Here is a 72,089-nt window from a genome sequence, read left to right as displayed (position 1 = left end):
GTTGTATCAAAAGAGGATGGAAAGAGCATATAATAAAAAGGTGCGTCCCAGGAAATTTGAAGTAGGACAGCAGGTGCTGAAACGAATCTTGCCACATCAAGCCGAAGCAAAGGGCAAGTTCACCCCAAATTGGCAAGGGTCGTTTATTGTGACCAGAGTGTTATCCAACGACGCCTTATGTCTGACAGATGTTGAGGGAAGATGCATCGACGTGGCTATCAATTCTGACGCAGTCAAGAGATATTATGTGTAATTCTTTTGATTGCAATTGATGTTTGTCTGTTTGTACTTGGCATTTATCGGAGAATGAAATGACAGAGGCAATTCTTTCTTCTATCCAAACACTTTAACCTTTGTTTGCCCCTTTTGAGCCTTATTTATTCTTTCATACCCCTCTCTTGGAATCACTAATGAAAATAAAAAAAAAAAAAGAAAAAATAATAACAAAACAAAAAGAAAATCCACAAGAAAGAGAAATACAAAGGAATCGAATGAACTACGTTCGACCTGATTCCTCAAAAGAGGATACGTAGGCGCCTCACGGCTCGGTCATAGTATAACAAAAATCAAAAAATCCCCCAAACAAGAAAACTGGGGCAGAAGTTACGTTTTAAATTGTGGAAAAAGGTTTGATTCCGAGAGTTGTAATGTTTTGCCCATTAAAGTTATTTTGAATCTTTTGATATCCTTTTCCTTTTAGCCCCACACAAAACCCATATTTGATGTCCAAAAAGACCTCCCGATCAGTATCCGAGAGATGCCGAGTAGGCAAATGAAAGCTGAGAATAACACACTGATCCCCGACTGAAAGAGGATTATGAGCCGACGAAATTGATAGCCAAAGGAATCCCTAGTAGAGAGAATCTTATCGACAACACTCCAATCCCCAGTTGAGAAAGAGAAAATAAAATGAGAGAGTCTTATGGTGAAAACCTTCATAGACACCGTAAGGCGGCGAAAGTTGAGATAAATGAGAGAGTTTTATTAGTGAAAACCCCTCGAAGGGCACTATGAGGCGATAAGATAAGATTGGCGGAAAGGATCCGTCGAGGCATCAAGCAATGCAAAAGTGTTGAGTTGGCAAAAAGAGTTGGGCGCCTGCATATCCCCCAGCGAAATGAGGCCACCAGAAAGATTGATTGATACAAATAGATTGGGTTGATTAATCCGGAATGCATGACATGATCGTTGGGATCGGTTATATCATTCAGATAAGTCCTTTTCCTTTTCTTCTCCCCAGCATTCGTTCGGAAAGACTTCTTCTTTTTCCATCCTTTGAAATCATCATTTTTCATTTCTTTTGTTTTAAGAATTTTTCCTCCAGCAGTTTGTTTTGAGAAAGATTTTTCAGAGCTTACTACCAGTTGCCAAAACGGTGCAAAGCAAAATGCGAATAGGGCAGGCCAAAGATAAGGCGACAAAGCGAAAAGAAGTTTGTCGCAAGACCAAATGATGAATGGGTCTAGATTCCAAGAGGACCAAATTTCCAGGAGAAGTTGGAGAAAAATAGAAAAAACAATAGTTGAAAAGTTATGGATCAAATTCCAAGAGGATCCCAGCAGATTTGTGAGATGCAGGAACAACTCCGACAGATTATCGACCAAGTTCCACGATGGTCGGACAACACAGAGCGGGGAAGGAAGAGAAAAGAAAAACTATCCCCGGCAGGAATATCATCCCCGACAAATAATATCATCCCCGGCAAGTTTTGTAATAAAACGCAAAGCAGGGAAAAGAAAAAGAAAAAAAAAACATCCCCAGCAGGAGTGGCACGACCACTCACCACGTTTTAAACTAACAAATTTTTCTTTGATTTGAAGCAGGGAAAGGAAATGTTATTGACAGCGGGAAGACATGGCCACAAAGAAGATTATCAAACTGGGGCAGAAAATTTTCTTTCATTGCGAAAATTTTCTTGAAATCAGATAGTCACTTGGGGAAGATGGAAGATAACACAAGTTTTGAAGGAAGTGGAATCCCCAGTAGTTTACGGGAGAAGGCAATACAAGTTTTAAAGAAAGCAATCTTGGAAGAAGCAAGATAACCCAAGTTTTAAGGGTAGTGGTCTTTGAATTAGTATCATCCCCACCATTGTTAAAAGGAGGAAAGTAACTAGTCTTAAAGAAGGAAGATAATTCCCCAGCAGTGTTATCCGCGGCAAGTATCAGAGAAGTGAAAACACCAGTTTGAGGGAAGTAATTGCTGAAGAAGTCAGGAGCCCGCCTGTAGAATGGAGGTTGTTTATTTTAAGTTGGAGTCAGGAGCCTGCCTGGAGAATGGAGGTTGTTTAATTTTAAGTTGGAGTCAGGAGCCCGCCTGGAGAATGGACGCTGAATTATTTTTAAGTTGTTGTTGGAGTCAAGAGCCCGCCTGGAGAATGGAGGCTGATTTACTTTCAAAATTGTTGTTGGAGTCAGGAGCCCGCCTGGAGAATAGAGGCTGATTTATTTTCAAAGTTGCTGATGAAGTCAGGAGCCCGCCTGGAGAATGGAGGCTGAATTATTTTTGAGTTGTTGTTGGAGTCAGGAGCCCGCTTGGAGAATGGAGGCTGGTTTATTTTCAAAGTTGCTGATGAAGTCAGGAGCCCGCCTGGAGAATGGAGGCTGATTTATTTTCAAAGTTGCTGATGAAGTCAGGAGCCCGCCTGGAGAATGGAGGCTGAATTATTTTTAAGTTGTTGTTGGAGTCAGGAGCCCGCCTGGAGAATGGAGGCTGATTTATTTTCAAAGTTGTTGTTGGAGTCAGGAGCCCGCCTGGAGAATGGAGATGTTATCTTTTAAGTCGTAATTGAAGTCAGGAGCCCGCCTGGAAAATGGAGGTTGTTATCTTTTTAAGAAGCTGTTGGAGTCAGGAGCCCGCCTGGAGAATGGAGGATGTATTATCTTTAAATTGCAGTTGAAGTCAGGAGCCCACCTGGAGAATGGAGGTCGTATCATCTTTAAATTTTAGTTGAAGTCAGGAGCCCGCCTGTAGAACAGAGGAATACATTAGAGTTCAAGTCAGAAGTCAGTAAAGAGGAGGGTTACAACAAAATATCCCCAGCATAAATCCCACTTCAGAAATCAGGAGGAAGACTATAAGTCAAGTCAAATAAGGAAACAACGGAGGAAACCCAAGCCAACAAGAAAGCAAGGCAACAAGAGCAAGTTTGAAGATAGATAAGATTTTGCAAGCCCTAGTTTAGTCTAGCTTCTTGTTTTCTTTTAGCACGGTATAATAAGGAGGTCGGTAAGCATTAGCAGCAGCATGCAACAGCAGTAGCAGCAAAATTACAGTCCCATGGTAGTCCCAGCTACCAAAACTTTCCGAACTACATTGACCTGATTCCTTTTTAGCCAAGGATATGTAGGAAACCTTTGAAGCAGAGGTTCGGTCAAATCTTTCAAAAATGGTTCAAACGGAGTAACCAAACGGGCAAAAATCGCTCATATCCGCTCACTTTATCTTTGCACGAAAACTCTTTGTGTTACTAGACAAAGAGGGGCAGCTGTGAGCAAGTGATTTTTGCCCTACGAGAACTACTCCCAAAAATTCAAAATAAAATAGTTTTGTGTTGTTTGTGATTTATTTGTAATTGCCTGTGCACGTTTGTTTTTACTTTAATTAAGAAAAAATATAAAATATGTGTTGCATGTGTAGTTAGGGTTCAATTTCACAATTAGGAATTGATTAAACAATATTCGTTTTACGAAAAATGAAAAATCAAAAAATAACGTACTTCGCATTTTAAGTGTTTAATATCAAAGTGTGTGATTATCTTTGTATTTAATCTTGCGTGATAATTGTTATTAAGGGTTAATTAGTATTTTTGAGTTAATTTTGGCTTTACAATTTATTTGACAAATTTTTGGTAATTAGGAATTAAAAAGAAAATAGAAGAAAAAGAAGAAACAAGAGAAGAAAACCGGACTGGGCCAATTTTAAAAGAAAGTTCAGGCCCAGTCCAAATACCCTTTTACCCGGCCCAATCCAACCAGTCTTGGAGACGGGTGGAATGACGCCGTTCGGGCATGAAGAATCTAGGCTGTTGATCTCACTCGATCGAATGGTCCAGTCCATCTCCAGATATATCCAAACGACGTCGTATATAGCCAATAGATCCAGGCCATTCATTTTATTTGATCCAACGCCTTAGAACAATCCTCACAACCCGACCCATTTTCCCCCGGATCGACCCAGTCCCCCAACGAAACCAAACGACACCGTTTCCTATAGGGGGATTGATCCAAGCCATTGATCTCACTTGATCGAATGTCTTGGATCAAATCCCTACCCCACTATATATTCCCAAACCATACCCCGCCCCCCCAAACCCATTCTCTCCCAAGGCTCGTCTCTTTCAGAGATGAGGAACCCTAATAGCCGCGACCCCATCCCTTCACCGTAAACCCGGCGGTGCCGGCTCCGATAGCCTTGAAAATAACACCCCTGAACCTCCTAACCACCCTCAACACGATTCCATACTCCATTAACCTCGAATCATACTACAACTTCTCAAATCTTCGATCGAAGACCCCCGTCCCAAACTCTAGCTTGTCCACTTAACCCCAAAATCACACCCAATAATCCCCTTGACCTCCTCGTCGCTAATCCCTAACCAGATTGGCTCGAATTCGAGTAAAATTCGTCGAATGGCGGATCTATGGTTCGACAGTTCGAGACTGTTTCGAAGCTGTCAGGGTCGAACGGATTTTGGTTAGTATTATAAGCCTATTTTTGATGAAATAGACGTATAATACTAACTGGAACTCAAGTTAGAAAGGGCATATTGGTGAGATCCGAGAAAAGAACAGTGAGTTCTTCTTAGCTTCTTCTTTTCCTTTTTTCTATGTGTTTGTTTGCCTGTGTAATTAGTCGCTTCTTTAGGTTTTCAGTTAAGGTTAATCCAGTATATATTCTGCTTCTTTTTCTGATTCTGGTTAGATTAAATATTCCAATGTTTGTTTGAGTAGCTCAATCAATTCTTCGTTTGCCTAAATTAGGTTCGTTGTAATTCGTCTTTTGTCCGTTATTTTCTCTCTTCTCCATCAGACCTTTTTCTTGGTCCAGTTTATGTTTTGTCGATTAATAACATAGGTTATAAATAGTTTCGTCGATTAATTCGTTCTTGTTTGTAGACCAGTAAGTTCGTCAAATGGTTTAATGTCACGTGTTGTGTGTGCTGATCTGTAGACACTTAGCTTAAGGGCTCAGTGTCATTATACTGATAGTGATCCAGCATTTTGGATAGGTTTAACTTAGAATTGTGTTAGCTTAATCCCCATATCAAGTTTCAGCTTCAATGATGTTGTTGGGTTCTGTGTGATGTTAATATGATTTTGATTCAAATTCAGTCCCTTTGTTCCAATTAGAATTCAACTTTAGTTATTCAGTTGTTGGTTAATTGATTAAGTTTGAATTGGTTATAGCTGATGTATTTATTGGTTTAGAGTCAGTTCATTTGTTTTCAGTCATTAATTAAGGATTAGTTTAGGTTAATCAGTGGTTAGGTTTCTTATTTAAGAATTGGTTATAACTGATGTGGCCAAAGGGGTTTGAGATAGAATAGTTGTTCAGGGCATCACAGGGGTAATTTGGAGTGTCAAAATTTGGAAAATGCTTTAGTTTGAATGACTGTCAGTAAGGTACTAATGGATCATTAAACTATTGTATTTGTTTAAGAAGAGTGGGGAACAAGACATAGTGATGTAAATAAAGGAAAAAGGGGTTGGAAAGTAAAAAGAGTGGAATAATAATGAGAAAGCTAAAAGGGTTCACATGGGGAAGAATATTAGAAAGCTGGAAAGCAAAAGGAACTTAGGGGGTAATAATAAAAGATCCTTCTTACAGTTGTAAAGAGGGGATGAGGGCTGAAAAGGGTTGAAAGTTTTTGGGTTTAAATACAGAGATTAGTAGAGACATTAAAGGGTGGCGGAAAAAAAAGAGTTCAGTATTTTTGAGAGTAAAAGAACTAAAGAAATTTGCTTCCCTTTACTGTTGAAAAATCAGTATTTGTTTCTGTTACAGTTTCAGTGATAGCTGTTGGTACCTGCTGTTTGGTATTTGCAGTGGCTGTTTGTTGTTCTGCTGTATTGTATTGTTACTGCTGCTGCTGATCCTCTTCTTCCTCTTCTTGTATTGTCAATACCAGGTACATATTTGTATATCCTTGGCTATTGGAATGAAATGAAGCATGATCCGAGTCTCTGTGCTGCCTGATTGTTGATAGCTACTGCCTAGTCGTTATTTCTGATGGTTTTGAGTTGTATTGGATAGGGATTTGTTTAGTTAGAATTATCTTCAGTTAATGTAAACTGTTTCCTGAAAATTGAACTGATAAACCCTACGCCTAGGTTGTTCACGTGGTTGTTAGTTGAGTGTTAGTGTATTTATATTCCTGTGCGTGATGGAAACAGTGAACTATTAGTTGAATATTTTCCCTTTAGCCATGCTATAGTATAATCTCAATTGACATAGTTTATTTTTTGAAAAACAGAACTGAAGTAGAATAGGGAAGTAGATTTAGAGTACTGGAAATATATGATAAATGTTAGAGCTTGAGCTGTTAGTTGTCAACTTAATTTCTCATGTATATCAATCCGAATCAACTTCAATTTACTACAGTTTACTTCAGTCTACCATACACGCCTAAGTTTGCATTTAGTAGAATTGAACAACTTGAATGGAATTCAATTGAACAGTATCTTCTCGTTTGGTATAACCGCTGAAATTGCTAAGTTGTTGGAGCAAATAATAAAAGCTGGGCCATTATACGCATGTAATTAATTATGACTTTTCTTAATCTTTAAAGACAAAAATAAATAGAGAATCATAGTCGCTTTAGGATATCCTTAAAATGGACGAGACGAGCCTCGCCAAATAAAAACACAAATTGCGGGGCCCTTAATAGAGGGTTATTTTAATTGCTTAAATTTCGAAACAGGCCGTTTAGCGAATTTCACGGCCTTCTCAAAATAATAATGCATTAGCATCTTTAGGCGGGTTTTTAATAATATCTCCCTAAACTCGGGTGCACATTTATGTGACCCAAATCCAAATCTCAACGAAGTTAGAACGTGTCAAAAATTGCGGGTACATTTATGTGAAGCAGTTCGAGATGCATTTTCACGACGTTGCAATTTTCTTTTAGAATAATAAATAATAAAAGCGGTTAAAAGTTGAAATTTGCACACAGGTTCATAATTGTTAAAATCAGATAATTTAAGCCAGATATAGCAGTTGAGCGACCGTGCTAGAACCATGGAACTCGGGAATGCCTAACACCTTCTCCCGGGTTAATAGAATTCCTTATCCGGATTTCTGGTTTGCAGACTGTAATACAGAGACATTCTTTTCCTCGATTCAGGATTAAATCGGTGACTTGGGACACCACAAATCTCCCAAGTGGCTACTCTAATCCTTTAATAATAAATCCCGTTTCGATTGTCCTTTAATTGGAAAAACTCCATTGTGCCCCTGCGTGCGCGGGTGAAAAAGGAGGTGTGACAGGTACGTCCCATACGCCGGGAGACACGAGGCCCTGGTATGTTTTCTGTTATTATTAGGTATATAGCTGTAATTTAGTGCCAAATATGTAGTTTATATTTTTTACTTTGTGCAGGCGATTGGATTGCATACCATCTATCATATGGGGCAGCAGATGCAGAGTTATGTCCACGATCCTGTAGCCATGCAGGAGTATAGTCGTCGATTCATGGATGTGGCTGCCCAGACACTGTAGCGAGCCCGATCGGATCAGCGTTTGTCACACGAGGCTGATTATATGGACCCAGCGCAGTACAATCGAGGTCGTGGTATCCCACGAGCTGGTGGTGGCCGATGAGCTGGTGGTGCCGGACGACGTTGTTACACACCATTTTAAATGGTTCCGGAGGCCAATAATGCTCAGCACCCACTGGCTGCAACTGACCACTATATGTTTAGGTACTTGGAAACACTATATTGTTGATCAACATAGTTGGTCTCCGCATAACCAACACGTTGAAAACACTTGATGGCATGTGAGAAAGGCATGTGGTAGATGGACCATTTCTCACAGGAGCATAACCTTACAGATTCATTTACAGTATGTACATTATTACCCCGATTATTATGGATAGCGGTGCGAACTTCAAAAACACCTCTTTCGTTATCATACTGCAAAAATGAATGCCAATGTACTCGCCATCTGTATTTCTCAAATCTCTTCATAGGCACTGGCATAAATTCAACACCCCTCTCCATCAATTCCGTTGCAGCTACAGATCGTTCAACAAACCTCTCCGCCATCTGCTTGAACGACATCCGCACCATGGCTGTGACGGGCAATCCTCATGCCGACTTCAATAACCCGTTGAAGGACTCTGACACATTTGTAGTAAGAATTCCCCATCGTCTGCCACCATCCGCATGCAAAGTCCACTTTTCAGGGTCATGTCGCATTAACCAACGATAGGCTGCCTCGTCTTCTTGCCTGATAGAATCCAATGCCTCAGGAATTTATGCTGTTGGTGGTCTGTTGCTGCCATCCACATCAAATCATGTAGATCCTTGTTGGGATGTGCCTTATGGAAATTGGCCTTAAAGTACCTCACACAGTAACGGTGGTATGCATAAGGTTCTTGCCATGCAGGCAAGTTCTCCACAGAACTTAATATACCACCGTGCCGATCAGATATTAGACAAATACCTGAACGTTGTTTGACAACGTGCTCTTTCATGTGGTTCAAAAATAGCGTCCATGTCTCTGTGCTTTCATTGGCACAAACAGCAAAAGCTAGAAGAAATATCTGTTCATTAGCATCCACTGCCACAACTATCAATAGCTTGATATCGTACTTTCCATAGACATGAGTTCCGTCTATGGATATTACTGGCCGGCAATGCGAAAAACCATCAATTGCTGGCTTAAACGCCCAGAACACGTAATTGAATATGTATTCTGGTGTTCCCGGACTCTGCTCAAGCTTCCATTCAACAACTGTCCCGGGGTTAAAGTGCTGCAGTGCGGCCATGTACTTTGGCAGAGATGCAAATGACTTATCCCAATTACCGTAGACAATTTCAAACGCTCGTTTGCGCCCGAGAAATGCCTTTCTTTTCGTAATGGTATGGCCATATTCCTGGTGGACCGATGTAATGCATTCTTTGATTGTATACCTTATGGACGCTTCGATATGCGGAATAAGTACAAGAGAAATCAAGTCAATATCCAAGTTGAAGTGATTCCCGTTGAATGTGTCCATTTCGCATGTGTGGGTGGGAATGTATTTACCCACTTTCCACATACCTGTCTTCTTCTTGGTCGCACGCAACATCCAATTACATGGCCAAAACCACCTGTGGCAAACAACCTTGTATACCATCGTACTTGACTCCCATACCTGCATCTCACGACACTCTTTTACGTTGTACATTTTACAAGCCCTGCTTAAGCGCGTTTTATCAGGAAAAAGCATCCCCTTTGCAAGCACCATTGGTCTAGACTCATCCCACATTGCTGTCTAGATTTCATCAAAATCCCTTGTTAGAGCTTCCGCATCCGGCACGGTTAGCAAATTATCAATGTAAGGAATCTCCCTTGAATGAAACGACACTTCGGACTCATACACTCTTCGTCTAGGGGGTCTCTCTTCAAATCAGGTCCTTCCTCCTCATCTTGCTCATTACCATCCTCACGAAAAAAGGGTGTCTCGTCTCCGGATTCATTAGCATTGTTATCGTAATCACTGTTCTGTTCCTCACTCTGTGCATCTGCCAGATCCCGATGTAATACGTCGTTTTCGGTCAATTGAGTGAGTACGGGTGGTTCAACTTGCTCGTTTTCACTGCAAAACCAACAAAAATATGAGCTACTGAATTAATAAATGATTTCCATATGGCTATATCACTTCACTTACAAGTCATAATGTGATGAAATTTCATGATGGACGTTTTCAATTAAGTGATGACTACCGGATGGGCCACTTGTAAAATTCATATCCGGCCGGTACCCCCTATTAAATATATGAGCGTTAATACAAATTCAATACGCCAAAAATATACATAATTAATACAAATGAAAATTGAAGTTTACCACTCATCTTGTGAATTATGGAAAGCAGGGTATAAATTATTTTCTCGCTGCTCATTCGCCGGCGGTGATAAGTTTAAATCAAGGAAAACTCTTTCATCCGGAACTTGTCCGGCAAAAACTGCTCCAGAATAACCACCCGATGACTGGGGGTTATCTCTGCTACGCACAACCTCGTTTTTTGGAACGTCTTCGACCTTCACGTACATCTCCAACATTGTGATTACAAGAAATTCCCGGCATTCGTCCGGAGTCCTCAGAAAATCACTCAAAGTTTCATCATCGTCGATGTTAAACTCCGAGTAAAAAGCAACCCCTTGCGGAGTGACGGAATACAGATATCTTCCGGTTACTTTAAGTATCACTGAACGTTTCCTCACACTCAGTTTTTTGCATAACAATGATATCAATTTATCGTACTCTATTGTAAGTGGCAATTTAACATGACACTGAGCAGGTAAACTGTAGCCCACGGAGTTATTCTCCATCACAACCTCACCCCTCAATATAATGAAACTCTTATTCTACGCTCTTCAGACATAATGAAAAAATGCTGGAGAATTTAAGAACAATAAACGTTTCAACAAGAGTTAACAAATTTTTTTGGATGAATTTCTATATAATCCTAACCTCTTTATATAGGAAATGGCTAGCCGTAATTTTTTTTATATAGGTATATCGCCCAAAAAGTTGGCACTATACGCTTTTGAATTATTGAAGTCACGAATTATTGGTGGGGCCAGGAAAAAGAAGTATAGCGCCACAATACCTTGCGCTATACATTAACAGTGCCGTTACTGTTAGTGTATAGCGCCAGGCATTATGGCGCTATATATAAAAATATAATTTTTTTTACCACCTATTTGTGTAGTTTGAGTTCAAAAGAACCACATTTTGGTTCCGGACTCTGTCCAAGAAGGTAATTCAAATAAAGTTTAACTAAAGTCTAAAGCTAGTTAAAGTATGTCTTTGTTAAGCCTTTTGAGAGAAAGGGTGATTTTGTTTTTTTGGAACCCCGGAAAACCCGCAGTCGCTACAGTTTCTGTCACAACCTTTGTCCTTCGGGTGAGCACTATGTGGTAAGCATTCTGTACGCATTGGGTAAACCCCCCCCTGTGTAATAGCTTGCAAACCACACAGGGGATGTAAACCACATTAGGCAAGCCCTGTGCGACAGGCTCTACCCAGAAGACATTGAGTGGATCAATCCCAGGTCATCACTAGGGATAACCCCTTCCAAACCAACTGGGCCGTCCCGAAGGACAAGGGTGACTTTGTTATAATGGTTTTTTTAGTTGTTTTCTTACGTACTAAAAAGTCTACTTTTTAATATTAATTAATAATAAAATTAATCATATTAACTTTTACTATCTCTTTAATTTGTTTATTAAAAATACAACAGATACTCCGAGACTATTTACTCCAAGGGTAACTTTAGGAAAACGAAGTTAATTCCTTCTTGATATCTAAAAAAATAAAATATTGTTGACCACTGAAAATGCCAAAAAATCAATTAAAATGGATCGGGGAAAGTAATATTGTTTTTACACAAGCGGATTTATTGTGACTCTTGAAGACATTTAAATCAAATAATTTTATCTTTTAATCTTTTAAATTTGTGTATTCGAGACTTAGTTCATCTCTCCCTCGTTTATATTATAAAATTTAATGTTATTTTCTTCCGTGCAAGTCAAAATTTGAGAAAAATAGGTTAATTTAATCGTACATCTAATACATTTCGGTGAGTGTGAACTCGAACATGATTATAAACCAATGAAATGAGAGAATTAAAAGAGAAGTTAAGGCAACTAAAATGTGATAATGATGCTAATTCGTACGATAATAAGGGTCTTTCCTTTTTTTCCTTTTTTTTTGGTGGTCAGAGGCACTCTTTATATCTTTCTTTAACAAAATATTCCGCAGCATATCCTTCTCCTCTTTCAATTCTAAGTCAATCCATCTGATTAACAGATTAAGGAAAAACAAAACAATTCAAAAGGAGAAAAAATGGATTGGCCCCAAAATTAATCATATATATATATATATATATATTTATTCATACGACTTAACTGAATGCATCGTGTTTCGACAAGAAACACAGAAAAATACTTTTAAATTGACAGAAGGTGGGCAAGACTAATAAATTATTAGCAGTGATAGATCTGTCGGCAATGAATAAATAATGGGTCAAAATTATACCAAAGAAAAACAAAGGGGTGGGTGGGGGAGTAAGATTAGATGGATCGTTATAATCGATTAGTTTACATTAACATTGTTGCTATCTTGCTGATCCGATCATAATTCCTGACTATCCCACGCTGATGCACGTCTTCTTCTTTCAAAGTTTTTTATTTATTCCCATATAACTAATGCGCTTTTTTTTCTGCCTAGCAAAATTTAGGTAAATAAAAAGAAATCACAAATCAATACATTTTAATTTCATAGGAATCACAAACTAATACACATTTAGTGGAAATGACATCAGGTAGTCATTTTTAAGTATGCCGTTTAAAATATTTACAATTTATAATGTATTTAAAGATTAGCCAATTTCGCTCAAATTTCAGGACATGACGCCCTAGAGTATTCAGGACATCGTGTCCTAAAGTTCGAAAATTGTGTCCTGAAGTTCGAATCTTATGTTTTGAACATTAAATTAGTAGTTTAGAAATTCAGGACATCGTGTCCTAAAGTTCGAAAATTGTGTCATGAAGTTTGAATCTTATATCCTGAACATTAAATTCGTAATTTAGAAATTCAGGACATCGTGTCCTAAAATTCGAAAATTGTATCCTGAAGTTCGAATCTTATGTCCTGAATTTTAAATTAGTGGTTAAAAAATTCAGGACATTTAGTCCCGAATTTCAAATTAGCAACTCAAAAATTCATGATATTAAGTCCTAAATTTCCAAATTCAGAATACTTAGTCCTGAAGTTTGAGTGAATTGGCTAATCTTCAAATACATTATAAATTATGGATACATTATAAATAGCGAACTTAAAAGTGACTATTGCTACACTTCGCCCTACATTTTACTTTCATAGAAATTTGATCTCTACTTTTTTATTATTTCATCCATATCATTGTGTAGCCACCTTAAAGCTTTCACGGGACACATACACTGTGTAGATATGTAAGTTACATATATTTATATTATATGTTGACCCCCTTGATTTTTCATATGTTTATTTTTATATATTTTGATACATCTTAATAAAAATCTTAGCTCCACCGCTCCGCATATTTTCGGGTACTGTCTTTTTTACATAGCTTATAAGAACGATTCAATTGGACAGAAGTCACATCATATTACATGTGGAGTTTTTCTAAATTTTTTAAACTTACCTTAGTTACCCTATTCCGAAAAAATCAATAGTTAGTTATCCGTACATATCATGAAGCTTGACCTCTAAATATTTTTCCTAGTAGTAGTAGTGCCTTGCATTTTCTTATACTCCAATGTTTATCAACGTATTCCACTATTTTCACAATTTTGTGTCACCCCTTCACACGTATGCTGATCAGTGATCTCCGTTTTTAGTAATCGTCTTGACATTGACTAAAACCACTCCACATCCACATAAATTCTTTTTGGAATTCTCTCCCAACTACTGTATGTAAATCTTAACTGATACCAACGACCCTTTTTCTTTACTGCATATATAATACACTCATTCTTCTCCTGTTGTCTTCTCGTTGTTTCAAATCGGAAGTTAAAAAGCTATGGAGGAATATCTACTGCCAGGAGAGAGTAGTAATTCGTGTCGGACTCGGAGGAGGAGTGGTTCGATATTTGATCGCAGAGACGCTATTGCTCATGGATCAGCTTATCAAAAGGCTGCTGCTTTGGTTGATCTTGTACGTCCCCCCCACCCTTTTTTTTTGCTGCTTTATTCTGTAATTAGCCTCACTTCGACGCTTACTCTTTATTGAGTTTCACTTTTGAACTGAATTATCCCTTTCTTTTTTAATAATGCTTCCCATGAAGTAGAGATTTAATAGGTAAGCTGCCAAAAAGATAGTGGAGTAGTAATTTGGGTACTGTGGTTTTGGCAGAGGCAGATCCAGAATATAATTGTAGGAGTTCTATGTTTAAGGTTTTTAGCATTGAACCCATAGTATTTTTAAATTATGGGTTCATGTCAACTATTTGTTGCATTTTTAGTCATTATTGTGTATAAATTTATGCTCCGTGTCAAAAGTAATGGGTTCAGATGAACTAGGCGCCGCAAGGCTACATCCACCCCTGGTATTTGGGTTGTTGAAAGTTCCAAGTTTGAAATCAGATACTTAGAGTGGTAAAATGGGGGTCATGTCTGGTAATCCGCTTCAAGAAAATATTGACACCATCATGCCAGAAAAATGCGAATTTTCAGTAAATCTGATCTGATCTGAGACGAGGCACACTAATTGGTGCTGCAATGACAAGGAAATTAATTGGAATTCAGGAAATATTAAAGGCTCTATATTTCGTGTCATATACAGTGTGAGACAACAAGGAAAAGAGAAAACATTGAGGAACTTAGTGACTTTGCCACAAAAGTTTGTTCCTTCCAAATGTTTTTCTGATTGATGTTTGGGCCTGCTTGCGTGCATCTCGACTAATTCCACGGGTACTTGCTACCTCCCACCACTACAAGTATGGGCTAACTCTGTTCACCAAGGCTTGGACAAATGAAAAGAAATTACCTAGTGTTTTTTCCTCAGCTGGAATTTGAACATGAGACCTGATGGTTCTCAACCCACTTCATTGACCACTAGGCTGGTGCCCCTTCCAAATGTTTTCAGGCTGAACTTCTTTTTGGCTCCATTCGTGTGAAAATGAAGGTCGTTTCTGGTCAAAATTCCACGTCCAACCTACAAAATTGAGGCAGGTTTTATTGAGAACTTCTGATTTTTCCAAAGGAAACAACTCTTCTTGTACTGTATTTCTTTTTTGCCTTTCTTTTAATACACAATCTTTTTTTATTCCTTTTCGGAAAGAACTTAAAGCAGACCCTTTGAGAAAACCTTTGTACTGAAAGATGCTAGCTGAATGTCCTAGATGTTTTGCGTCCAAACAGATATGCCCTTGTCTACAGAATAGGTCTCGATTGACCTGAACGGTTATTAGCAATAAAATGTTTTAATATATTGCCATATTGAGTTACTTAGTAGATAAACATTGAGAATAATGGTTTTTGATGTGAAATGATGAAATATTTATTTATTTATTAATTTTTGTGAAAGTGGTGATATAGTTATTTGACTGATAAATTTCACAGTTTTCCTTTAGTAGTGGTTTGGTGAGATATTAATTTTGGAAGTAATACCTGCAGGCTGAAGACGGCATTGGTCTACCTGAGGAAATTCTTGAGGGGGCGAGCTTTGAAAAAGCAGCAGAGTTGTACTTCATGTTTACTCGTTTTGACTTCCTCTGGTCACTTAATTATCTTGCACTAGTCGTTCTAAACTTTTTTGAGGTTTGCACAGTTCCCTTGCTGTCTATTCCAGCTTCAGTCCTTTTTATTTTTTCTGCATGTTAAGTTGACTTCATAATTCCTACTTGTTCTTTGAATTTAGGACTCGCAATTTTAGTTTCATTGATTTCCTGTTCATTTTGCTCAGAAACCATTGTGGTGTTCCAAGCATTTAGCTGAGTCTTGCAATAACAGAGACTACTACTATCTAGGAGAGCTGCCATTTTTGACTGGTGCCGAGTCCCTTATATTTGAGGTAAGCTTGTGGCATGGCTGGTTTTGTTTGTTAAATTTCTGAGTCTTTAATATGTGAAGAAGCTAATTTTTAAGCAGAACCGTCGATGGTTCTGAATTTTGCCTAATTTACTGTGAATTTTATTGGTTTTGGTCTATCTTCAAGTTTGGTTATTTCAAGAGCCTTAGGAGATTGTTGTCTCCTAGTGTTCAGGACTGATGCATGTGCTTCTGCATGGAAACTTAAATTGACTTTCTATAGGAAGCTAGATGAAGCGCATTGAAGACGGTTCATCGAATTCTCAACAAGTGTTGACAGGAAATTTTATGAGATCAAGGAGAGAGGGGGAGGCTAGTCTGATCAATTGTTCAAGTCGAATCACGAGGATAACTTTATAGATCTACACAACTTTGCATGGTAGAAATTCTAGCTACACTCCTAGAATTAGACTGGCAGAACTAAAGGGTGCCATGAAAAATATGAGGATTAGAAAGCCGTCTGGTCCAGATAGTATCCCTATAGAGGTGTGGAATTATCTTGGGGAGATTGGAGTAGTTTGACTGGGAAAGCTGTTTAATGCTATACTAAGAAATGGTAGGATACCTGACTAGTGGACAAAGAGTATCCTGGAAGAGATACTGAAGGTTGTGTGAACTATTGTAGCATTGAACTTATGAGCCACACAATGAAACTTTAGGAAAGAGAGAAAGAGTGTAGGGATATTACAAGAGTGAAAGAGAATTAGTTTGGATTTATGCCTGGTAGATCTACAATGGAGGCTATATTTTTTCTAAGAAGATTAATGTAAGTTTATCGCGAGAAGAATAATAATCTAACATAGTGTTCATTGACCTAGTGAAAGCATATGATTGCCATAAAGTCCTTTGGTGGATGTTAGGGAAAAAGGAAATTCATATTAAACATATAAGATGCCATAAAGGATATGCATGAAGGAGCCGACACTAGTATGAAGATACAGAATAGTATTAGAAGATACAAAAGAATTGAAGATCGGCACTGAGCCCGTACTATCATAATTTTGGATGAACTAACACACACTATGTTGGATGAGGTTCCATGATATATACTATTTGCAGATGGTATTCTGCTAATTGGCAAGATATGCCGCAGCTTCAGTTGACCGAGGACATGACCCTTGATAGGAAGGTATGGAGGTCGAGGATTAGAGTAGGTAGTCTAGGGTGTTCATAACAGTAGTATTGGCATGCAGTCTCGCTTTCTGTTGGTAGTAGGTTTTTAGGACTAACCGTCGTTTTCTTTCATTGTTGATCACCTAACTATCTTGTTGTCTCTATTATGCTTTTATATGGCTTTTTGGTACTGTCCCTTCTTGTCTATATTTTCATTAATGTGGTGCTTATGCTTTCCTGCCGAGGGTCTATTGGAAACAACCTCTCTATCCTCACAAGGTAGGGGTAAGGTCTGCGTACACACTACCCTCCCCAGACCCTACAGTGTGGGATAATACTGGATATGTTGTTGTTGTTGTTGTTGTTGTTATTCTTGTATTCTGCTAATTGGCGAAATTAAAGATGGTCTCAACCAAACGCTTGAACTATGGAGAAATACTTTAGAGAGTAAGGATTTCAGAATAAGTAGAAGTATGACTGAATTTATGCACTGCAAGTTTGGCCTTCATAAGAAGTATGGAGCTTAGATGAGATTAGTCGGGATTTCGATGCTTAAGTGCAAACAATTCAGATATCTACGCTCGATATTCTATGAGAATGGTAGATAAATATGTTACACAGAATCAAAATAGGATAGTTGAAATAAAAATGTGTTAGCAGAGTGTTATGTGATAGAAGGAACCTACCAAAATAAAAGGCAAGTCTGTAGAATGGTTATAAGACCAACAATGTTTTATGGCCGTGAATGTTGGTCGTCTAAAGTCCATCATATTCACAAGATGAATGTCACAGATATGTAGTTGCTACGATGAATATGTAGTCATACGTTAATGAAGTCTTATTGATGAAGAAGGTGATCATGCAAGATTAGACAAGATTAAAAATGATCATATTCGGCAAAAGGTGCTAGCAGCATACATAAAGATAAATCAAAAGAAGTTGCTTGAGATAGCTTGAACATGTCCTACGTCGACCTCCAGATGAATTGGTATGTAGGTGTGTAACCATTTAGTGAATGAAGCTGTTAGAAGGAGATGTGGTAAACCTAAAATCACACGGGAGAAAATTGTCTCGAAAGACCTAAGATCTCTTGGAATTCATGCAGACCTAGTGAAAAGCTGGAGACAATGGAAGACAAAAGATCAATACATGCACTATCAGTTAGTTGGGGTTAGTTTTAGTCATGTTAGGACGTTTACTCTAGGTCCAGTGTTTGCTATGAGTCCTTTAGTTTTGGTCAGTATGTAGAGAACTTCTAGTACCAAAGAATCTTATTGTTGTTAATTGCCATTGTTATTGTTATTGCTATTATAAAACGGGCTTAAATGGTGCGATATGGATAGTGAGAATTCATAAAGCCGACCCCAACTTTCTTGGAATTGAAGCATAGTTGTTTTTGTTGTATAGGAAGCTTGAATAAGGAAAACTTGGACTTCCTTTTCATTCTTAAAGCCATGGCTGCATTATTATTACACAAGAAATAAGGACAGTTCTCACTTTGTTTGTGAGAATTTCTATTTCATTTTTTCTTCTTATTTTTTACTAGGTTTGCTAGGTAGCTTTAAAAGAGGAACATTCTTTGGTCCAATATCGAATAATAGGGGCCTACTCTGGATGCATAAACATTACTATCACTTATATGTAGTTAGCTAGGTATCTTCAGAAAAGGAACTTCTCTGGTCATTTATTAGGCTGTAGGAGACTCTTGTGAAATGCAAAACATAAAAGCTGGGTAGGCTACCTTATTCTTCTGGCCTCACTAACATTTTCTATTTAACTGTCTTCTGCAGGGTGTCACTCTTCTGCTTCTTATAATACACATTTTATTTCCAATATCATATGAAGGCTTCAATCTCTACTGGAGAAGTCTTCTCAACAGACTGAAGGTATTTGGTACCAGTACTTTATGTTTTCTCCTTAAGAATGGTGATCTTTTTAAAAACGATCTCATACATTTCGATTCCTCCTTGTAAAGGATAGGTTGTTTGTGAAGATAGTCTGAAGTAAATACTTTATAGTCTGAAGTTAGTTCTTTTGCATTGATGTTCTTGTCACTCTTCTCCCTAAAAGTAGAAGGTGAAATATCTTGGTTGTGATATGTCACATTTCTGCAATAACAAAACATGGTAAGATGCATCATGCTTAGCAGGAAACTCAATTTCTTAAAATTTCTTACAAAAGTTGGCAATGGATGACTGAAAGAACACGTCGAAGCAAAAACGAGAGTGACTTTGAACCTTCCCTAGATACAGAAATAATGACTTCCAATGAATCATGAGAAAAGGCATCAAATTGATCCTGCAGTTAGTCTCTTCCTCTTCCTCTCCCTCCACATTTTCCTCAAATTCTATGTTCAAGATCAAACACCAGAAAAAATTACTCAATTAGCACTAAATATTCTTGGAGGGGGGGGATATGGAGAATATTACTAATTGAAAAAGAAAAAAAAATTATATTACAGTGGAAAAAACAGGGACACTCTCTCCTCACTGAAAGAGAGAGGAAAGAGAATAAGAAGATGCATCTGACTAATCAACCATGTGCAGATTGCAGTTTGATGAAGAAACATAGAATGGATTTGAGATCGTGGCTCTTTATATTGTTGGAAATCTGCCAAAAGATTAGCGATAGATAACAAACCAAATTGGTGTGGGAATTTTTCTTGACTGTGACTATGGATCTTTGCTAAGAGATTTTAGATGCATAGGTGTCTGAATGATGATGGTTATATTCCACCTTAGCATGACTACTCATGCATTGCCTCCGTTGCACGTTCTTCTGTGGTGTTTTTCGATATGGTGTAACATGACAGAGCAATGAGGTATTAGAGATATCAACTCACTTGAACTCTGTACTCCATAGAGGAAGTGGAACCATATCAGAGCTGCATAAGGAAAACATTTTTGGTCGGGGAGCTGCTCTTAAATTTCCTCCTCCAGTTCATCTTTTGTAAGGCATTTCTATAGCTTTAATTTTTGCTTTGGAAAGCACATCCTTAGAGAGCCATTACTAATAGTAATCAATTTGTTTTGTAACTAAGGAAAGGAATAGAAAGGAAGAGAAATGGTGGAATTGCCCATTTCCTGATTTTGGTTTGACAAAAACAAAGTGGACGAAGGAAAATAGTTTTATTTTTGGGCTCCTTTTCTCTCTAATGTTGGGAGGGAAGAAAATGTAGAGAGAATTTAGAGCATAAGCAATAATTTTTTTTGTGTATATATATATATAGAGAATATTTTAAGAAACAGAATCACTTTCTATTTGTCCTCTCTGTACTTTCCGTTCAATTCCTTTCCAAATAGAGGGTAAATTTCAACAAAAAATTCTCTCTTTAATAAACCCACAAAGTTTGTGTAGAAGCCACTCTTGTGGTTCTGCTTAATCTGTTTTATGTTCAAATCTAACCAGCAGATTTAGATCTTTAATAACGATTTTTGAGGAAAAAAATATTGGAAGGTTCACTGGTATTGATAAATCTTTGGTTGCTTAACACTACTGATAGTTAATTTTAGTTAATGACAATTTTCTTTCTTGTTTGGCTTGATTTTTCAGGTCATTTTGCTGTTAATCTTGGTTGCAGATATTGTGGTCTACATTCTCTTTCTAGCAGACTTCTATTATCTACCATTCCGTATTGCACCCTATCTTCGCGTGGTGTTCTTTATTTTGAACATTAGGTACGCCATTGTAGGATCGCTACTCATTTAATTTCCAGTTCTAGTCAGAACCTCGTTATTTATGTTTATGTTTTAAATTTCTTTACCAAGACTTCTCGCTCCAAGTGGTCTCTCATTTTCCTTTTCTAGTTGTCTTTTATCATTTAGTTGTACATATAATCATTACTGAGAAAATAATTTTTATACACAATTCGTAACTTAAGTATTATATGCGAAGGAATTTAAAGAAGTGAGTTTCCACAGTTGTCTCCCCAAATATTAAGCAAATAGCATTATGTTCTACTGCTGTTAATCAATTAAGGCTTCATGGTTATGTTCTTTCACTGGCCCTAATGCTTTCGCGCCCTCCCCCACTCCACCAAGGAAAGAAGGTGGGCCAGATTCTGCGATTCTGTAAAATGGCCAGCTTTTATCAACTTTTGAAATGGATGGAAGTGTTCAGATATGAATTTATGTACTGTGCTCTCTCTCCCTCTCTCTCTCTCTCTCTCTCTCTCTCTCTCTCTCTCTCTCTCTCTCTCTCTCTTTGTGGTCATGTTGCGATCTTCGACTTGTTGTATGAGCTTCAAATGTGTAAAGTATGTCTTGGACAAGCAGTATGCCTGATGTATAAAATTCGATTTTCCGCATAAGTTAGGTTAATCACAACTTTTCTTCTGATAATGTGAATGCACATCTCATATAAAGAGTATGTTTTAGTTAAAAATATATTCATTTTAAACTTATGAAGGTTCATATGGACTTATTCATGCTGATGCATCTCTATAGTGTTTTCCACTGTTTATCAGTATTATGTTATTAGTGCATGTGAAGTCAAGGACATTGATTGTACAGGAAAGACCACCCCCTTTGAATTGATGTAAATTATAGAACATGACATTACGGTAAGAACATGAATTTTCCTATGGATCCCTGCAGCTGGTGCTGCATTTGTCTGGTAGTTGGCAGTGCACGTGGTTGGTCGTTTTGACTAGTGGTGGTGGTGGTGGTTGACGATGATGATTGTGCGGTGGAGTCTAGTTGTGGAGCTGATTGGTGGTGGCAGCTACTGGTGGCGGTGGTTGGTGGTAGAGGTGGTTAGTGGTGGTGATTGTGTGGTGGAGGCTGGTAGTAGAGATGGTTGGTGCCTGGTGGTGATGGCAGGCTGTGGCTGGCTGACAGCTGTGGTGGTTGGTGGTGGTAGTGGCAGGCAGCAGCGGCGGTAGTTGGCAGTGGTAATAAATAGAGTAGTGATTACATTCATACGAATCTTTAAGTGAACATCTTAATGTTAAGACTCTGTACAAGATCAGAGTGATTCAGTCCTATTAAGAGTTAAGAAGCAATGAAAGAAAAAAAAATGCACTTCTATTTTTCTTGCAGTGTAAACAAATGAGGCCTAAGCAGCATAATCCACTAGAGGTTCCTTCTTTTTTTCTTCATTCCAAAGGTTCAGAGAGATGGCATGTTGGGTCCACATACTGCCTTTTATTTTTCTTGATTTACTTGGTTTCTTAGCTATTTTTGTTAATATGATCTTAATTTCATACTTTTGACAATAGGGAATTACGAGATAGCTTCTTCATCCTTGCAGGAATGCTTGGTACCTACCTTAATGTTGTGGTTAGTTATCCTTATCTTTGAGGGTTAATGGTTATTTTCATAATATAGTTTTTAACAGACACTTAATGCTAGATGATATGATAAACCAAAAAATTTCACACCTGAGTTTTATGATCTTGCGTCCTTTCTCCAACTTATCATTAACCTAAGCCCTTCCCTATTTGATCTATGTTCTCTTTCCTCCCCTCTGCAGGCTCTATCTGCTTTATTTCTTCTGTTCTCGAGCTGGTTAGCGTACGTCTTCTTTGAAGACACACGGCAGGGGAAGACCACGTTTACTTCGTATGGCACCACGTTGTACCAAATGTTTGTTTTATTCACAACATCAAACAATCCAGATGTCTGGATTCCTGCGTACAAGTGAGTGCCTCAGAAAATTGTCTTTAGTCCCCCTTTTACTCTCTATAATACTGTTGATTTTTGCCTAAATCTGGAATGTTTAAGATAGTTTTTGCCATTAAAAGCTCTGAGTTTTGGTTATGTTTTGGTTACTATTAAAGATAGTGTCTCCCACCTTCATACCAAGAGCAAAACCTGAGCAAAGTACATCTTGCTCTCATCATTAAGCTTTCTTACCGAGTGTTTTCTCTTATTAAACTTAACATTTGAGTTAAAAAAAAAATTCCATGTAAACTTTGGAGTTGAAACCTGTATTATGTATTTTTCCTTTCAGGGACTCACGTTGGTATTGCTTGTTTTTTGTTCTGTACGTGCTATTGGGCGTTTACTTTGTTACCAACTTAATTCTTGCTGTTGTATATGATAGCTTCAAAAGTGAGGTAATGTCTTCCATCGTTTTTGCTTCAAGCTGTTGCAAATAATTGCCACCATGTTAGTGTTTGCCATAGCAAGTACCTTTCCTGTAGATTTTGCACCTTGCACGTATAAATTTATTTATTTATTCTCTTTTGGTTGTAGCTTGTAAAACAAGTGGCTGATAAAGATCGTTTGAGGCTAAGGACTTTGAAGAAAGCATTTAGCTTGATTGATGAAGCCGTGAGTAGGACACGTCCCAACTGGTTCTCCAATTAATCTTCTGTGGTTTACATGCATTTAATATGCTTCTCTTCCTTCCTTTTACCTGTGGAAGAGAAGTTTCTATCCTTGTTCTTTCCTTTTTCAGAAGAGATACGGCAGTAATAGCTGTTAATAAGAATCTTTTCCCTCACAAATCTTATGTAGGCATCCTGTACATTGTATGTAGTTGCCTGCCTTTCTGTTGACACAATAAATTTAGAGGCAAATATAATCTAGCTCCAATAAGAAGAGGGTTTATATATTTTTTGATAAAGTAATAATTCCATTAATGTGATGGGAAAATTTACAATATTAGAAGATAGATTATACTGAGAACTGAAGAGGCAGTTGATACAGTTCCGATGACTCTATAGGACAAACACCTTCTGGTATTCTCAGACGCAGAAACAGGTAGATCAAATGCATAGGTGTTTAAAAGACATAATAGAGTTTGAAGACGCTTCCTCCTTGCTCCCCTTACCTGAATGATTACAAACAGGTTTATGTGTGTGTGTGTGTATGTATCTGTATTATTCATGTCAAGTGGGCAGCTCGGCCCGTAACCGGTCTGGCCCCATACATAAAGGGCCTGGTCAGATTTGTCTTTTTAAAGGGGCCCAATCGGGGCCTCTCTTTTAAGTTAACCAGCATGGTACCAGTGACAAATATATGAGTTAGCCTGGCCTGGTAAGAAAGAGTTGTGATTTTCAAATTTTAGTAGTTTGTGTTATGAAATTCAAATTTTAAGTATCAACTTTCATGTAATTATAAGCTTCAACCTTTTCATATTTAATGAAATTTGAGGTCTTCCGTTTCTTCAAATTTTGTATCTGCATTAATTGTTTAAATTATGATTTACTATTAATAATTCGTTAAATACATTTAACCCAAAAAGTGAGTTCGGTCCGGTTATGAACTAGCCTGAAATTGGTCCGGCCCGTTTGACATGAATAGCTGTATGTAAGAGAGAGATAGAGAGAGAGAGAGGGAGAGGGAGGGAGAGAGGGAGGGAGAGGGAGAGAGAGGGAGAGGGAGAGAGAGAGAGGGGAGAGAGAGAGAGGGAGAGAGAGGGAGAGAGAGGGAGAGAGAGAGACACCGAGGGTGAAGGTAGAAAGAAGATAATGGAAAAGGAAAAAGTAATTTCACAGATTTCTGTTGTATTCAAGAATTTAATAGGTAAATATTTTCGATTTATGAACTTATTCTCCCTACCTTACTATCTAGAAGGGTTTTTTGTGTCCTTAAATCTTGTGGTTGCCATTCCTTTTAAAGTTGTGTCCTTTTAACATTGGCAGAACAATGGGCTCCTCAACGAGAAGCAATGTACCCTGCTGTTTGAGGAACTTAATAAATATAGGTAATGTTCATTCTCCGCATCTTCCAATGCATTTCAGACATGTAGAGTTCTGCTGCTATCCGCTAGTTCTTCTCATTAATTATTTTCTTTTTGTAGTGTGGCTCATACAGCCATTCCTTGAAACTGAAATTGACCTAACAGTTGCAACTTGAACTGGAGCCGTGTGACTAAATCCAAATCAACATGTTGGATGTAAAGCTTTCTAGCAAACAATGTAGTGAATCTGTGTTTTGGTACACGGCATTTCCAGTACTGGCATGAGAACAATCTGATGTTGCCACGGCCATTATGCACCAATCTTCAATTGATAGCCGCTTATTTAGGATATCGTCCAGGCTGCACACACTGTAATAGCTGCATTCTGGGAGACATCATGCTTAGTGGGCCCATTCATCATAAAACTATCTAAATCATTCATGGGCCCACTAATTGGATTTTCAAAATCCACCTATGACCTTATGAAGATTTTCTCGCTTCTAAGTAGTGGTTACGTGATTGAACCTTCTTCCATTTGTTGTTGAGAGGTCAATTGAACAGGAAAAAAAAAGATACCTTTACCTTTAGTTTTCATAAAAAGAAAGAATGTCTTCCATTTATCTGAGAGAAAGGAATATTTAAATTTTGATACTAATATACTTTAGGAGTGCAATAACAAATTAGAGGCATTTCTCAAAACTTGTATTTGATGGTTCGCCTGGCTGGTTGTTCATGTGCTAGTACATGCAACTATATGTGTCAGTTTGCTTCGCAGGATTTAGCTTGTGATACTGCTAGTTCATATTTTGTAGTCAGATACCCCTGGACTCATGATGCATCTCATTCCTGTATTACTAGCCAAGGGGACACTAGTGAAACAGCAATGCCGGATCTGAATTGTGAAAGCTGATCCTGGTTATGAGCTAGCAGACTGAGAAGGAAGAGGACAGTTGATTAGCTACTAGTCTCTTCTAGATAAAATTCATTTCATACCTTTTGACTAAGCTGCTCTCTGGTCATTGTAATTTGACAATCAGCTGTGGACTTGACGATCATTTTGGAAGTTTAGCAAACTTCGCTTTAACTTGAAGTCACTTTGACAGCAGCACCTTAGATTATTAAAATAGTTTCATGACAATCTGGGAGCACCTATGATATAAGTTTAACTAGTGTCTTTAAGGAGTTTGATAATGTATCTGCTATTACTAAGCGTACTATTAAACAGATCCATGTACGGGAAACACAAAACCAAAATGGGTTCAGTTAAAAAATAAGCATAGCATTCGACGTCGTGATTAGTGATTTGATACTCAGGAACAAATCTACCCTCTACAACAACAACCACCTAGTGTAATCCCACAAGTGGGGTATGGGGAGGGTAGTGTGTACGCAACCTTACCCCTGTCATGCGAAGGAAATCTACCCTCTACACTCTTTCTTTTTTTATACTAATAGTTGTTTTTTTTTTTTTTGATAAGGTAAATTGTATTAATCAAAAGGGAGAGAACTCCCGTATACAGGAAGTATACCAAAAAGTAGAGAATTTACATCAGAACATGATTCTTTACAAAAGACGCCCAATCTTCTATACAAGTAGGGGCTATATGAGTGCACCAAAAAGCGATCAAAGATAAAAGACTATTCTTAAGATGTGAAAAAGTAGACTCAATCCCCTCAAAAGCTCTCCTATTTCTCTCCCCCCAAACTATCCACATGAGAGCTAATGGGGCAAACTTCCACGCCTTTTGCTTTCTTCTTCGACAGAAACCTGCCCAACTATATAACATTTCCTTTACGGTGCTTGACATCACCCATTGAACACCAAAAAGGTTCAGAATCGCCCTCCACAAAGTCGAGGACACAAGGCAATGCAACAAAAGATGATCAACTTCTTCCCCTGAGCTTTTACACATATAGCACCAACTAACAAGTGTAATTCCTCTCTTTCGCAGATTCTCAGCAGTCAAAATTACTCCCCTCGCCGCTAGCCATGCAAAAAAGCACACCTTCGTGGGCGCCTTAGGAATCCAGATCGAGAAGTATGGAAAAGAGGTCTCCTCTCTCACCAACATACTCTGGTAAAAGGACTTTACGGTGAACAAATCATTGCCACGCAAACCCCATCTCCAAGAATCACAAGATGGCTGGGGCCTGTCTTGCCCATATAGCAGTGTCAATAAATCTTGGAGCTCCGCAATCTCCCAATCTTGCATGTTCCTTCTAAATGAGAGGTCCCATACTACCCCCCTTCATGCTCCTTACGAATTTGTTGAACCATCAATTTCTTCTGGTTTGAAACTCTGAAGGCGTGGGATAAGGAGACCCTCAGAGTTTCCTCTCCACACCACCTATGATTCCAAAAGCTGATTCTCCTTCCATCTCCCACCCTGTAAGTGATGTTACCACTGAAGGATTCCCAATTCTTCATGATACTCCTCCACATGCCACACCCGAAAGGTGTTGTGATTGCCTTGGTCCTCCAACCCCCTCCAGTGGAATCGTACTTTTCTACTATGACCTCCCTCTATAGAGCATACTCTTCTACCCCGAATCTCCACCGTCATTTTTCCAACAAAGCTCTGTTGAATACCCTAAGATCTTTTACTCCAAGTCCACCCCACTTCTTTGGGGAAGTGACTGTCTGCCAATTCACTAGATGATACTTTTTAGTTCCATCTGCCGCATCCCAACGAAAATTCCTTTGAAGCCGATCCAATTTTTCTGTGATGCTCACAGGAGCTTGCAACAAGGACACGTAATAGGTGGACATACTCGATAAAGTGCTTTTGATAAGCACTTCCTTTCCGCCTTTTGACATGTACCGTTTCTGCCAGCCTGCTAATCGTTTTTCAACCCTTTCGATCACTGGATTCCAAACCATAGTATCCTTATGCGAAGCGCCCAATGGGAGACCCAGGTAAGTAGTGGGAAGGGAGCCCACCTTACATCTAAGAACATAAGACAAAGCATCAATGTTAGCAATCTCACCCACCGGGAAAATCTCACACTTGCGAGGTTGATTTTGAGACCTGATACTATCTAAAACCACTGCAGGACCTACTTCAGGTAGCTCAACTGATCCATATCGGCATCACAGAAAACCAGGGTGTCATTCGCAAAAAGCAAATGAGAGACTCTTCGGGCACTGGGCACCCCGATCGGAGCTGAGAATCCTCTCAAGAAGCCTCCGGCCGCCGCACGATCCATCATTTTACTCGGAGCATCCATCACTAGAATGAATAGCATGGGGATAGGGGGTCTCCTTGCCTGAGACCCCTGGAGCTGCCAAAGAAACCACACGGGCTACCATTAACCAGGACAGAGAATCTGACTGAGGAAATGCAAAACTTGATCCATCCCCCCATCTTGCCCCAAACCCCATCCGCATCATAATGAAATCCAGGAACTCCCAATTGACATGGTCGAAAGCCTTCTCAAGGTCCAACTTGCATAGTAAGTCGGGATCTCTATTTTTCCTTCTGGAGTCTACAAGTTCATTTGCCACCAAAGCGGCATCCAGGATTTGCCTACCTTCCACAAACGCATTCTGGGAGGACGAAATGGACACGTCAAAAACCTTCTTGCGTCTGTTGGAAAGCACTTTAGAAATAATCTTGTAAATGCTTCCCACGAGAATAATAGGCCTGTAGTCTCTGATACAAGATGCACTTTCTTTCTTAGGTACAATAACAATAAAAGTAGCATTGATACTTCTCTCGAACACCATTTACATAGAAGTATTCAATGGTTTCCATCAACTCCCCCTTGATGGTGTCCCAACAGAGTTGGAAGAAGGCCAAGGAGAAACCATCAAGGCCGGGGGCCTTGTCACCAGCACAACTCGACACAGCCTCGTGCACCTCCTCCTCCTCGAAAGCCCTTTCTAGCCACTCACTGTCTCCCTCCCCTATGTGGTTGAACTCTATTCCACCCAAAGTCGGCCTCCAACTAACTTCCTCTTTGTATAAGTTCTCATAAAACCCCACTATCGCCCCTTTTACCTCCTTATCTCCCTCAATCCTCACCCCATCCACAACTAAGGACTCTATGAAGTTTCTCCTTCGATTTGCAACCGGCACCCTACGGAAAAATTTGGTATTCGAATCCCCCTCCTTTAACCATAGTGCCCTCAATTTTTGCTGTAAACTAGTCTCCTCAGCTATTGCTAACTTGACTATTTCCCTCTTAACCTCCCTAATCTCTCTTTCTCAAATCCATCTAACTCGCTCGCCCTTTGCCCTCTCACTAGTTCCCCCAATTCATGCATAAGCTCCCTCATTTTAACCTCTACCCTCCCAAAAACCCCCTTATTCCACCTAATAATATCTCCCTTGAGCAATTTAAGTTTCTTCGAAAGACGGAATGAAGGTGTCCTTGATACCCCGTAGCTTGTCCACCATTCTTTCACCTTGTCACAAAATCCTGGCACCTTCAACCACATGTTCTCGAATCGGAAGGGAGCTCGCAACCCCCTCCCTCTGCATCCATCTAGCAAGATAGGCAAATGATCTGAAGTCAGCCTAGGTAAAGGAATCTGCAGCACATTCGGCACCAGCTCATCTCAGGAGGGCGATATCAGAAATCTATCAAGTCTAGACCTTGAGTTGGAATCCTCCGCCCTGGCCCAAGTAAACCTTTCCCCTGACAGAGGGAGATCAATGAGAAAGTGATCACTGATGAAGTCAGAAAACTCTTCCATGGCCCTCGAAATCAGACTACACCCTAATCTCTCCTCCGGGAATCTAATAGTGTTAAAGTCTCCCCCTAGAACCCATGGAATGTCCCATTCCCCCATCATATTGGCCAGTTACTCCCAGAAGAATACCTTGGACCCTTCTCCTACCGGTTCATACACTCCCCCAAATCCCCACTCCACCCCACTCACTCTATCTTTGACAAGAGCTGCTAAAGAAAAACTCTCTTCTTAATTTCCTTTACCTCCAAGCTTCTATCATCCCACATTAGAAGAATGCCCTCGGCACTTCCCGCTGCTAGAACCCGGTCATATTTTACCCAACTACCTCCCCAGACACTCCTCGCAATCACATCCGACAAAACTTCCATTTTTGTCTCCTGAAAGCAAACTAGGTTAGCACCCCACTCTCTAACTCCCACTTCGATTATGGCCCTTTTGTTTGGGTCATTCATCCCCCTCACATTCCATGAAAGAATCTTAAGTTCCATAAGAAACAATATCCCCCTTCTCCCCACCCCCTCTAATCGAGCTCCCTTCCTCCCTGTCACACACCCGGCCCCTTCTCTGGTACACCACTACATCCCCTAAATTATTTTGCTTAACACCTTGACCCAACTCCCTCCCTGCACCATCATTAAAAGATTGTTGCTCAATCTCCCTCAACAATTCTAATACCCTATCTTCCTTCCCTTCAAAAGAAACACCTAGAAACTTCCCAAAGTTTAGTAGTTTATCCTCCATCCAGAAAGACATATCCCTTCCTCCCATCCGTGACGAAATTGGACAGGCGCCTTCTATATGAACCCTTTCCTTTCTCCTTCCGAAGGAATACAAGACCATAGCATTGCTAGCAATAGGAACTTTAGGTACCGAAAGGATCTCACCATTTCCTTGAGGGGTATCAACCTCTGAAATAAGCACCCCGCTGTTATAAGAATGACCAGAAACACCAGTATGGTAGCCTGAAGGAGGAGAACATAGAACTCTTGGCGGCATCTTAACAGGGAGTACTGGTCCGGCACTAACATCAGTTGGTGCATGCTCAACAATCTTCCCAGAAGAAAAAGAAGCTTGAAGTGTAGCCTCAATACAACTAAGCCCAGGAGCAGCTGAGGGAGCGATGGAGTTGGGCCCATCAGAGGCGGGAGGTCATGGAATAACAGCACCATCTATAGCAGGTACTGCCACTAAAGCAGCGGCCATCGAAGAGGGGCGCAGGTCACTAGAGCTCGGTGAAGAAATACCACTATGTGTAGCACCATTGGCAAAAGAAGGAAGAACGACTGTTCCCATATGCTTAGGAGCCTTATCAGATGCAACTTGAAATAATCTGGGCCCCTTAGGATCAATTCTAATAGAATTGGGAAAAGTTGCTGGGCCCATGTGAGGAGGCCCAGGCCTATACTTGCTGAAATCTTGCCTGGCCCTAGGATAATTAGAAGAGGACCGGCCCATTCTGCCTTTCCAACCCGCATCACTAACCCATTCACGTCTTTTCCTTCTGTTGAAATTTTATCTTCTTCTCCCAAAATCAAACCTCCCGTCTCTTCTCGATCTAACGTCTGACTCCGGCTTAGTCCACGATCCGGTGAGCCCTCCCCTCTCCTCAGGGACTTATTTCCCCACCCCTCCCTTCTATTTGACCTTCCCTTTTCTTCTGCTACTATCTCAGGCATAAAGATAAGACGAAATTCAGGACTCAACCAAACCCTGTAACTCAAGTAGCCATCTTCCACCACAGTGGAGATAGGGATTTTGCCCCCTTTCCTCACCTCAATCCTCACTTGCAAGAGATTGTGTAAGCTGCAAGCGACATCAATAAAACCCCACAGATATCCCCAATCTTCTTGAATAATTCAAGACACCAAAGATGCACCGGGAGACCCACCATGTTGACCACCAATGATTCATCGGTGAAACGAGGGTCTAGACACCCATCGTGCTCCACCCATCTGCCTAGCTTTAATAAGTTCCCATCGAACCACCTATTTCCTCTTACAAGAATTTCGGTAGCTTGAGACTCGTCGACAAAGCGAAAGAGATATTGTGTGTCCCCCAGTTGCGATATTTTCAGCCCGTCCTTGACGTTCCATGCCCCTGTTGCCCAGTTCCTAACAGCCTCTGGAAAACCAACCCATTTGGAGAGACCCAATCAGACAAGATCTCATGAAGCCCTAGCACATGGGAGTGTGCTCCTCAGATAGTGAGAAATGTGGCTCTTGCCCTACGTCAAGCTTTCGGTGGCATCTTCCCCCAAGTTCTAGGACTGGCCAAGAGACAGCTTTGATGAAAGACATGTTTTTCAATTTTCTAGATTCTAGAGAGAAGTAGGAGTTTCTCTTTGTATAATCCATCATATTCTAGATACGGCTGTCCCAAAAAAGAGGTGAGAAACGACCGGAAAAACCTCAAAGGTTAGAAAAATCAATAGTCACAGTGGGTGGAAAACAGAACATAGGAAGGGAAGAGCTTTTCTGGTACTGAACAACGGAAACAGATGCCGAATTCTGGGTTTAATGGCCGGAAAAAAGAAAAAGTCGTCGGATTTTGGCGAAACTGAGACAGGAAGGCTCGGAAAAGCCTCGAGAAGAGGCTGTCAGAAGAAAGAAAATTGAAAAAGTCACCGGAAATGCCACACGCGCCGGCGCGTGGCTAGATCTCGTCGGAAAATCCGGCGCATTGACGGCGCGTGAGGGCGCGTGAGATGTCAGATGCCGGCGGACTTTACTGGGGGTGGTGGAGTCTTAGGAGGAAGAAGAGGGTTGGGAAGTCCATCATCTGTAGCAGTGTTAGAGTTGGGAAGTTCGAAACCCTTCAGATCTTGCCCTCATGAAAATGTTAGAAGAAGGGCTTAGTTTTACCATGTCTTAGACAAAACTGTAAAAAAACGCTGACACTATGTGTTATTGGAATCCATTTCCATCTAAAATGACTAGGACCAGCAACACATTATCTCATCAAACCCCAACTCTCACACTTAAAAAAAAATCTTTGGATGATGAAACCAAATTCGAAAGATGCGATTCATGGATTTTACAGCTGATCTATTTCAGAGGGTTCACCCTGCTTGTTGGTTTTCTTTGCGGATGATATAATTAAAATTCTTTTTGTACCTACTTTTAGATACTGCTGCATTTGAATTGACTTATGTTATCTTCTCTTTAGATACATGAATATACCTTATGTCGTGCACTTTTTTTCCACGTATATCAGTCAAGGTTCCACATCGCAGTAGACATTGATACACATAATCTTTAAATGTCTTTAGGACATTGCCGAAAATATCAGGAGATGATTTTAAGTCAATATTCAATGAGCTGGATGATACTGGTGACTTTAAGGTACTTACGAATCTTTTTTAATTCTCTGATATAGTGAGGTACTTTCGTTCTTGTTACTCTCCGTTTCTCTTGATTTGTACACATTTGAATTGTTCTCATAATTGAATAGTGACTTTAACAGTTTATTATATTTTAATTATTTTCTTTGAGAAGTTTGAAATGTTTTGATATTGTGAGTTGGCTACCTTTTTCTCTGTGTATATAGTTTGGATAGTGACGATGATGCCCTCATTACATTTGTAAAGGGTCTAGCGGAACTTCTCATTTTTTTTTGGTTTCCCAACAGTGTCCGATGCCCGCGTTGGGGCCTGACTAAATTCGGATTCGCGCCGGAAAGTTTCTTTTTTTTTTGGGGGGGGGGGGGGTAAAGCTCTCCCTAACAAAGGTGACTTCATACGCAGGGCTCAAATCCGAGACCTCTGGTTAAGGATGAATTACACTCCACCACAACCCTTGTTGGTGGAACTTTTCATTGTTGCCAATTCTGATAGCAACTGTAGATCTTGTCTTACTGTTATGCTTTAGCTTTTGTTTTCGTTGTTACAGTTTATCTTGATGATCTTGACCACCCAATAGGGTTGCCAAACATTTCCAAGAACATTATTACATGGAGAAACTATTAGGCTTGCCAAACATTTCTAGGAACAATTGTTACTTGGAAAACAGATTTTCTTTTTTAACTTGTGTCGTTGATATTTAGCTTTTTCAGTCTCAAACTTCCATATCTCAAACTTGAGTTTTGCCTTTAAATTATGAAAGTTATGTGATAGGTTAAACTACTGATTTCGTATTTTCCATTCACTTCTCAAAGCGAAATTTTTGGTTTATCCTATCAATACTTGGTATGTTATTGGAATGGGTGATGAAGTTGAATGACTTAGCACCATAGCTTGATGTTAAGCAATGAGCACATCTGTCTAGTACCTTACCATTTCAAGTTGTTAGATCTTCTTAAGTTTAAGAACTTCAAGTTTCTCATATTTATGCATGGAACCAGATGGGTGTCTGAGTTATAGGATCAGATCCTTTCCATAAAAGAAGTGTATTCTCAATCACCAAAATTTCATCTTCATTTTTGTTCTTACACTTCTCATAAACTCCTCTCTGTCAAATGCAGATAAATTTGGAGGAATTTGCTGATCTGTGCTCTGCCATTGGACTAAGATTTCAGAAGGAAGATTCGGTGAGTCCATTTGCCCTTTCGATTACAGTTTGAAGGTGATATCAGAGAATCCTTCATGTTCTGTTTTCTATTGCAGCTGCCAATCTTTGAAGCATGTCCAAATTTCTATCATTCACCAGCATCAGAGAAGTTGAGAGGCTTCATCCGCGGAGCTACATTTGAGTACATAATAGTGTTCGTTCTCCTTGTCAATCTTGTTGCTGTTATTATTGAAACTACGGTATGAATCAAACTCTGTACGATCTCTAATTGGATTTTGGATGCAAATAAATAATATTTCTATGCAAAAGTAGCCCCAGCATGTAGTTATATTAGTGGTTGTCTTATTTGAACGTGTGAAATGATATTAACTCCTTTTGGTATCTGATCTGTTAAATGTTGATGTGGAGAATATGCATTATCCTTAGATTACCAACAACTGATTCCCCAAGCTAGTCTTAACTAGCAACTACCATAATTGTTACAATTGTGATCTTGAATCAAGCTTAAGTGTGGCGTCCAGTGGCGGAGCTAGGATTTTCATTAAGGGGATTCAAAAGAAAAAGAAGTAAACACACAAAGAAGCCCAGAGATTCAACATACATAAAAAAAAAAAAATTGACCTATCTACATAGTGTAAATTTCCGGTGAAGGGGTGTCAATTGACTCTCCTTGGACAAGGGTAGCTCTGCCTGGTGGCATCCTTCCCCTTGTTATAAGAATGAGTACCTCCTGACTCCATCCAACATGCAGTTGAACATTGAATCTGAACAACCGAGGAACTTTTCCTTTCTGCTTTGCTTACTGTCTAGTGCTTTCGATACTGTGTGGATGCAACATCAAGGAAGTGGGCTTGCTCCTCTATGTCTGATAAAAATAACACAGTGCCATTATAAAAGTTTCTGTTTAATTACCTCAGAGAAACCTTCTCTTCCAAATCATTTACGTTTGAAAGGACCGGCACACCTTACTGACCACCTGAGTTTTGTTGAAAGGGTCAACATTCTCACCCAAAAAAGAAAAAATCAAGATCCTCATATGCTATGATATTGTGACGGTTTCAGTTTGTTTTTTCATGGATGTCAATCAGGAAAGCTTTTGTTTGGGTGGTGAATTTTATGCTTGTATGTATAATACATGAGACAAGGACTAACGACTGAAGAAATATCCTGTTCTTTTCTCAATGTTTTTGTTTACATCTTTTCTAAGTTCAGTATGAATCTCATTTACTTTTTCTGGTGGTGTATTCTAGCTTGATATACAAAACAACTCAGGTCAAACCTTTTGGCAGAAGGTGGAGTTCACCTTTGGTAAGTCGCATAATGAATTTCAGGGCTTGGCACCAATATTTCTGGAAATTAGATATTTGCTTTTTCATTCATGAGATTCTGGTTATAGTTTGAGCCCAATAGGTAGAAAGTTATCCAGATGGTTTTATATCAGTGGTAACAACTTGTTGCCTTTTACATTAAATATATTGACCATACGTAGTAGAGGATTAATTGTTCAAGGCAGAGATAAATATATGGCATCTGAATTGTGCTGTTTGTATTTTGCATTTTTATTTGATATTTCAAATGCTAAAACTTTTTCTTGCCCTAACAGCTCTCTCTATTGAATTGGAGGAGTTCTTTAAGTTCTTGAGATTTGACTTCAATCGTTAGATCCTTAAAATTGCACCACCCCCTTTTTCTTGATTAAGTATACTTTTCTTGGTAATGGGAAAGCTTTTGTATACAAGAGGTATATCAAAAAGTAGAGAATCTACAGAAAGATATGGTTCCCTACTAGACACACCTAATCTTCTATACAAATAGGAACCTCATGGTTGCATCAAAAAGACATTAAAGTAGGAGGCTATCCCTCAGCTGTAAAAAATCATCCTCTTTCCGTTCAAAAACTCTCCTATTTATTTCCCTCCATAAGATCTACGTAAGTGCTAATGGAGCAAAATCCCATGCCTGGCCTCTTCTCTTCGTCCTCTAAAGGCCCAACTGAGTAAAGCATCCTTCACGGTATCCAGCATGATCCATTGTACAAACCATCTAAAGAGCTCCCAGCGCAGACGTGACGGTACCTGGCAATGTAATAAGAGATGATCCACGTCCTCCTCCGAGTGTTTACACTTGAAGCACCAACTATTTGAGACGTATGAGAAAAACCTGGAGATCCCAGGTTCAAATCCCCGTTACAATACTTGAGATTTTTGTTCAAATACCCATTATATTACTTGAAAAAGGGGACGACACATATATTTAGACGGAGGGAGTACCAATTTTCAAAGAAATCCTAAAAAACAAGCACAAGACACCAGTAAGTTTGGCAATATGGCAAAGTGCAGCACCGACCCATTTCTTTATTTGTGGAAAAGTTTCATTGTCCACCTGCCATGATCATACCCAGCAAAGGTTTCTAGAAAATTTCATAAAAAATTTATATTGATGTCTTTATTGCCAAAAAAATTGGTGACTCTGTCAAGGAGGTTTTGTCTTCTGTCTATCTGCATTTTAGGAAAGTACCTTAAGATGTTCCCTTTTTTTTCGTCTTACTTTAGATGCCTGAAAAACGTTTAACCCAACTGCAAAAATACCAAGTCAGATAAGCAACAGTGATTCATTTCTATAGGCAGTCTCTTGTTGCATCTGAACTTCTTTAGATTCATGTAGCCGAAAGCAAGTTTTACGCTCTTTTGACCACCAAATGGTCCTACTTATAACTCAGTGTACCATGTACACCGTAATGGTTATGCCGTTCTGGGCCTGCTCAGAACTTGGAAAGACAAAATGAAATTTCTCTTAAGGTATAAAGATATTAGGGAAAGGGTACAGGTATTGGTATTAAAGAAATAGACACTTTGTCTTCTTCTCCTTAGACTTGGCAGTTGTCCTCTACAGTCAATTTAATGCTTAATGATCTTGTACACTTGGAGTAACTAATAAGAATATTTGGATTTCTTCTGCAATCACTTTGATGGTGCCCCTTTGACTTCAAAACAGTATTTTAAAATTTACAGGAGCATTGTTCTTCACAGACCCTCATCTTAAGATTATTGGTGCTATGCTTATCTCTTTGAGTTGAGCATATTTGGGATTTTAACGTATTCTACTTTGTTGCACAGGCTGGCTGTATGTTATTGAGATGGCACTAAAAGTGTACACTTACGGTTTTGAGAACTATTGGAGGGATGGTCAAAATCGATTTGATTTTATCGTCACTTGGGTCATTGGTAGTTTTTTTTTGAACCCTGATTTCTCTTAATTATATTTTATATCAAGTACTGTATTGGCACTTGGATTGACATTTCAAATTGTTTGGCTCGTAGTTTAATTTCTTTGATCTCTCTTCATATGCAGTTTATAACACATGTAAGGCTGTATCTGAAAGTGTCATTTTAAATGCGCTACACCTTTGTTTGATAATGCTTGCAGTTTCTTTAAGTCCCACATTGGTTGAGGGAATGGGTTGTGATTATGATCTTGGGCAATCCTCACCTCATGAGCTAGCTTGGGGTTGAGTTAGGTCCAAGGTCTATTTTGTTATCATGGTATCAAAGCCAGACCCATTGATCCCTGTTGTTGTGTTTCATAATGTTGGTCCCCAATCCACGCTCCAATTGAATCCTCAGCATGTAGGGGAGTGTTAAGTCCCACATTGATTGAATGAATGCGTTGTGGTTATGGTCTTGGGCAATCCTCCCCTCATGAGCTAGCTTTTGGGTTTGAGTTAGGCCCAAGCGCCATATCTTCACGGATATTACGTGAAGGATGGAGAAAAGACAAGATATAAGAAATCCTCTACAGCTTTTAATTTACTTGGTCTTCATAACTCTCAAATGAAGTAGTTGGACTTCGATGGTTATTGATGATATACCTTGCTTGTGTCTTCCATCAGCCCACCTCCATCCAAAGAGAAAAACTCAATGGAAAGATAGGATACAACTTTATCATGTTGGGAAATGGCAGTTTATGTGAAGTATGGTGTCTTACTTGAAAGATATGTGCACTTCCATGATTTGAATTCATTTATTAGAGGTGGTTGTTTGTCTTTTTGCTAAAATATGGTGCACCACTGCCAATATTTCTCTTGGTATTCAAGAATGATCTTATTTTCTAATAACAACGTAAAATTATGTGACTCATTCAACAGTGCTACTGCTTGTGAAGTTCTTTGCATTAAGTGGCATTTCTCACTTCTGTGAACATAGTGAGATTGCTAAATCATTTTCTCTGCATTTACTGGAGTGGTTTTAACTCATTTATGGATGAATTCAATTTTCACAGTTATTGGAGAAACAACTACATTTGTAGCCCCTGATGATCTAACTTTCTTGTCCAACGGAGAATGGTAAAGGCCTCTATAACTCATATTGCAGTGACTGCCAAATTTTCTACTCTTGCAATTCTGGCATTTCTTGAGTAATTTAATTATTTTTCTGAATATATTACAATGTACAAGCAAAAGACTTTTTGGAAGCAATGAAATAGAGGCTTGTCTCCATGATTTGATTCCTGTTTTTCTTCCTCAATAGGATGGATTTCTGATTCTTTTTCTATGTGCTGGGTTCTGGATGCTGCTCTTAATGTGAGGTGTTAATTAGATTTAGGTGCTGTACCTAGAGAATAGAGGCTAGAGAATGATTACAAAAATTCTTAATTATCCTTTTGCAGCTTGTATAACCTTTACTTACAATGATAGTGAACCTGCATTGACCATAATAACATTATCTGCTTTTTATGGTCTCTAGAAGGAGGATGAGTGGTGTCAGAATATCAAGTGAATCTGTTTCTAGATTCATGCACGTCTACATTTAGGAAATAATATAGAATACTCAAAAAGATACTTTAGGATATTCAATATGTATTACTTACCTTATTAGTATAGGGACTGATTACCTGCCATGTTATACATGCCTAAGACTCTTAATAAGGAGCACATCTTTTACATTGTTAATGAGTCAATGAAAAGTTGTTCTATTTTCACATGGTATCGGAGCTTACGGTCTTGGTAGAGACTCAAATAGCTTCCAGCCTTCCACTACTGGTGGGCCTACCGACCAATGTGTGCCCCCCGTTGAGCCAATGTTTTCTTCTTTTATTTTTACTTTTGGTGCCTGACGACGCTCCTCTCTCTAGCAACCGGTGCTCCTATCTCCAACAACCAATAAGGGGCGACCGACACCCTCGTCTAAAATTCAAATTTCCTGTCATTGTCCTGTTAATTCAACTTACTTTGATATTTTTGGAGATTTTCAACCCCAAATCTCTTTTCGGTGATTGAGAAAAGATTCCTCTCTGTGCATAGTGCAAGAAGCACTTTCTTTTGAGCTTTGCAGTTACCCACAACTCTCCGAAGGAAAGAGTTCCAGTACTGCTTTTCCTTTGATGATCGTGTAATATTCCAGCGAGATTCCAGGGTCAACTTCCTATATTTTCCAAATAAGTAAACTCAAGCTGGTTTCCCCATTTTGAGTTTGAGGGGGCATGTTAGAATACCAAATGAATAGTCTAGATTCGTTATACTTGAATAAGGAAATCATAAATATTCTAAAGATTATTCCACATGTAATTATAGAATATTTACTTGCCTTATCAGTATTGGGATTGATTACCAACAATAGCATACCTATCTAAGACTATATAAGGAACATCTCTTGTACATTGTTAATAAGTCAATAAAAAGCTTTTTTATTTTCACAAGTAGGTTGAGCATGTTTTGCATGACGGAAATTTAGCTTAGGTCTTACAAGGAGGACCGAAATTCAAAATGTTCACGAGAATGATACATTAGCTGGAAGGAAATACAAATTGTATATCTTGCGCTCTAACATTACATTTTCATGTGATTGCCAATGATTATAGCATCGTCAAATTTTTAGAGTATGTTTTTGTACATAGAATGTGTGTCACCGCAAGACACTGAGAAACCCACTATTGGGTGCTTACAGTAAACAGGAGTATGGTTGCACAGTTTACTCGGTGTCTTTTCTTTCTGATGCTTTACAATTTAGAGAATGTGTGTCACCGCAAGACACTGAGAAACCCACTATTGGGTGCTTACAGTAAACAGGAATATGGTTGCACAGTTTACTCGGTGTCTTTTCTTTCTGATGCTTTACAATTTAGCGCTCCTGTCTTATGGTTAGACTAAATGCTTCTGTGTGCTGACAATTTTATGGTGCTTACAGGATTCGCTATCTTCTTATCGCAAGAATGTTACGATTAATTAGACTCTTGATGCATGTTGAGCGCTATCGTGCTTTTGTTGCCACATTTTTGACCCTCATACCAAGTCTGATGCCATACTTGGGGACCATATTCTGCATCTTATGCTTTTACTGCTCTCTTGGTTTACAGGTACATTGACTTCTTTTGTTGCTAGTAGCCTATTGCTATGCTAATCACTCCACTAGTATTTCATTCCTCTCGTTTTCTGCTTATTAAATGAAGTAGCTTTCAAATCTTTCTGAAGTGTGGACCTCCTTGTCCTTAAATTGATTTTCTCTGTTAGATTGCCTTTGGCTGCAGATCTTAGTCAGTATTGTGTGTCTACTGTCTACTATTCTCCTATGCTTCCTCTGCCTTTTCATCCTTAGTTTCTTCTTTTGACTTGTGCAGATCTTTGGGGGGATTGTCAACACTGGAAACCCCAATTTAGCCCAAACTGATCTTGCTGGTAATGAGTATCCTTTTGTCAATGGTGAAATTAGAGCATTCTACAGGACAATTTTTCTCAACAAACGACAAGGGGATAATCTTTTTGTCGTTTCATAATTATCTTCTTGGAAGAACCTATTTTATCCTATTTATCATATAATATCAAGATCCCTTTTTCTTGTTGCAAATTCTTGTACTGTTCTCCACTTGGAAGTCACTTTATCAATTTTGTTTCTTGACAATCTAAGCTATTTGCTTTTTAACTTCAATGACTATCCAAATGGCATGGTCACACTTTTCAATATATTGGTGATGGGAAACTGGCAAGTGTGGATGCAGGTATCCTGATTTTAGGATTTCCTCAATTACCATTATATCTGCTTAGAAGAACTATCTTTTACTTGTATTTTTCGTCTTTTATGATTGAAATTCTTCATAAATCAGTCCTGTATTTTTCATACCTTTAAAGTAATATTTTACTGAACCAGTGGGCCACACATAGGGATGAGGGATGATGACTGGAGCCTTGCCCAATCCTTAAGTGGCTGCATTCTAACTTTGTTGTGTTTCCTCAATGCTGTGATAAATATTTATCTTTACAGATTGTGAATTAACTCCTTTGGAGGAAAAATTCTCCTGGATTATTGAGATGAAAGCTTGTCTTGTGGTTTTAAGAAAATGAGAATCTTACAGACGAAAAAGTAACATCCATGTGCATTCACTTATACAGTGCACACATCACTTGGATCAGGGTTTCCGAAAGAGTATAACGGTTCTAGACTACTGCACCTGTTAGAAAATATTACACTTGTCCCTCATTGGTTGTCTAAGGGTTTCCAAAGGAGCTCAAATGATCCTGAGCTACTCCAATTGGCTTAAGGTTCTAGGTTTTTTATGCTCAAATTCTTTAAAATAGTATTAGAGCTAGACGTATTCCTATTTTTCTTTTACCCAATATGGGCCCCCCAATTAATATTGTCCACGCACCAATGCCTAGTCCCATGCATGGGGAAGGAAGGGGTGTTAAGTATCCCACATTGGTTGCGAATGAGCTGTTGCCTTCCCTTCTTATAAGGTTGGAAAACCTCACCTCATGAGCTAGTTTTTAGGGTTGAATTAGACCCAATGTCCATTTTCGTAACCGCACCCATTACTTTAAAGTTTTGGGTTGGATGCTCAAATATTTCAGCATGTATCTGATCCAACCTTTGTAGACCCGGACAGACACTTGTAAGTCTGCTTCATGAACTCTATAATCAGGTTATGTTGGAGACATGCAATATCCTAGACGACTATGTAAGGGTTTTCAAATGTTTTACACTGATCTAAGACTTCGACCATTAGGCTGAGCATCCACCATTAGGCTGATGCTCAGATTCTTTCATAATGTTTATATTGACAAGTACATATACGGGAGATATTTCTGTTATTCAGGAACATTTCCTCTACTTTGAGATGGTAATTATTATGTACATTGGGGTCATTAACAATTTTGAGAGAGGGGAGTATCTCTTTTCTGCTTAATGAGTACTCACCAAAGAGATGGAAGTCAAAGACACTTGGCAAATTTCTGTTGTTTGAGTGGTTTGTGACATGCCAACACCATTGCTCATCCTTCTTTATGTGGTTTAAAAGATCAACGTTCTATCAATCATTGTTATCAAAGGGGCACTTAAAGCGCGCTTAAGCCATGAAACGAGGCTCAAATTATGTTGAGCGCTTCGCCTCGCTTAGCGGGAGCTTCAGCATTGTCATCAAGGCTCTAAGGCATACTTTTCTTTGCCAATAAGCGTAATCCTGAAGAGGTGCTACTAAACAATTGATATTTCGCTTTATAATAAAGTTGCTTCAATTTCTTTGTCCATATATTTGGTATTTATGCTTATAAATAATTGTCTTGGACTATACATACATATTTGTATTTTTTTCATTTGCGCCTTTCTTCATTAAAGCCCACGCTTTTTTTGCGCTTTGCGCTTAAAGTCCCAATAGGCCTTAGAGTTTTTTTGCACTTTTCGTCTTTGATAACACTGCTATCAATATCACAAATCTGGTTTCTTTTTTTTCCCCCCCGATAAGTCATAGGTTTGGTTTCTCTTAGTGCTTTTTTGAGTATTAGCCCGTATGTGAACAAAGTGGACTTTCTTTACAAGTTTAAATTATGTATTTGAGGATTCAATGAATCGTGGGAACTTATTAACTTTGAGTAACCTGTAGTAAGATGTTAGTTGTTACAACTATTTGCAGTTTTTGCATCTTTCATGCATTTTGCTTTATTGTGCTAATATAAACAGTTTTGATGATTAATGCCATTTTGCCAGTTCTGACCTAGCTGCTTTCCTAACTTGATGATTTTAAGTAGGTATATCTTATTACAATGGGTGGTCCAAGTAGCTGATAATAATTTCCTAACATTTCAGAGCTACAAGGAACTAACGGGGACTTCCTGGACTTATGCCTACTTTGTCAGCTTCTATCTTATTTCAGTTTTGTGGCTGTTAAATTTGGTAAGCATCCATATCTACTCTTTGCAAAGTCTGGTCTCTATACCTCCACTGAAGCTCTCCATAAACATAAAGGCAAACCAAAAAGTCAATTTCATTGTTGAGATAAGTCCTCATGAGTTCACTATACCAGATAACGTAATTACATTGGTAATGTGTCTGTTTGCATAAAATGGGGGTACTTCTCCAGTGGCTACCCATTTTTTGATCTCTAAGTACTTGTAGGTATACTACATCAATATCCAGTTTGTTGTCTTTGTTTTATGTGCCTGCTCTTGATCCCTCCTCTTCTCGTAATGCACAAAACAGACTGTTAATTGCTTTATTTGTGATTCAACATGTTTATGAGCTGCTGTCTGCTAAATTTATGTGCCTTTAAATTCCCTTACCTCTGAGAGCTAATTATTTTGATGACTGGACATATTCTGTATCCAAATTGATGTTTCCTAAGGCCTTTGATTTTTCTCTCCATGATTGATACGGAAGTTGGAATTTGGAAAAGTTAAACCACTCAAAGCTGACCTCAAAATGTTTCAAACCCATGCCAGGAAGATTCCTCCTACCTAAGTGGAAAGGATTTAGTTCCTTTAGAGTAAGAATCATCTGAGAAGATATAATGTAAATATGTTTACCCACCCCTATAACGGACATCTGACATATATATACATATATACATATTCAAGTAGTCTTATTCAAGCTAACTCCGTGTTTTCCTGCTGATATTTCTAGATCTTCATAATTATTTTATATTTATTCAATTTAAAAGGTACCAGTTCTTTTTCATACAGAATAATTAAAGAATTCTATACAGTTGACTGCCCATTTAGAGTCATTAATTTGGAAGTTGGACATTTACCACCACTGGATAATTCATGCACGAGTCGACTTGCCATTTTCTTGATGACCTTAATATCTCTGGAGATTTCATGGCCTTCCCTTGCCATGTTCGCATCACTAGCCTTTAGACTTTCCATCTCAGCGACCTTCCTGAGGGGTCAATCAGAAAACAAGCCCTGCTTAGATCGTAGCACTTGGATATAATAGATTGAAGTAATGAGACGGCATCTGCTTTTTTCAGAATTGCTAGATTTGTTCTGATGGCTGTCAAAATGGTCTCAGAAGCTTAGTTAAGTATGCACAGATAATGATGTAAGTAAGAAGTGATGCATGAATGTAAGCGCCTGACATTTATGTTCTTGGTAGTGGTACTGGTACATTTGAATATTCGAATGAAATGGGTCCAAATGGAGCAAAATGAATACTGAGGGTTCATACAGCTGATCCCAACTAGTTTAAGGTTGAGGCCTAATTGTTGTTGTTGTAGTAATACTGGTTTGCGTGTACGACTATATTCTATATCAACGCAAGGTAGCTTAATTGTTCTACTCCTGCTCAATAAATTACAGAAGTTGTAATATTGCATATTTTTTAGAAACTTTTAGGTAATGATTTATTTTTTTATAGTTGATCTTATCATTTTTGCTTTTTCTTTGTGTTCGGACACTTTCTTCTTTCCTAGGTATTTATCCTCTGTACAGCCATATAGCATTTCTCAGTGCTGAAACGATAAACTAACACGTCATCTTTGCTTGGACTTTTTTAGATTGTAGCATTTGTCTTGGAAGCTTTTCAAGCAGAAATGGATCTGGAGGCATCAGCGAGATGTGTGGATGGTGATGACAAGGTTAGTTTATGAACAGCAGAACTGTTATTTCTTGCTATTCCTTTGCGAACAGGAACATCTTGACAGACTCTAGCTAGCTGTTGGAGTTCTTGGCTCATCATAGAAATGCTCTGTTATTATTTACCCTCATGATTTTTTTTTTTTTGGAAAAGGTAACATAGTTGTATATTGATATAAGACTTCACTAAAATTGTGAAGTCCCCCATAATTACAAAAAAGGGTGCCCTAGCAAAAAGTAGGCACTCCTAGTCCTTCTTCTTCTTATAAGGACTCTAATACATCTAAAATGGATTCATGATCGTCCAGAAGCTGACCTTTACACCAAAAATAAAAAAGAGATAAATATTTCATCTTAATCTTCTGAATGTTGCTAGACTTATCTTCAAAACATCTTTGATTCCTCTCTTCCCAAACTGTCCACCATATGCATGCTGGGACAATCCTCCATCTCTCTCTTTCTCTAGAAAGTGTGCCCATTTTACTCCAGCTTGCTAGAATATCAAGGACTTTTCCTGGCATTGCCCATTGAATTCCCCTCAGACTGATGAAAATTCTCCATATCTGAGTGGTGAACTTGCAATGCAGAAAAAGATGGTGAATTGTCTCTGCCTCCTCTTCACATAGATAACATTTGGAACACAATTGGAATCCTCTTCTAGTTAGATTGTCATGAGTTAGAACTACTTCTCTTGCAAGTAACCATGTGAAGCATGCCACCTTGTACGGGATTTTCACTTTCCAGATCATCTTCCATGGCCAGTGTTAGATATAGATATGTAGTTGTCCCACATTGGAATAGGTGTAGTATGCCCTTTGTATAGAGTAGCTATAAATTAACATATCTTGTATTGCATAGACATACAATATCAATATATCATATTTTCTCACGTCCCTTCTCACATGGTATCAGAGCAATCGTGAGAGATTTATCGCTGTGCTTAAATTCCAGCGACTTCGGGAAGAAAAATCAGTTGACCGGAAGCCTTTTTCCAACAGGTCTGCCGCAAGTAAAAAAAAGCCACTCTTCGTCAGTGTTGTGCAAAAACCAACACCACCACGAAGAAGATCGGGCTCTGGAGACCAACCCGTAAAAAAATCTCCGTCAGAATACCCTCTACGCGCCGCCACTCGCCACCGGAAGAAAATTTTCCGGCGAAGTTCCGACGTCGCATGGGCCACCTTCCGGCCATTTTTGGCGACGACTCTTCAGGACAAATTGTTCCCCTTGCAATTCCGAGCCTACCCATCCAGGTTACACCAAATTTCGACAACTTTTATATTTTTCCGGCGTGAATAGTGATTTCAAAAGTGGACTTCCGGCCATTTTTTGAAAACGTTTCTTCAGAACAGTTGGGTCGTCTGGTAATTCCGATCCTACCCTTATTGTTTTTATTTCATTCCGACAACTTTGAATTTTTCCGGCATCTACAGTACTATTCCAACTGCTACAGTAATATTCCGACAGCTACAGTATTTCCTTATTTTGTTTCATTGTTCCTTACTCTGTTTCAGTGGATTAAATTTGATTATTTCTCTAATTTGGTAATAATTTGCAAAACATGAGTTCCGGCATCTAGTGTTATGATTACTTCGGAACCTTTAATGGGAGGTTCAAACTACTTAGTTTGGGCTTCATCTGTCGAGTTATGGTGTAAAGGTCAAGGTGTTCAAGATCATCTAATTAAACAGTCTAGCGAAGGAGATGAAAAGGCGATAACGCTTTGGGCAAAGATTGATGCTCAATTATGTAGCATCTTGTGGCGTTCTATTGATTCCAAGTTGATGCCTTTGTTTTGTCCACTCCAGACATGTTATTTGGTTTGGGCAAAGGCTCGTACCTTATACGCTAATGACATATCTCGCTTCTATGATGTGATATCACGGATGACAAACTTAAAGAAGCAAGAATTGGATATGTCTACTTACTTGGGTCAAGTACAAGCAGTCATGGAGGAATTTGAGACATTAATGCCTGTTTCTGCTAGTGTGGCAAAACAACAAGAGCAGCGGCAAAAGATGTTTCTAGTTCTTACACTAGCTGGACTTCCTAATGATCTTGATTCAGTGCGAGACCAGATTTTGGCTAGTCCGACTATGCGATGAATTATTCTCTCGATTACTCCGCCTTGCTGCAGCACCAAGTCACCCACTGATCTCATCACAAATACTTGATTCCTCTGTTCTCGCATCGCAGACAGTGGATGTTCGGGCGTCTCAAACTATGGAGAACAGAGGAGGACGAGGTCGTTTTGGGAGATCTAGACCCAAGTGTTCTTATTGTCACAAACTTGGACACACTCGTGAAATGTGTTATTCCTTACATGGTCGTCCACCCAAAAATGCTTAGGTTGCTCAGACCGAGACTACAGGTAACCAAAGTTTTTCTGTATCTAAAGAAGAATATAATGAGCTCCTTCAGTATCGAGCAAGTAAGCATACATCTCCACAAGTAGCCTCAGTTGCCCAGACTGATACTCCTGTTGCTGGTAATTCTTTTGCTTGTGTTTCCCAGTCTAGTACTCTTGGACCATGGGTCATGGACTCAGGCGCTTCTGATCACATCTCTGATAATAAAACACTTTTGTCGAATATTGTATATTCACAGTCTCTTCCCGCTGTTACTTTAGTCAATGGATGTCAAACTAAGGCACAAGGAGTTGGACAAGCTAACCCATTGTCTTCTATCACCCTAGATTCCATTCTTTATGTCCCTGGTTGTCCTTTTAGTCTTGCATCTGTTAGTCGTTTGACTCGTGCCCTCCATTGTGGTATATATTTTACTGATGATTCTTTTACTATGCAGGACCGCAGTACGGGACAGACAATTGGTACAGGACGTGAATCAGAAGGCCTTTACTACCTTAATTCACTCAGTCCTTCCACAACATGTCTAGTTACTGATCCTCCGGACCTAATCCACTGTCGTTTAGGACATCCAAGTTTATCCAAACTTCAGAAGATGGTGCCTAGTTTATCCAGTTTGTCTACATTAGATTGTGAGTCGTGTCAGCTTGGGAAACATACCCGAGCTTCCTTTCCGCGTAGTGTTGAGAGTCATGCAGAGTCTGTTTTCTCCTTGGTTCATTTTGATATATGGGGTCCTAGTAGAGTCAGTTCAATCTTGGGATTTCGTTATTTTGTTAGTTTCATTGATAATTACTCAAGATGTACTTGGCTTTTCTTAATGAAAGTCGTTCTGAGTTATTCTCTATATTCCAGAGGATTTGTGCTGAAATAAAAAATCAATTTGGTATCTCTATTCGCATTTTTCGCAGTGATAATGCCTTAGAATATGTATCTTCTCAGTTTCAGCAGTTTATGACTTCCCATGGAATTATTCATCAGACATCTTGTCCTTATACCCCTAGCAAAATGGGGTTGCAGAGAGAAAGAATAGGCACCTTATTGAGACTGCTCACACGCTTCTAATTGAATCTCGTGTTCCGTTGCATTTTTGGGGTGATGCAGTTCTCACAGCTTGTTATTTGATTAATAGGATGCCTTCAAGGAGTTTCCTATAGTTCCTCCTCCACCTTCCAACATAGAGGTTTCACCCATACTAACTATTGAGGAGTCTAGTGTTGTTCCTCCTTGTTTCCCAGTCACAGGAACACCACTCTTGACTTATCATCGTTGTTCGTGCCCTACATCAGGCCCAACTGGTTCTCGTCCTGCACCTGACCCTGCTCCTAGTACACCGATTGCACTTCGAAAAGGTATATGAACCACACTTAACCCTAATCCTCATTATGTTGGTTTGAGTTATCATCGTCTGTCATCTCCCCATTATGCTTTTATATCTTCTTTGTCCTCGGTTTCCATCCCTAAGTCTACAGGTGAAGCGTTGTCTCATCCAGGATGGCGACAGGCTATGAGTGACGAGATGTCTGCTTTACATACAAGTGGTACTTGGGAGCTTGTTCCTCTTCCTTCAGGTAAATCTACTGTTGGTTGTCGTTGGGTTTATGCAGTCAAAGTTGGTCCCGATGGCCAAATTGATCGACTTAAGGCCCATCTTGTTGCCAAAGAATATACTCAGATATTTGGGCTAGATTACAGTGATACTTTCTCTCCTGTGGCTAAAGTGGCATCAGTCCGCCTTTTTCTATCCATGGTTGCGGTTCGTCATTGGCCCCTCTATCAGCTGGACATTAAGAATGTCTTTCTTCACGGTGATCTTGAGGATGAGGTTTATATGGAGCAACCACCTGGTTTTGTTGCTCAGGGGGAGTCTTGTGGCCTTGTATGTCGCTTGCGTCGGTCACTTTATGGTCTTAAGCAGTCTCCTCGAGCCTGGTTTGATAAGTTCAACACGGTTATCCAGGAGTTTGGCATGACTCGGAGTGAAGCTGATCACTCTGTGTTTTATCGGCACTCTGCTTCAAGTCTATGTATTTATCTGGTAGTCTATGTTGATGATATTGTTATTATTGGCAATGATCAGGATGATATTACTAATCTGAAGAAGCATCTCTTCCAACATTTTCAAACTAAGGATCTAGGCAGATTGAAGTACTTTCTAGGTATTGAAGTTGCTTAATCTAGCTCAGGTATTGTTATTTCTCAAAGGAAATATGCTTTAGACATTCTTGAGGAGACAGGGATGATAGGTTGCAGATCTGTTGACACTCCGATGGATCCGAATTCTAAACTTCTGCCAGGACAGGGGAAGCCGCTTAGCGATACTGCAAGCTATACACGGTTGGTTGGTAAATTAAATTATCTCACAGTGACTAGACCCGACATTTCTTATCCTGTGAGTGTTGTAAGTCAGTTTATGAATTCTCCCTGTGATAGTCATTGGGATGCAGTCGTCCGCATTATTCGGTATATAAAATCGGCTCCAGGCAAAGGATTACTGTTTGAGGATCGAGGTCATGAGCAGATCGTTGGGTACTCAGATGCTGATTGGGCAGGATCACCTTCTGATAGACGTTCTACGTCTGGATATTTTGTTTTAGTAGGAGGAAATTTGGTGTCCTGGAAAAGCAAGAAACAGAATGTAGTTGCTCGGTCTAGTGCAGAAGCAGAATATCGAGCAATGGCTAGGGCAACATGTGAACTAGTCTGGACCAAACAATTGCTCAAGGAGTTGAAATTTGGTGAAATCGGTCTAATGGAACTTCTGTGCGACAATCAAGCTGCCCTTCATATTGCATCAAATCCGGTGTTTCATGAGAGAACTAAACACATTGAGATTGATTGTCACTTCGTACGAGAGAAGATACTTTCAGGAGATATTACTATGAAGTTTGTGAAGTCGAATGTTCAACTTGCAGATATTTTCACCAAGTTCCTCACCGGTCCTCGCATTGGTTATCTGTAACAAGCTCGGTACATATGATTTGTATGCTCCGGCTTGAGGGGGAGTGTTAGGTAGTGTTAGATTTGTCCCACATTGGAATAAGTGTAGTATGCCCTTTGTATAGAGTAGCTATAAATTAGCACATCTTGTATTGCATTAGACACACAATATCAATATATCATATTTTTTCCCGTGCCTTCTCACAGTTATGATTCCACCTGATTATTGGACTGGTTAAACTCCTTGTAAGCATCTTTAACCGTGAACTTCCCTTGACTATTGCCTTGCCAATTGATCATGTCTTGATCTTGGTTTGAGCTGATGCCACTGAACTGCTGCAGAGAGTTGTAGAATTCCACAACTCTGTCAATCTCCCAATCATTTAACAATCTTCTGAATGTGAGGTTCCAACCTTGGCCTGACCATACCTCTTCTATAGTTGAATTCTGTTGTTGACACAAATTGAAGATATCAGGGAAGAGCCCCTTCAGGGATCCTTGTCCTAGCCAATTGTCCTCCCATAGTGAGATCTTCCTACCATTTCCAACTTTGAACTTTGTCTTGTTGATTAATTTTGGCCATAGGTTCCTAATTGATCTCCACAGACTAACTCCATATGGCTTCCTTACTGTTTTGTTTGTCCAGCTTCCTTCATTCCCATATTTTTTCCTAATCACTTCTGTCCACAATCTTTGTTCATCTGCTGCAAATTTCCACAACCACTTCATCATCAGGCTCTGATTATGTATTTTTAGATTTTTGATCCCCAAACCCTCCTGATTTTTTGCTTGTAATTAGATCACCCCAGTTAACCAGGTGGAACTTCTTTTTCTCACAATTACCTTCCCATAGAAAGTTTCTTCTAAGGGCATCAATTCTGTTCACTACACTAGCTGACATTGGGAATAAAGACATCATGTATGTAGGCATGGCATCCAGAACAGAATTAATCAAGATCAGCCTCCCTCCCATTGACATATATTGGTTCTTCCAGTTTGTCAATTTCTTTTCACATTTCTCCAATACATTATTCCATATTCCTTTTGATTTACTCTTGGCTCCCAAAGGCATCCCCAGATATACTGTAGGCAGAACCCCCACCTTCCCCCCCAAAACATTTGTCAGACTCTTGTATATCCATTACGTCATTAATTGGATAAATAAGGCTTTTTTGCCAGTTAATGTGCAATCTAGAAGTGGCTTCAAACAGGATGAATATCACTCTTAGGACTTTCATTTGCTCTCTTTCTGCTTCACAGAAAGCCACAGTATCATCTGCATATTGTAAGTGGGAAATCTTTCTATTGCTATCTGTTCTATTGGTCATTTTAAATCCCCTTATCCAGCTATTTGTCTGTGTTTTCTTCAGCATTTCATTCAGTCCCTCCATGGCTAAGATAAATAGAAAAGGGGGAAGAGGGTCCCCTTGCCTTAGCCCCCTCTGTGAAGGAAAAAATCCAATTGGAACTCCATTAATAAGGACTGAGAAGCTCATAGTAGATATGCAGTATGATATCCAGCTAGTCCACCTCCCTCCAAATCCCATCCTCCTTAGAATTTCTAGAAGGTACCTCCAGTTCAAATGATCATAAGCCTTCTCTATATCCAGCTTATATAGGATCCCAAGTTCTTTGCTTGAAGTTCTTGTATCTATGCACTCATTAGCTATTAGGACAACATCCATGATCTGTCTTCCCCTAATGAATGCCATTTGTTGATGATCCACCAGCTTGTTGACCACCTCCTTGAGTCTTTCAGTCAGTAGCTTGGAAATAATCTTGTAAATGCTACTGATCAAACTTATTGGTCTGAAATCTTTTAACTCTTTTGCTCCTGCCTTCTTAGGATCAATGCTACAAAGGTAGCATTCATACTTTTTTCAAATACTCCTTGTTCATAGAAGTTCTGGATTGCTGCTACAACTTCCGTTTTTATCACATCCCAACAGTTGTTGAAGAAAGCTATTGAAAATTCATCTGGTCCTGGTGCTTTGTCCCCTGCACATACCTTAACGCTGTCCCATATTTCCTGTTCTCCAAATGGGCTTTGCAGCATTAAGTTGTCCTCCTCTGTGATCATCTGGTTGATGTTATTAGGTCCTATTGGTCTCCATTCTTCTTCTTCTTTGTACAACTTCTTATAGTATCTGATAACCTCCCTTTTGATGTCACCCGGAGACTGTAAAGTCTCCCCTTCTACCAACAGTTGATCTATGTTATTGTATCTTCTATGAGCATTAGCTGTTCTGTGAAAGAACTTGGTGTTCTTGTCTCCCTCTTTTAGCTAGAGCCCTGGACCTCTGCCTCCATGCTGCTTTTTCATTACTAGCAATCTCCTCAAACTCTAATGATAATGAGTTCTTTGAGAGGATCTCTTCTTCAGTCAGGCTCCTTTGATCATGAATTCCTTCGAGTTCTGCTAGTTTGCTGAGGACACTTGCCTTCTGCAAAGCTAGGTTGCCTTGCAAAGTTCTACTCCATTCTTTAAGCTTGTTCTTCAGAGCTTGGAGTTTAGAGACCAGTATAAAGTCTGGCCTCCCTACACAGATAAAGGAATTCCACCATTCTTCAATTCTTTCTTTAAATCCCTCAGTCTGTAACCACCAGTTTTCAAACTTGAAGTATGATTTGACTAGTTCCCAGCTTCCACATTTGAGCATCAATGGAAAGTGATCTGATTTCTCCCTTTGCATCACCTGTTGGTTGATGCTTCTAAACTCTTCATTCCAGTCAGTGGAAATCAAAAATCTATCCAGTCTAGCTATAATAACATGTCTGTCCCCTTTCTTCCAAGTGTATTCCCCCCCCGCTAACTGAATATCTACCAACTCCATATCTTCAATAAAATTTGAGAAATCCGCCATACCTCTTGAGATTCTAGTGCAATTCTTTTTTTTCCGAAGGATATCTCACAGTGTTAAAATCCCCACACACCACCCATGGACCAGAAAAGAGACCCCTTGCCCCTGCCAACTCCCACCACACTTCTTCCCTTTCCCTTCTATCATTGGGAGCATATACAGCTTATAAATGCCATATATAATCCTGTGTCTTGCCTAAAAATTTACAAGTAAGAGTATGAACACCCACCCCACATACTTCCCCCTCGCAAGCTCTACCATCCCACATTACTATAATTCCCCCTCTAGTCCCACTAGCCTCCAATTGAGTATATTTCACCCACCTGTGACCTCAAAGTTCTCTAACAATCTCCCTGATATCCCCTTGAATTTTAGATTCTTGAAGACAAACTATATCTGTTTTCCACTCTAGTAGCAGGCTTTTAATAACTCTCCTTTTCCTTATCCTATTTAGCCCCCTCACATTCCATGATAATATGTTTACTATCATTAACTCTGACTGGTAATGGTTCCCCCCTTACTTCTTGTCCCATTGCTCTTGAAATTACTTCCTAATTTTAGGCCTTTTAATTCTTTGATTCCCTTTTTCTTTGGTGTCTGGTTCGCTGGTGATACTTCTTTCCCTTTGTTTACTTGTCTTCTGCTGTCAATTTTCATGAACAATTCCAAAGCTTCCCTTTCGCACCCATTGAAGTCCAGCCCAAATTCTTTACTGAGTTTTATGATGTTCTGGTGCACCCAAATAGATGCTTCAAACTCTAGGTCTTCTTCAGGCTCTAAAGACTGTTGGTTTAGAGGCATTGCTTCTTCTATTTTCCATGCATCACACCTATCTGTATCTACTTCTTGTATCTGCATGTTGCTGCCCTTCTTTGTTTCTAACATTGTTCCTTCATTCTCTGCCTCGGTTACTGTTTCATTATCCTTGATCAGCACCATCTGATGTCTTCCTTCTTCCTCGTCTTCCTTTCCCTTTTCTTGCTCTCCTTCTTTTGTTGTTTCATTGCTGATTTTGTCTCTTAAATTCTCCGCCAGCACTAGAATGTGGTCTTCCTTAAGAGGCTCGAACTGGATGGCTTTTAATTCTTCATTAAAGGGGTCAGTTCTGGACCTTGCTATGGGCTTATTAAAAGCCTTCTCTTCAGAAATTGTTTGGGCCAAAAAATCAGGGCCCATTTTCTTTAAAGTAGCAGTCTGTTTGGCCTTGTTATAAGAGTTTAAAAAATCACATGACATGTCAAGTGAGGTACTAGGTTTAGACGAAGTACCCTCGTGTCCTGTCATTACTGTAAAACCTCGAGCCCCTCCCTCTGTACTTTTGTTGCACTCTATTACCCACTGGTTCAAGCTTTTATCTTCTCCATTCTCACCAATGGTGGTTCTCACCGGCGATTCGCACCAAATCTGCATTTCGAAGACCATTCCTTCAGATTCCACCTTCACCATTTTAGGGATTGAAGAAACATCTCCTTTGACCTTTAATCTTGCCCATTTCAAGTGGTTTTTTAATTCTGTTTCCTCCTTTGTTTCAACCCAACCGCCACAGACATCTCCGATTTCTTTGAACACTCTTTGAGACCAAAGATGTAGGGGAAGCCCCACTATCCTTATCCATGTGTGCGTTATTTTTGTCAAAGTTGGAATTGTTCCCACCGTTGGACACCACCATTGAAGCTTCAATTTAAATTTCTTCCAAAACCATTCTATTTTCAAAATTTGGTCGGCTGTAGCTTTCGATGAGAATTCAAAGAGGAATCTGTGCTTGTCCATCTCATATATGTTGATTTCCTTTGTTTGCTTCCAAGAATTAGAAGCTCATTTTCGAACCTCTGATAAAGTCGCCATTTCTGGGCTACCTTCTGGAAAAAACCCTACCAAACACCTACCCAGCAGCTCATTGTGCTTATAATTCCCAGAATGATGCCTCCATCTTCATTAACTCTTGTATCATTCATTTCTCTACCTACCCATTTATGACTCCTGACAATGTTGGAATATTGGAGTCCTTCTTCAACCTCCTTATAAGCATTAAAGACATTTCTCCTCACCCCCCATTAATGAACATATCTATCTTCATTGCAATATCTAGCCATCCTGCATTGAATGCTGCCTCTGGAACAATAATGACCGATCTTCCCCTACCTATTACCCTAATGATGGAAATATAATGACCATAAGTGTTGAAATTCCTTGCACAGTATGTCTCTGATATTTAATCTTTGCTTTTCCACCTTTTCACATAATTCCCTTTCACCTTTGGTGCTTCTTTCATGTTTTCACATAACCACAACATCATTTTTCTGCTAAATGTAGTCCTTCTGATTAGGTTCCTTCCACGTTCTGTCCATTCAAACTATTCTTCAGCATTTGTTGTACGTCTCTCTATCTCGTATGATTTGAACCCCATCGCAAAGTATATAATGTTTTCCTTCATACTATTGCTAATTTGGATAAAATAAAATGTAGTTTACTCAATGAAACAGTAGGATATATTTGGATTTTAAGAAAGAAGAGGATGTTCCGGCAAGAACAGGATGCCGGAAAAGTTTCTCTACAATCCTAGAAAGTAGGAAAGAGAGTGTCCTAGGGGACTGTGCCTGGGAGCATTTTTCTCTTCATGCAACATCATTTTTTCTTCCTGTGGCGATTGTTAGTTTTACCATTTTACCTCATGAAGCCAGCAAACTTAGAAAGAGAAATATTCCTTCATGAGCTACCAGATAGGCCACTCTTAAAAAGAGAAGAACAGAAGCTTTTTTCAAATCATGATAAAATATCACTGCTAAATATAGTAGCACATGGAAATGACACCAACAAATATCTAGGCGCAGAACTAAACTCTAGCTATATTTAGTTTCTGTCCTATAAAACTTGTTTCTCTACTCTTCTTCCCTCACTTCCTCCTATTGTTAAATCCCCCAACTCTCTGCATTTAAACCAACCATTACACATCTTTTTCTGCAGCAGTTATTGTAACATGCTAAGTGGGCGTTTGGACATAAAAATTGTAAAATTCCGAAAAAAGTGAATTTTTTCTTCAAGTGAAAATGTTATTTGAAAATTAGAGTTGCGTTTGGACATATACAATTTTGGGTTGTTTTTGGATTTTTGTGAGTGATCTGAAGTGAATTTTGAAAAATAACTTTTTGGAGTTTTTTAAATATTCGAAAAATTCCGAAATTCATCTTCCAGTGAAAATTGAAAATTTTATGGCCAAACATTGATTTCGAAAAAAAGTGAATTTTTTTTTTGGAAAAAAGTGAAAAAAATTGTATGGCCAAACGGGCTATAAATTGCATTCTCAATTTTCATCACAATATAACCCTCAAACAGCCTACCCTCTGGTTTGCTCCTTCAGTCTTGAACCAAGTCCTCGTTAAACAAACCAACTCGTACTAACCTTGGAGATCTACATCTCTTATTTCGTTACTTAACAGTGTTATCTTTGCTAAATAATACTCCCTCTGTTTCAATTTATGTGAACCTATTTGACTGGGCACGGAGTTTAAGAAAAGAGAGAAGACTTTTGATCTTGTGGTGTTAAATGAGGCACATATATTTTGTGTGGCTATAAATCATTGTAAAGGTAAATTATTTCTAAATAAGGAAATGGGTCATTCTTTTTGGCACGGACTAAAAAGGAAATAGGTTCACATAAATTGAAACGGAGGGAGTAACTATTTATACACTTCATTTCTAAGTACTCTTGTGAACCTGAATTCTCTTTCTATAATTCAGGAAGCAAAAAGGGAGCGGCGACGTAATGTTGGGTATGTGTGATTAACTAATTTTAAACTATGAGAAATTTTCATTAACGCATATAGGATGTAACCGATTTTCTGATTGACAACTTCTTCCATTGCACAGCACTAAGACTCGGAGCCAGCGAGTAGATTTCCTCCTCCATCACATGTTGAGATCTGAACTAACAGAATGCTCCAATGACAATCCATGAGTTTGCTCCTTTCTCCATGCTGGTAACTTCATATTTTTTTGTTTAATTTGAATCTTGTTATTTTTTTCACAAACCTAATCATTTTTCTTTTGTTTAATTTGAATCTTGTTATTTTTTTTCCACAAACCTTTTTTAATATTGCATCCTTCATCAATCATCATTATGTGGACATACACAAACATGTCCAAAAACATTTTTGATTGTAAACTTGATAGAAATGCTTGCATGTTAGGTGTCAATCTGTTGACCCTTAACTATTATCTTTCCGTTAATTTCAGCTTTCTGCTGTCGTGTGAACATCGGAAGTTTGAGTTATTTTGGTGGTGAAGAGAAATTGCAATGTACATCTCCAACTAATTATGTGTGTGTATCGTGAATTGTAGTGTGCTCTGTAGTATAAATTCCATCAAGCCTAAACAAAATTTTAGCTGCTCCACTCAAACATGTAATTAGCCAAAGTAATGTAGTATCATTTATCTGCACCTTTGGAAAAGGATGTAAGGGAAAGATGCCGTTGTTGCACCTATGAACACCTCACACGCTGCTGTTTTTCTTAATATTGTACGTTGCTTGCTTGTAGTTTTTCAGTCTGCTGCTCAAACATTCAAGTTAAAACATGATGTACTCAACAATTCTTCACTTTTCACTCTGTGCAGTCTATTGTTTCATTGATGCATATCTTTACGTTATTTGTTAAAGTGATGCAAGATAAATCTTGGAACCAACTGTGGAGAATATAGGCTATTATAGACAAAATGCTTTTCTTTTCCTGTTTTATTGGAGATATAACTAAAAAGCCAATACCATTTGCAAATTTTCGAGGGGTATTTATTTCACAGCGTTTCCATCAAAGCATATAAGTTTGGTTACATATATCATGTATCTAGATAAAGTGGAAGGGCAACTACAAGATTCCGCAGCTGAAGATGAATATAAAAAAAATATCTATTAAGAAAAAGTAGAGAAATTCTGCAGGAGCACAAAGGGAAATGCTTCCAAAAATTCCAAAAATTGGTCATTGGACTAAGATCATATAATTCCAAAAATTGGTCATTGGACTAAGATCTCCAAATTTATCCGCCTGTAATAGAATTTATATGTACACGAAATTGTAAATGTCATAAAAAAAAGCTTGGATAAATGAGGTGTTCAAATGGTTGAAAATCGAAGATTCAGCAAAAACAACTTCTTGTGATCGTCATTATAAAATTTAACACATAATCCTTAAATTAAACACGAAACCGTGAACAACCCTTTGCACAATTCCTAGAGAAAAGGAAATTAACTACTACCCTGAAATATCACCATTCTTGGTGAAAAGGGACACACATTTTTGACGGTAAACACTTAGGGATCGTTCGGTTGGAATACGATTTATACCGGTATAAATTATGCCGGTATAAGTTATATTAGAATAAGTTATGCTAGGATTAGTTATACTGAGATTGTTGTTTATTCACTGTTTGGTATGTTATATTAAGAATGACAATTGTATAATTTCTAAGAAGAAGGTATAAGTTATACCGGTACTAATTACCCCACCCTCTATAAGGTATAAATTATCCCGGTGTTAAAATTAATACCGAGATAACTTATGCCTGGTTTGCTAACCAAACAAAATATTAAGGTGGTAATAAATTTTTATATCACCCCTATACCTTCTTATACCTCATACCAAACGACCCCTTAGGTGTTTATATCAATCTAATAAATACATGCCGAGAGAATGTGTAAAGCATGGCAGCAAATGTGATAAATAACTGAGGTCGTCAACATGTTTAATAATTATATGTGTATCCCTATTATGTTTTGATGATCTAACAAATTTACTGTCAAGAACCAGATAAAGAACCTGTTACAGATTCTCAAGACCTTAAGATCAAAAAGGTTCCAGCGTGGGATATGGTTCAACTCTTCAGAGTCAAAGGAACAACAGAGGGAATAGATAGCTACCGTTTTCCGAGGAAACTGCACAAGTCAACTACCCCAGCTATAAAGTTGCCGCCTGCACACGCTATAGTGCAGAAACAGTGCAGCAGTCAACTTTATGAGGAGTGTCTTTTACCTACCTTGCTTACATTATCCTAAGTGATGTCACAAATGGATTATTAACATCAAGGAAGGTAAAACAAATCTCTCGAACATTTAGAGAATTTACTCAAGCACACTCACTGTGATTGATCATCAAGAACAAAGAACAACACTCCTACAGACCAGTTCCCCATATCAAGTTATTGTATGTCATGACCCAATTTAGGATCATGACCGGCACTTAGGAGCAAGTGGCCCTAAGTAAGCCTCATCGGTATTTTACAGAAAATCAGACAGAGTTTCCCCCTTTTTTGGACCATCCCAAAAATTTTCCCTGTCTCAAATCAGCAACCAAATATCCTAATAGCAATTCAAATGACAATGACTTTATCAATTAACCAAAATAAATATCTACCTTTAATAGTTTCCCCACTAACAACTAGAAATACAACTTTATCTCCAAATTTGATAAGAATGAACGATACTCAACATAAGTCTATAATAACAAAGAATACTCAAGACACTAAAAGAATGACCATTGATCGACTTTAAGAGTTCAAAGAAAAGACCATAACAATTGATAAAATTTTCGCCCGCGCGAACAAGTGCGAGGCTCACCAAGAACTATTAACCTGTGCGCTCTAATTAACGAAATCCTCTCCCGCGTCAACTGTTGTCTCTGTAAAACAAAATTAGTGGGGAATGAGTCGCTAGCTCAATGAGTAATAACACTTAACTACCACCGTTTTTATTGGGGACAAGTCAGAAACATGTTAGTATCTCAAACAGAAAATAACATAAAAATGCCCTTTCAGAAACAATAAATAATTTTCAGTCTCATCATATTTTTCTTGTAGTAAAATACAATTAACAAATTAGTAATAATCTCGGTAACCACTATATAATATCAATATTCATATTTGGGAGGCTTCAATGAACGGATCACGTAATCGGTATAACTATGGAACTTCTTCGCAAGAAGTCAAATATAACGGTAGCCCCTACTCGAGGGAAATCGATAACGGTATGCTAGTTCTACCTTCCCACTAGCGAGGACTGTAACGGTAATCGGTAATTACAAGGTTCACCAGGTTTAACTAACCCGCCGTTAGCTACGGGATCCTTCAATGTCTACTCCCATTTATACTTGTCTTTGTAATCCGTATATACTCGTAGAAAATATTTTAAAACAATATAGGGCATTTCGGTTCTTATCAAATCATATAATTTCATTTCGATAACGGTAAATTCAAGTAACGGTAAAACAGATCTAGTGATAACGGAAATATTTAAAACCACGGAAATCATCTCAAATAACTATTTCGGTATCATATCGAGTAAAAGACTTGTCCCACATGCAACTTAAAATAATCGGTAACATATTCATATTAAAAATTATGTGTAAATCATACAAGTTATGAAAACACAAATTGTGGTAAGATTACTACTCACAGTACTCGTGCCGAAATACCAAATGCTTCACCTCGAGCAATTCGTACAAATTCCTCCAATCAATCTATAATTACATAATATTGATCTCATGTTAATTGCCTCATTTAGGCTAAATCCATCACTAATTTAGAATACACAATCATCGGGGTTCATGTTTGAGTCTTAGTTTGTGAATTTATATTTAATCTTAGAACTAGTCCATAATTCTATCAATTTCAAACTATTTAGTATAATTTATTCCTCTAAAATTAGACCTATCAGTGCTTAAATCAAACCTTTATAGCCTTATTATCTCCATAGTAATTGTATATTTCTTTTTATATAAGAGAAAGTTGATATTGAATTCTTTTGTACTACATGAAATTGCATAGATGCGGTGAAATAATTCAACAAATGAGGGGAAGAAAGTTAACCTCTTGTGTCGAAGAAGAGCTTTAATACTTTCAATTTCAACTCCCAATTCTTCTTAAGGCCTTTGCCCAAAGCTTTCTTCTTTTCCCCCTTTTTCTTTTCTCTGCTCGTCTTTTTTTCCTTGGTCCCGTTTGCTTTCTGCTTCTTTTGCTTCAGAAAGGGGTCTGAAGCTTTGTTTTAACCCTTTTCAATGTTTTCTAATGGGCTTCGACCCTTGTTTTAAATTCCTTGATTTTTCCTTTTTTTTATTTAGTTAGTTTTTTATAGATAGTTCCTTATTATTATTATGTTAATGACCAATACACCCTTATTAAAAATATAGGGTATTACATCCCCCCACCTTATGAAATTCGGTCCCCGAATGTAACTCAAGTTCGTACCTGTAAACTAAAACAAATGGGGAAACTTCACTTGCATATATTTTCTACTTCCCAAGTAGCTTCTTCAACGGTATGATTTCTCTATAAAACTTCCACAAATACGATTTCTTTTGACCATAGATTTCTTATTTGTCTATAAACAATAGCCATTGGCTCCTCCTCATAAGACACTTCTCATCGAGTGGTATAGTCGGTGCTTCAATCACCTGATATAAGTCTGAAATACATTTTCTTAGCATTGAGACGTGAAACACTGGATGAATAAAGGACAACTCAGGAGGAAGTGCCAAACGATAAGCTACCGCTCCCTCTTGGTCTAACATCTCATACAGTCCTATGAACCTGGGGCTCAACTTGCCTCTTTTCCCAAACTGCATCACACCTTTCATAGGGGAGACTCGTAAGAACACTTTGTCCCTAATTGTGAACACTAAATCTCTTCTTCTCTTATCAGCATAAGACTTTTGTCTACTTTGAGCTGAAAGCAATCTCTGTCTGATCAACTGGACTTTGTCCATAGCTTCTTGTACTAAGTCAGGTCCCAATAAGTTAGTCTCACCAGTTTCAAACCATCCGATAGGAGAACGACATCTTCTACCATATAATGTTTCGTACGGTGCCATTTGAATACTGGACTGGAAGCTATTGTTGTAACCAAACTCAACTAAAGGTAGGTAAGTGTCCCAACTACCTCTAAACTAAAGAATGCAAGCTTTCAACATATCCTCCAAGATCTGTATAGTACGTTCAGACTGCTTGTCTGTCTATGGATGAATGCAGTACTAAGATCTACTCGTGTAACCAATGCTTCTTGTAAAGATTTCCAAAAGCATGAAGTGAACTGTGATCCTCTATCAGAGATGATGGATACTGAAACTCTGTGAAGTCGGACAATTTGGTTCATAAATATCTGTGCATACCTCACTCCACCATATGTAGTCTTTACTGGTAAAAAGTGTGCTGATTTTGTCAGTCGATCTACAATTACCCACACCGAATCATAACCTCTAAGGGTTTGTGGTAGACTGATGACAAAATCCATAGTAATTCTTTCCCATTTCCACTCTGAAATCTCAATTTGTTGTAGTAGTCTTGCGGGCCGCTGATGCTCAGCCTTGACCTGCTGACAAGTCAAACAACTAGAAACAAAGTTAGCAATATCTTTCTTCATACCTTCCCACCAATAAATTTGCTTCAGGTTATGGTACATTTTTGTGTATCCAGGATATATGGGGTATTTAGAGTTGTGGGCTTCTTCAAGAATAGCATGTCTCAACCCATCTACGTCTGCTACACATAGCTTGTCACCTATTCAAAGAACACCATCACTTTCAACAATCATATCCTTGCTTTTACTAGTTAAGGCCTTATCTCGTATTTGCATAATCGTTCATCCTCATATTGGGTGGCCTTAATGCGCTCAACTAATGAAGACTTAGCCTGAACACAAGCTAACAATGCCTTTGAATTTTCGACACTAAATCTGATACCTGCATCTTCTAGTCTCTGAATATCTTTGGCCAAAAGTCTCTTTGCAGGGACTATGTGTGCCAAACTCCCCATAGATTTTCTACTCAATATATCAGCCACCACATTGGCTTTTCCAGGATGATACAAAATAGAATATTCATAGTCTTTGAGTAGTTCCATCCAACGATGCTGCCAAAGATTCAGATCTCTCTGCTGAAAGATTTTACTTCAGACTTTTATGGTCAGTATAAATCTCACAAGTTTCGTTGTATAGATAATGTCTTCAAATTTTTAGAGCAAATACCACTGCAACCATCTCTAAATCATGTGTAGGATAGTTTTGCTCATGTGTTTTCAATTGTCTCGAAGCATAAACAATAACACGACCATTTTGCATGAGAACACATCCTAATCCCACCCTCGAGGCATCACATAATACTGTAAATCCTCCAGAACTTGATGGTAAGGCTAATATTGGTGCAATTGTCAGACACGTTTTGAGTTTCTGAAAGCTCTGCTCACATTCCTCCGTCCACTGAAACTTTGAATTCTATGTTAGCTTGGTCAACGGCGCTGCTATTCTGGAAAAATCCTGCACAAAATGCCTATAATAGCTTGCTAAGCCTAAAAAGTTGTGAATCTCTGCAAGAGAAGTATGTTTGCGCCATTTTTGTACAACTTCTGTCTTCTTAGGATCTACCATAATTCCATCTTTGGATACGACATGCCCCAGAAATGATACTGAGTCTAGCTAAAATTCACACTTTGAGAACTTAGCATAAAACTGATGTTCTCGCAATGTTTGTAACATAGTCCTAAGATGATTCTTATGTTCTCATTGGCTACGAGAATATATCAGGATATCATCAATAAATACTATTAAAAATTTATCTAGAAGCGACTTAAACACCCTATTCATTAAATCCATGAATGTAGCTGGAGCATTTGTCAGTCCGAAAGGCATCACAAGAAACTCATAGTGCCCATATCGAGTTCTGAAAGCAGTCTTAAAAATATCTTCATCTTTGATTCTAAGTTGATGATAACAAGAACGGAGGTCAATCTTTGAAAAGTGGGTAGCTCCTTGTAACTGATCAAACATGTCATCTATACAAGTCAAAGGATATTTATTGCGTATTGTTATCTTGTTCAACTACCTGTAGTCAATGCACAATCTCAGGGATCCGTCTTTCTTTTTTACGAACAGTACTGGTGCACCCCCATGGTGATACACTAGGTCTAATAAAACCCTTATCTAACAAATCTTGTAACTGTTGCTTTAGCTCCCTCAACTCTACTGGTGCCATTCGATATGGGGCATCAATATGGGTTGTGTGTCAGGTAGCAAATCAATACCAAAGTCTATTTCTCGTACTGGAGGCAATCTTGGTAAATCCTCTGGAAATACATCAGAAAATTTTCTCACTACTGGTACATTTCTGTACTAACTATTTCCTTTCTTATGTCATTTACAATAGCTAAGAGACCCAAGCAACCTTTCTTCATAAGTCGTTAAGCTTTCATAAAAGATACAATTTTGCAAGTCCTTGGAACCTGACTTCCTCTTAGAATAAAACTGGGTTCATTTGATATCTCAAACTTAACTATCTTTGCATGACAATCGACTATATCATAGCAAGAAGATAACCAATCCATTCCCATCAGCATGTCAAAGTTAATCATACCAATTACAATAAGATCAACTAGAGTATCTCTACCCTAAACCCAAATCTGACAAGCATGATACACGTATTCAGCTAACGGAGACTCTCCAACAGGAGTAGCAACTAGAAAAGGATCATTCAACAGCGTAGGCTGTCTACTAAACCTCAAAGCAAAGTACGAGGACACATAGCAGTAAGTAGATCCCAGATCAATCAACGCAAATGCATCAAATGAACAGACAGAAAGAATACCTGTAACCACAACATTCGAGGTCTGAGCATCCTGTCTAGTAAATGCAAAAACTCTCGCCTGACTTCTACCAGCATTCCCTTGTCCTTGATTCACAGTAGCATGATATCCAGCACCTCGACCTCTATTTCCTGTACCTGTAGCACCTAAAGTATTACGAGTTGTCTGAGTAGGTGCAGCTGACTGAATAGAAGCCTGGTTGAAATTTCTCGAAGGCTGAGGGCAATCCCTTAAGTTATGTCCCAACTGGCCACATCGAAAGCACTCTCTAGTTAGAACATGACACTTGCCCAAATGTGATCTACCACAGGTCTGGCAGACTAGAGTAGTGGCATATATCTGCCCAGAATTACGATGTCCAAATGCTGACGGTCCCCTAGTACCCTGTCTATAATGTGCCCTATATGTGGACTGTGAAGACAGGTGTGTCCCTATCTGAGAACTCTATTGTTGTTTTCCCTGTTTCCTGCTCTTTGATTTTCACTAAAACTGCCACTGAAAGACCCTCATGTCTTGGCCTTCTTATGTAAATCACTAGCTGCACGCTCATCACGTCCCTTGTTTTCAATCTTTCTAGCAAGGTCGACTACGTTAGAGTAGGATAAAGTCTTCATTTGTGGATTTACTGCAGTGCATAGATGACCAACCAATCCATCAACAAACCTCTGAACTCGAGCTTCTTTGGTAGGCATTAAGTAAGGAGCATATATAGCCAACTTACAAAACTTAGTGTTATATGTTGACACATCCATATCTGGAGTCTGAACCAATCTCTTAAAGTCTCTAGCATATTTTTGCATCAGGCTGTCTGGAAGGAAATGATTCTTGAACAACTTAGTGAACTCGTCCCATGTCAGTGGTGCTGCTCTTGCTAGCTTTCCTAGCAATACAATTTCATACCGTGTGTTGGCCATATCCTTTAGTTTGTATGCTACGAGCTTCACATCTCTTTCACTAGAACATCCTAGAGCATGTAATGCCTTGAGTGTCCCATCTAAGAAACTTTGGGGATCTGCTGAATTATCAGAACATGTGAATTTTGGTGATTTCAATTTCAGGAACTCTTGTAGGGATACTTCCTTATTTCCGAAAGTCTGATTTTGTGCAGGTGCTTGTGTCTGTAAAGTAGCCTAAGGAGCTGAACTTCCTCCCTGAGATCTACCAATGCCTCTAACACATTCAATAACCTTGCCAATGTGTATGCAGGTAAGGCAACAGTAGGTACAACAGTTGGCACTGGTGATGGAGCGTCCTGAACTCCATGCCCTTGCACTTGATCTGGCATAACAGCTTGAGGTTGACCCATGTTCCCAACTTCAGGTTGAGGAGTAGTCTAACTTCTAGTTTGATGAACTCCAACTTGTCCGCCACCCTGGGTAGTACCACATCCAGCAGATGAGGGTGTGTGTGTCCTAACCATCTGCGAAAGAAATACTCCAAAGCCAATCTCAGTTATCTCAACGCACGATCAAAGAATGAAAGAAGGGAAAATATTCCTAGATGTTCAGTAGTCTCAAGATCATAAGTATGGGCACCTACATACCCATGAACAAGACTCTACTAAGCATTGCTCCATGACTCGGGACATAAAGCCTAAGCTCTGATACCAACTTTGTCACGATCCAATTTAGGATCATGATCGGCACTTAGGAGCAAGTGGCCTCAAGTAAGCCTCATCGGTATTTTACAGAAAATTGGATAGAGTTTCCCCTGTTTTTGGACCATCCCAAAAAATTTCCCTGTCTCAAATCAGCAACCAAACATCCTAATAACAATTCAAATGACAATGACTTTATCAATTAACCAAAATAAATATCTACCTTTAATAGTCCCCCCCCCCACTAACAACTAGAAATACAACTTTATCTCCAAATTTGATAAGAATGAGTGATACTCAACATAAGTCTATAATAACAAAAAATACTCAAGACACTAAAAGAATGACCATGGAGCGACTTTAAGAGTTCAAAGAAAAGACCATAACAATTGATAAAATTTTCGCCCACACGAACAAGTGCGAGGCTCACCAAGAACTATCAACCTGTGCGCTCTAATTAACAAAATCCTTATCCGTGTCAAGTGCTGTCTCTGGAAAAAAAATTAGCGGGGAATGAGTTGCTAGCTCAGTGAGTAATTGTTACACCCCGCAATATTACGATGATGTTATGTCCTACAATATTATATTACGATGATGTTACACCTTGCAGTATTACACTACGATGATGTTACGCTTCGCAGTATTAAGTTACGACAATGTTGCGCCCTACAATATTACATTACAGTGATGTTACGCTTTGCAGTATTAAGTTACGACGATGTTGCAACCTGTAGCATTGTATGTTGAATTTGTCGTAAGGTAATTGACACAAGTCCAAGTAAAAGATTATTTGGAGATTATAAGGATTATGCTATTTTACAAGTGATAAGTAAATTCGTGAAAGTGAAAGGGTAAGAAAATCAAAGAAAATGAATTTCATCGATGTTTGATATTTTGGGATAAAATATGGCCCAAACTAAAATGCCCGGTATTTATGGACTAGTACCATACAAGGTACCACATGGACATGATAGTAAGGTGTATAAGGTATGTGAAAAGTGCATGGTATTTTAAGTAAGTGAAAATAGTTTTTATTAATGCGGGTAAATGGTTAATTATCGGGTAACAAGACATTACTTAATTAACTAATAAGTGGTTAAAAATTAATAATTCCCACCCCCAAAAACGTGAAAACTAGACACATTATAAGGAAATGACTAAGGGTCACTCCTTGATTAGGTGTCAAAGTTACATATTCTTTCCAATTCCAAGACTTCCAATAACCTTTCACCTTTATGATTTTATTTCTTAAGAACATTAGCCATTTCACTAAAGCTTTCAATAGAATTTCATTTCCATGTGTCTTGAATACAAAGACACTTCACTTTCTTTATACTTTGTAAACAATCAAGACAATTAGCCACTCCTACAAATCTGCCATTCTCACAAATTAGAAACATTAGCCATAAGTTGATAGTTAAGAAGAAGTACAGAGCGTAAGCCATTCTTATGATTTTCAACAAAAACGTGAATCATTGCAACTAAAGGAGTACGGTGAAACCTTTTCTAAGAACATCATACGGATTTTTTTTACTCCAGGTATGTTAAGGCTATCCCTTCTTTCTTTTGGCATGATCCATACGATGCAAACGAAACATGCAAATGCACAACTTCCATAAATGACTCTATTCGTAGAAATGCTAGAGATACTTATGTTCTTGATTCTCCATGTGTCATATTATTCTATTATCTGTTCATGGGTCTCAGAAAAATATGTAAGTTGAAAAAGTTGTAGCCTCCTGATTATAAATGTGGCGCGCTATACATCCATAATCAAGACTCTACTAGACACGGCTCATAGACAACCCCTAGGACAGACTTGCTCTGATACCAAGTTTGTCACGACCCAAACTGAAGGGCCATGACTAGCACCCGACCACACTTGCCGAGCACCAACGTACATTTCATCTAACCTTCATTATTATCTTTTAAGGCTAAAGAGATCAATATAAATGGTAGACCTAGATCATGGACAACCAGCAATAAAATATGATGGCATGAATATACATAGCAGGGGATGACCAGACAATCAAGAAACTACATATAAGGTATGAGCTACCACGCTACTATGAAAGACTATACAACAAAAACTAGCCTACAAGGCATACCAAACTATACATGAGCCGACACCTGTCTATGAGCCTCTAAAAGAACATAAGTGTTGCAACATAGCCGGAACAGGACCCCGACATACCCATAATGTCTATAACAAAAATTGCATACCAAGACCAAGGCAAGTCCGGAGAAGGGATCTCGCCAATCACCGCTGAACTGGACAGTCTACTGTGGTGGGGGAGCTGCACCTACCTGTCTATCAGGACCTGCAGCACGACATGCAGCGTCCACAAATAAAAGGACGTCAGTACGAATAAAGTACTGAGTATGTAAAGCAAGGAACCATAAATACGATCAGTAATGTAAGCAAGGATAGAGAATATACAACCTGTAACATCTTAGTACCTCTGAGGGCTACTTACATGAAATGCATGATACATATGTATAAATACATAAACCTTTAAAGCATTCGCCTCTGTGGGCATCATCATCATCATATCGTACCCGGCCATAATAGGCTCGGTAGAATCGTACCCGGCCACGTGGAGCTCGGTAAAACCCAACTGATCAGTGGTTGCACAATAGGTGCCGTACCCGGCCAACTATAGCATGGCTCGGTAGAGTAAAATAGATACATATATATAATGCATGCTCGACTCATGGAATCACATTCTAAACCTTTCGGAGTGACGTAAGGTCGGTATCCTCTGTACGCGTTATTAGGACTAACTCTTCACTATGAACCTTATAAGATTTAGGAAGTACGAACAACATTGATAACATAAGAATAAGAGAAGCAACATTAACATCAATCGTTCCATAAGAGGGAAAACAATGTAAGTACTGCTAGCTTCTAAGAGTAGAGTATCTTGGAAGCTCGTTCATTACATTATGTACAATCGGAGTCGTGCAAAAGAAGGAAAGGGATAGCCTCACATACCTTGTGTATACTACCCCAATCTCAAGCTATGCAATTGTCAAAACTCCTTAGTCTACAATAAGAGAAACGATACTATCGTTATCATTTAAGCGTCATAACTATTATGTATCGACCACAACCTATTTTACGATGAAACGGACAGCACCTCCCCTATATATATGACCTCACACCATTCAAAACAATCACCAAACAGCCCAAACATCATCAATAATAAACATATTGAGCCTCCCAAAATAGTCCACACACAGCCTAATCACTCCATACATACGACGACCACCGTAGTCGTGTCAAACAACCTGGAAATGTTACGAATAACTATCAGCCCATAAACCTACATATATATGGTGTTTCTACACACCCTTCCTCCTCCAAAACTCCACAAGATAGTAGTAAAATACGCAGCCCAACAACAACGCAAAACAGTCCACAAAACAATAACACTACTACCAAACCTTTCGATATATATCTCACAAGTTCTAGCTTCAATGGCTTAGCCGCAACTTGCATAATATTAAATACATATAGAGTAAGAGGTTCCTTACCTTTATACAGAAAGAACAACTCCAATTTGACCTTAAATTTCCAAGAAATATCCCTCCAATGCTGCCACAACAACAAAAAAATGAAACTAGCGATCAATTAGTGTTTTTCAGCACTAGAATCACTTTAGAAGGCTTGAAATCACCTAGGATTGATATTAAGAACATTAGGGAGTATTTACAGAACATATACCCTTTAAAACAACCTCCCACATGAGCTGGAACGACACAAAAATGAGCAACAACAAGAAGAACAAGAGACTTACTAGCGCCACGGAATTCCCGACACTTGATTTGTGTTGTTTGCCCTTTTTTGGGTCTTGAATCTTGAGAGAACCTTGAGAGGATGTTCCTAGGGTTCTAAGGTCTGAAAATAGTGAAAAGAAATGACTAAAAACGGGTTGTAGTCATCCTATATAGGTCCAAATATCTTAAACCGACTTAGTGGGCCCCATAGAGAGGTGCTTGGCGCAGTCTCGCGAAAACGCGAATATCTCTCTACTCCGAGATCGTATCGATGAACGGTTTAATGCGTTGGAAACTAGACTCATAGATCTTTAATTTGGTGGGTAGATCACCCCGTAATTCCTTGTAAATTATGAGAAAAGATTAGAAACATTTGACCTAATGTTTAAGTAAAATTATGAACCTAAGTTGCGACAACTTTTGTCGACTTTTGTTTCATAACTCGTTTGACTTCAAGACTTATGATACGGATATTATATGATTAAAATACCTTAATAAATGACCACTTGAGTGTATTAAGCACCGCTAGATTACCTGAAAATACGAGTTACAACATCCTTGATTCGTTTAACTTCTAATATTGGTTAATCACCCTTATACACTCTTGTATCACTTAAGACCAATAGGATTGACTTCTTATCATCTCAAAGATAATTCCTTCTTGGATTTATGTTAACTAATTTATGGCATGGACTAACACATGTGGATATGGGTTGTAACACCCTCCCCCCCTTAGGAACATTCGTCCTCGAATGTTAGGGTTTATGGGGAGTTTAAATCACCGTGGATTCCAATGGAAATTTCCGATCAATTTTCCCCTATAAAATGGTCACTAGCAAAACTTGCATGTAATTAAGCCCAACATATGGCTTCACAAGGCTACACAAAGCATTATGCGTATTTACATTATCTACATATCACCATTTTGTATTAAGGAGGAGTATTCTCAAATTATTGCTTACCTCATAAAGCCGTTTCTTCTTCCAATGTATCCTGTCTTCCACCAGCATCCTTGTTATCTTCATTCTAGAATAAGTAAGGGTATTTAGACTTCATCTCCTCTTCTACTTCCCATGTCATTTCTTCCATATTTTTGTTCCTCCACAATACTTTGACGAAAGCTACATCTTTTGTTCTCAGCTTGCAGACTTGCCGATCTAATATCGCCACTGGCACTTCTTCATATGATAGGTCCTCTGTAACTTGTACATCTTTGATAGGGATGACTCGAGAAGGGTCTTCAATACATTTTCTCAACATAGATACATGGAATACCGGGTGGACAAATTCCAATTCGGATGGCAATTCTAACTCATAAGCAACCTGTCCAATCCGTCGAAGAATTTTATACGGCCCGATATACCTTGGACTCAGCTTACCTTTCTTCCCAAAACGCATAATACCCTTCATTGGTGAGATCCTCAGGAAAACCCAATCATCAACCTCAAACTCTAGATCACGACGTCGGACATCAGAATAAGATTTTTGCCTGCTTTGTGCCGTCCTCAATCGCTCCTGTGTCACTTTCACCTTCTCAATAGCTTGGTGAATCAAATCTGGCCCATATAATTCTGTTTCACCTACTTCGAACCATCCAACTGGTGATCTACATCTCCTCCCGTATAGTGCCTCGTATGGGGCCATTTTAATACTGGAATGGTAGCTATTGTTATAGGCGAATTCTATGAGTGGAAGATGATCATCCCAATTCCCCTTAAAATCTAGAACACATGCTCGTAGCATATCTTCCAGTGTCTGAATGGTACGTTCAGCCTGTCCGTCAGTCTGCGGATGAAATGCAGTGCTGAGATTTACCTGTGTGCCTAAACCCTTCTGGAAAGACCTCCAAAAGTTAGTCATAAATTGAGCTCCTCGATTTGATATAATAGATATGGGCACACCATGAAGCCTAACAATCTCCTTGATATACAACTTTGCATAATCTTCAGCCGTGTAAGTTGTCTTCACTGGCAGAAAATGGGCACATTTTGTAAGTCGATCAATTATCACCCAGATGGAGTCAAACTTATGATAAGAGCGAGGTAATCCAATAATGAAGTCCATATTAATCACCTCCCACTTCCAGGTCGGAATCTCTATATTTTGAAGCAATCCACCGGGTTTCTGATGTTCTATCTTTACTTGTTGACAATTGGGACACTGGTCTACAAATTCAGCAATAGACTTCTTCATATTATCCCACCAATACTGCTCCTTGACATCATGATACATCTTTGTCGAGCCGGGATGGATGGAATATCGGGATTGATGAATCTCATTCATAATCTTCTCTCGCAACCCTGCCACATTAGGCACACACAATCGGTTCTGGTATCTCAGTGCCCCATCTTTTCCGATCCTAAAAGCC

At 38.8% G+C, this 72,089-nt stretch overlaps 1 protein-coding gene across 2 annotated transcripts; it reads left to right on the top strand.

Annotated features, from left to right (window-relative positions):
- Window positions 1-13,493: 13,493 nt before the first annotated feature.
- LOC107819477 (two pore calcium channel protein 1B) lies at window positions 13,494-57,332 on the top strand. Of its 2 annotated transcripts, XM_075222402.1 has the most exons (25): window positions 13,494-13,665; window positions 13,766-13,910; window positions 15,371-15,514; window positions 15,660-15,767; window positions 18,688-18,783; window positions 20,450-20,574; window positions 22,116-22,176; window positions 22,370-22,536; window positions 22,850-22,955; window positions 23,095-23,172; window positions 24,489-24,550; window positions 32,491-32,563; window positions 33,681-33,746; window positions 33,823-33,966; window positions 34,978-35,035; window positions 36,844-36,951; window positions 38,006-38,069; window positions 39,910-40,078; window positions 40,340-40,404; window positions 40,627-40,717; window positions 42,799-42,885; window positions 44,486-44,566; window positions 56,470-56,501; window positions 56,599-56,708; window positions 56,965-57,332. In XM_075222402.1, exons 2-24 carry the CDS (start codon window positions 13,776-13,778, stop codon window positions 56,684-56,686), a joined length of 2,208 nt encoding a protein of 735 aa, XP_075078503.1. In that variant the 5' UTR covers window positions 13,494-13,665; window positions 13,766-13,775; the 3' UTR covers window positions 56,687-56,708; window positions 56,965-57,332.
- The last annotated feature ends 14,757 nt before the right edge of the window (window positions 57,333-72,089 follow it).

This window comes from Nicotiana tabacum, chromosome 10, assembly GCF_000715075.1.
Source record: "Nicotiana tabacum cultivar K326 chromosome 10, ASM71507v2, whole genome shotgun sequence".
Taxonomy (NCBI): Eukaryota; Viridiplantae; Streptophyta; class Magnoliopsida; order Solanales; family Solanaceae; genus Nicotiana; species Nicotiana tabacum.
This window is presented reverse-complemented; position numbering and strand designations above follow the sequence as displayed.

What these genes read in the sequence shown, in the direction of transcription:
- LOC107819477 (XM_075222402.1), top strand. Translation starts at nt 13,776, where the DNA reads ATGGAGGAATATCTACTGCCAGGAGAGAGTAGTAATTCGTGTCGGACT. An exon ending in CTGCTGCTTTGGTTGATCTT is followed by an intron (nt 13,911 to 15,370) that starts GTACGTCCCCCC and finishes TAATACCTGCAG; the next exon opens with GCTGAAGACGGCATTGGTCT. An exon ending in TTTTGTGGCTGTTAAATTTG is followed by an intron (nt 42,886 to 44,485) that starts GTAAGCATCCAT and finishes GGACTTTTTTAG; the next exon opens with ATTGTAGCATTTGTCTTGGA.